Below are 53,270 nucleotides of genomic sequence, written 5' to 3' on the forward strand. Positions count from 1 at the left end.
AGTCGAGGTAAACGATCAAGGTCATGTACTCAATAGTCAGTGATATAATCACGCTGTCATACATAGCATGGGTCATACCACTACATGGTTAAGTTCAGTTTGACCTTGTGAGACATTGAAGGCAATTATCAATGAGCTGCCCACTGTCTCAAATCAAATGTCAAGGTCAATAATCAAGGTCAAGAGTCAAGGCCGAAGGTCAAAGTCAGGTCAAGGACGGTCATAATCATATGTACTACCATAGCTTGGCTCATACCACCCCACAGTTAAGTTTGGTTTGATCTTGCGAGGTCATTGTCATTGTCTTATCCACACCGAAGTCGGAAGGTGTATTCCCAGGAGTAGAGCTTTCGCTCTAAAAGAGCTGCATGGCACTATGTCGCTACCACAGCATGTTGGCTCTACACTTTGACTGCAGGCAGAGGGTGAATCGCGCGCGAGGACCCTGGACGAGCACATCGACTCGGAGGGCTTCGCCGACTTCGCGGGCACCCTGCTTGCGTACGAGGCGTACCAGAGCCTTCCGGACCGCCGACGTGCGAGAACTGTGCCATACGTCCAGCTCAACGAATATCAGCTTTTCTTTGCGTTCCACGGCCTCAAATGGTGCTCGACGATCAGCGGACGGCTTCGAGACCTGAAGTCGCTATAGTGGCACAGCCGCTCACGTTGCATTGTGCCCTTGCAAAACATGCCGGAACTTGCGGATGCGTTTTCCTGCGCGCCGGGGGACCTCATGAACCCTTCGGAGAGATGCGCCTTCTGGTAGTGCAGCGGAGCTGGAAAAAAACGCAGGCTGTCGTTGCATAACTAGTCATAGGCATGGACCTTCCATTGCACATTTACAAATAATGCTACTCAAACTCTATGCACTTCCCGATTTCATTAGGACTGAATTCTCATGATGATTGTAATCCATGCCTTGGTTTCGTTGTGTCATCCTGCAATATAAACTTTTACTTCGAAATTCCGCAGTCTGTCTACCTTTAGACTCGGAGTGAAGCCTCACAGAAGCACCAGTGACCAGTCACCTCCCAACCGAACCTCCCAAACTAGTTCCGGCGCCTGCAACTCACAAGCTGACACCCTCGATCCACGGCCTCATCCCACTCCTGCCAACCTTGCGAGGATTACGCATGAATCGCCCGTCCTGCAGCAGAGAGTTATAACATATCGTTACCGTGTTTACGTAACCGTTTACCGTGTTACCGGACGCCGGACTTTCGGGTTACCGCTGCGCACGCCAGAAGACGTTTTAGCGTACCGTAGCCCGTAACAAGTTTCCGCAAGGTTAAAACGAGTGATGATGATGGCAGGTGCCCCAGAGTTTATTGAAAACAAAATAGGGATGCATTGCAAGCATTTCATTGAAGTGCGATGCTACGAGCACTTTAATAATTTTTTCCTCTGCATATAAAGACGTACCCACTACACTTCAGCTAACAGCGGACTCAGCGGCTTTTCAAGTGCGCGCGTGAAGCTATAGGCACCTTTACCTACCCTGGCCAGTAGACAATTTCACTCCGTAGAACTCAGTAAGTTCGCGCACGCAGCGCACGTTGCGTTGCGAACGCTGTAAAAGAAGCGCAGCTGCGACACCTGCCGCATCGTCGCTTCTTTAGATGTTTGCATGTAAACACAGTGAAGCCATCTAGTGACAGCAAGTCAAAGGGCGTGTGACACAGCTTTTCGGAAACTTTGCCTTCTCCGTCATAAATTGAAGCATGTCCCCGCCGAAACTAAACTTTTAGCTTATACATCATTAATAAGACCAAAACTTGAATATGCATGCGTAGTGTGGGACCCTTATACCAAAACTAACATTGACGCTCTCGAAAGAATACAGCGTAAGGCAGTCAGGTTTATTTTTTCGAAGTACCGTACAACTGATTCCCCGACAGCACTAATGAAACAACATGGAATACCGACACTGGAACTGAGAAGAAAAATTCAGCGCTTAAAATTTATGTTCCTTCTTAAAATAACTTTCTTGCTCTGACTCCTGATCCGTACATAACACTACTTACGGCACGCCGAACACGACATCGACACGATGACTCTCTAACGCCATACAGCACCAGAACTAATGTTTTTAAATATTCTTTTTTTCCTCGCACGATAACAGATTGGAACAACTTACCTCTGCCTCTTCTAACCAGCGTTGATTCAATTGAAACCTTGAATTGCTCTTGAATATTTTTCTTGTCTGCTTTTTGGTTGCCCAAACTGATCGTGTTTTTGCCTTGCTGCAAGTTTGACATTTCATTTTTGCATATTTCATTCATTGGCTTACTTCTGTTTGTTTCTGTTTGACTTTCCCAAATGAAGAGCTCGGTTTGCATTTCGTTTAGTCCTTGTTTTGCTCATGTTCTATTGCCCATAGAACAAGTGTTTTGAAATTTTTATTTGCTATCTTCGTTCTATACGCTGATGCCAAGTGTATGCCCCTCCTGCTTGGGCCGTAAAGGCCAGCAGTATTGAATAAATAAATAAATAATAAATAAATAAACTCTGGGCTGGAGATAATAATAATAATTGGTTTTTTGGGCAAAGGAAATGGCGCAGTATCTGTCTCATATATCGTTGGACACCTGAACCGCGCCGTAAGGGAAGGGATAAGGGAGGGAGTGAAAGAAGAAAGGAAGAAGAGGTGCCGTAGTGGAGGGCTCCGGTGTAATTTCGACCACCTGGGGATCTTTAACGTGCACTGACATCGCACAGCACACGGGCGCCTGAGCGTTTTGCCTCCATAAAAACGCAGCCGCCGCGGTCGGGTTCGAACCCGGGAACTCCGGATCAGTAGTCGAGCGCCCTAACCACTGAGCCACCGCGGCGGGTCTGGGCTGGAGAAACTTCTGATTTTCTGCAGTTACTAATGGATATAGTAAGGGAATTACCAGTCTTTTTTTTTCAAGGGAAAAACTATGAAAATATAGGAAAATGTTAAATCTAGCACAAAACTGAAGAGCTGCAGTGTAGTCGTTTTGCTATTTGGCTATGTGCACGACATATAGTTAGGCTTAGCTGCTCAAAATCCGGCAAAGTATCTCAAAACCATGGCCTAGTTGTTACTCAAACCTCGACGTATAAGTGAGAGTACGCAAATTAAAAGCGAATGCCTTCATTTATAGCGAGAAATGGCGCCGAAGAACGCGGCGCGCTGCTGCATTTGGTCCAAAGCGGCCGTGCAGTGCGCCGCCATGTTTGTTTACGAGCGAACGCTAAAGGACCGCCAGCGTGTTCGGCGGCTTCCGGCGCGGTCTGACGGCGCCCGGCGCGAAATGCAGCCGGATGCGTTTCGCGCGGGCCGCGCCGAAGTAGTCCGCACTGCGCGCCCTCTCTCGTCGTTGCTGCTCCGTACTAGCACAAGATGGCCGCCTCCAACGAGAGCACGGCGGACCTCACGGATTCCGTCGTAGACAGATTTTTAGACGCCGTGCGGCAGCATCCTTGTGTCTACGACACGAAACGCCTGGACTACCGCGACGTGGAGAGAAAAAACAACGCCTGGGAGCAAATCCGCCTGCATGCAGGCCTCCCGACAGGTGCGTCAATGCTGCATGCTCGTGTGCACATATCTCCGGATCCGGTAGGCATGGCAATGTGTGTGGTTTTTGTCTTGATTTTCTTGTTTCAGTTGACGATTGCCTTAAACTGTGGAAGCGCTTAAGGGACCGGTACACGCGCGAGCTGAAAGCGATAGAAGGTAGTAAACGGAGCGGCAGCGGCTATGTCTCCCGGCGAACATGGGAATTCGCCGAGTCCATGGCCTTCTACAAGGATTGCGGCCGCCCGAGGAAGTGAGTTTTTATGCATTGTCAGAGTTCTGCGGCACCGTTTATTGCTGTTTAGTATGGTAGTCACATTAAATGCTCAGCTCTTTAATCGCGTGTTTGCTGTTTTTCTCGAAACAGCAGTATTTTATTCGCTGCTTTGGATCCGGTGTACTGCTTCCTCACACGACGCTGCTGTCATGCGGTGCAGGGAACCTAGCTTGCGAGTCTTTTTTTTTTAGCGGCCGGAATCCGGATGGCATTTTGCATTTTTCAAGTGTGCGTCAATAATACTTTTTTTTGTGTGTTCATAAAAATGCTGTGTTTACTATAATTGGAAACAAGCAGTGTTTTTTCTTGCACAATGTTTGAGGGATTAAAGCTAGTCAGGTACTTTTATGCACATTTTGTCCCATTGGTTAAGTGTCCTGTGCAGAGAACTGTATATAAAGAAAAAAATTCAGTGAATATTAATCAGTGATAAAAATGCAAAAAAGGCCTGTCCATGTGCTCTACAATATTAATTATCCTTGGCACTTTCCAGCATGCACAGTAAGTGCCACTAACGTGGCCAAGTGATGTGGGTGCACAAACGAAATTCTTCAGCCTTGCCAGTGCGGGCCTGGTATTTCTCAATCCATGTAAACTTTTACTGTGCAGAACGACATGCAGCCTGAGTGCCGCTTCCTGTTCTTCTGGTGATGGCGATACTGTGGAGGACATATTGATGACCACACAGAGCAGTAGGCCATCGTCACCTATGGCAGACAGTTTCTTGGACGCCGCATTGCGTGCAGGTGCATCGACACCATTACTACCATCACCTCTGACACCACCAGTTCCCACCACAGCAGCACCAAAACATCTGAAAACAAAGCAAAAAAAACTGATGCATTTGAGGAAGAGCTGTTGGGACAGCTGCAAAAAAAAATGAGCGAAGATGAGGCATTTGGCCTGCCTGTCGGCCTCAGCTTAGACAGGATGTCAAGAAAAATGGCATCCAAGTGCAAGGCAAAGATCATGCAGGTCATTTCTGAATGTGAGGAAGAGCTGGATTGACCTGCATGATCAGGGAGGAATGGAGCAGCAGGAAAAGACATGGACTAAAGAAAGAAAACACGCACACAAGCGCCGACCAGAGGCAAAATCTTGGGAGCACAAGCAAAAATCCAAGGGCACATGCTTGACATTCGGCATTGGGAGCCACGAAAACGAGCACAGACGGATCTAAACAATAAAGAGAAAAAGAGCCCGAAGTACTAGTAATGTGGTTGAGCAGTACATCGGGCTCTTTTTCTCTTCAATGTTTAGATCCGTGTGTCCTCATTTCCTTTGCTGCCAATGACGAAAGTCAAGCACGTGCCCTTGGATTTCGCTTATGCTCTATGATTTTACGTCCGGTTGGCACTTGTGTGTTTTATTTCTTTAGTCCATGTCTTTCCTTGCCATGCTATTCCTCCCAGAGCATGTCGCACAAACTTGCTGTAACCTTTATGCTATTCAATAATTGCATGAGTGTGCATATTTACATTTTATTATCCTTATCCATTCAGAAATTTCATTGAATACCTTGAGTTAGTTATGCTTTAATGATGTTTTTCTTCATAACTGCCTCTGGCTTTTTATTATTTTTTCAGTGATGAGAGACAGGGTCCTTGAAGTTCATAAATTATTTTTGTAATGCCTGGGCATTACACGGTTAAAATTTTTCATATTTGTTCCCTTTGTCATGCTCATGCTTACTTGTTATTAAAAGATGGTTTGGTTTATGGGGTTTAATGTCCCAAAGGGGTCCAGGTTAAAAGAGTACAATTATATACGGATGCTGCAATACTAGATGCCAAAAATGACTTGGCTATAGCTCACTTCCATTGTGCAACTAGTGCAATTTTTTTTAAAGCATAGAACTAGACACGTTCCTATTTAGAATAGCAAGAAATGGTTGCGAGCATGACAGTGCATGAACTAGAAAAGGAAAAAAGGTTTGTCCTGTTATTTTTCTTTTAAATCCATCCTATATCATGCTAGTAGTTATATCATCATGGTGTGATCATTATGCGCAACTATATTTGCTTTACAAGTGCCAAAGTCTGAGTACTGCCACACGCAAACTTGATAGAAATGCTTAAGAGCGTGGCTTGAACTCACATCAGACTCTGAAAGTGTTGGCCGCTTGGTTATGTGACCTGTGACCATGCCATGGTGGCTTCAGAGCACCCTCCATCATCACCCGCTGCAGACACCCACACAGTATTTTATTATTTATTTACAGTATACTACAGACCCTAAATGGGTCCTGGCAGGAGGGGCAAAAAAGCATAAAAAAGAAATACAGCGAATAACATCGCAGAAAAAAATATATATAATGGCATTGAACAACAAACAAGCACTCAGCAACTCTCAACAAGTAATTGTGTCAAAGGCATTGATGTTGTTTAGTAGATCAGGCGGGAGTTCATTCCATTGTGTTATTGTGCGCGGAAAGAATGAGTATTTAAAAACATCGACCCTAGCGTTGTACGGTGTTAGTGAGTCCAGGTGATGATTTCTCGTTAGTCGCGTTGTGCTGGGTTTAATAAATGGATCAGGGCTGATGGAAAGCTTATTTTTGAGTAAGAAAAGTAGCTTCAACCTTTGAATTTTTCTACTTGTTTGCAGTGTCTGTACATTGTGTTGCGCCAACAGAGCGGTTGGTGAGTCAGTGGAACGGTATTTGTTAAAAATGAATGCAACAGATTTTTGCTGGATCATTTCCAACATGTCGATGTTACGTTTTGTGTAAGGGTCCCAGACGGTGCATGCGTAGTCTAGTTTAGGTCTGATGATGAACGTGTAGGCTAGGAGTTTTGCACTAGCAGGGGCAGATTTTAATTTATGCCTGAGGATGCTAAGTTTCTTGAAAGATGATGTACATTTGTTAGATACGTTTTTATTCCAGCTGAGATTGCTGGTTAGAGTAACACCTAGGTATTTGTATTCGTAAACTTCCTCAAGCTGGTGAGGTGGAAGGTTATACGCAAATTATTGGTTATTCCTTTTATTGGTTACTTTCGTGGATACTGTTTTCTCATTGTTAAGCTTCATGTCCTATCGACTGCACCAGGAATCAGTGTTCTGAAGGTTAGAATTAAGAATGACCTAATCTTTGCACGACGTGATTTCATTAAACAAAACACTATCATAGGCAAAGAGCCTAATTTGTATTGGTTCACTAATTAAGTCAGCAATGTCATTTATATATATCGACAAGAGCAATGGACCCAGCACACTTCCCTGTGGTATGCCAGAGGTGACTGGGAGGTAGCTGGAACAATGATTATCAGTGCTGACAAACTGTATGCGGTTAGAAAGGTAAGCAGACACCCAGTTAATTACGAAGGAAGGAAGCCCAGTAAACGCAAGCTTACATATTAGTTTTTCATGTGGAACAGGGTCAAACGCTTTCTTAAAATCCAGGAAAATAATGTCAATTTGCCGTGACCTGTTCAAAGTATCAGCAAAACTGAATTACAGATGTTAGTTGAATGACGGTTGAAAGTCCTTTTCTAAATTCGTGTTGAAGGGGAGAGAGAATATCTGTGTCATTTAGAAAGGTATTTATTTAAATGGCTACAATATGCTCAATAAGTGTACAAGAACAAGATGTCAATAATATGGGATGAAAATTTGTAACAGTTATTGCGGTGCCTTTTTTAATCATTGGCAGAATCCACCCAACTCTCCAATCTGAAGGAACACTGCTAGTTGATAGGCTTCCACGAAAAATTATAGCCAGGAATTTAGATACCATTTCACTACCATTTCACTATAATGGTGCAAGAACATATTTGGAATCCCGTCAGGACCAGGAGACACTTTTGTTTTCAGATTTAACAACATTAAAAACACTGCAGCAGAGGATACAATGCTTATTTCTGGAGAACATGATACAGCAGGGTGACGTAGTTGGGAGTTTGATTTCGAAAATACACTGTAGAAATATGTATTAAAATGTTCGGCAATGGTTGCTTTATCAGTGACAAGAATGCCATTGTGCAGAACTTGGTCGACAGGTTTGTTTTTCTTGGACAAATGTTTCCAAAACTGCGGAGCATTTCGAATAAAGCTCTGCAGCGTGTGCTCAGGCCCAGCGACCAGTGCTCCCTGGTGCAAATGTCAGTCCAAGCGACACTGTGAAGGATTCATGTTAAGTTTGTGGCCGTTGGTACCTAACAATGCTCTTTTAGCAGTTTTAATGTACGCATTTTATAAATATCCTGTGATATCATGATCATCAGCCTGACTACGCTCACTGCAGGGCAAAGGCTTCTCCCCATGTCCATCCAGCATGGAAATTTTATTTCACCTTATTTTTGAGTCACCTGCAGGAACACGATATTGAGCAAATGATTGTTCGTAACCTATTGTTCTTCTCTTTGGATGTGATATGTATTGCTGTGTTTGATGTCATTTTATAAGTGATTTTTTCTTTCCATGTGATATGTATCGCTATTTGTGATCTCATTTTATAAGTGATTTTTTCTTTCCATGTGATATGTATTGCTATTTGTGATCTCATTTTATAAGTGATTTTTTGTTTCCATGTGATATGTATTGCTATTTTTGCTATCGTTTTTATACTAAGTTATGAGCTCAATTTGTAATCCTGTACACAGAATTTTGAGAATCAGTACATAAAATGAAATTTAATTTTGTGTTATTTTTTTCAGAGCATCACTGTGATGAAAAGCAGGGCATGGTTCAGTGCAATGCTATCATTTTACTTATTTGCACACTGTTATACAGCACAATGTTGCTAAGTTTCATTGTGATTGAGTGGCTTATTCTCTTTTTTTTTCACGCGTACTAGAGTTGTGAACAGTTTTTACCAACATTACAAAAGAGTTCTCCATTGAAAAAAAGGTTTTGTTATCTCAGAGAAAGCTACAGCTTTACTAATGGGTGACTGACTGCAGGTACTGTTCTCAACTCTTGTATTATAAATGTATGTAGAGATGCCAAAGCATGTAAACCGACCTCCATTGAGACTGGAATAATTTTAATCAAAGGAAGACAGTTTATATCACCTGTATCAACAGGAATAAGACGATACAGCATATGATACGCAACTTGCAATTAGAGTGTTAAGCAGCCGTGTTGCTGAACCACCTGTACTGTGCAGTTTATATGAAAAGTATGGTGAAATTTTAAAGACTAATTGTATTGATTTCTCCTCATTGAAACTTGCACTACAGCATACTTTTGGCTCACATGTCTGAGAAAGGTCGCAGTTGGTTCCTTGTGTAAAAGGAGTTTCATATAAGGTACCAGTTTCTTGTAGAGGAATGCATGTGGCGTGGTGAAAAAAAGTGTCTTAGTGAAGGATTAAGAGATCAAAATGGATGCAAAGTCATGAAAGAACCTAAAGCTTGGCAAAAAAATGAAAGAAGGCAAATGCATGGTTGAATTTTTTTAATGCAGTCAGTTTGGCATCCTGACCAAACAAAACATTGAGAGAAGCTCAGGCTTACTACAAAGAGTATACAGCCTAATGAGGTCACGAAGAAAAGTTTGGCTCATTTATTTATTCATTCATTCAAACAACTAACCGACTATGCATGGGAGTATTGTGTAAACAGAACGTGCATGAAATTATCGAACATATGAGAAAAAGAAAGTTTTGCAATGGAAAATGTTATACAGTGGATAGCAAGAATTAATAGCAAGATATGCTTGAATTCAAGGAAACTTTAAAATGTTGAAAATGTGGCTACATTTTAATGGTTGACAAACCTGCATGTTATTGAATGAAAACACAATTCCATACATTTCAAGTACTACTGGGTGCAAAAGTTTCCGGGACGCAAATTCTAGGAAAAAGGTCATCTGATATTGTATGAAGGCATTAAAGGCGTAAATGCTCCTTGGTTTCTCCGCAATAGGCGACTGGGTAGTGAGGTGGAGCTGCAATAAATGTTTTTCCTAGAACTCTCATCCCAGAAACTTCTGTCCCCAGTAATACATCTAAGATAACAATGGAGACCTAGAAAGGATGAAAAAGAAATTTAATGATACACAAAGAAGAAACCGTGGGTGTTTGCCCTTAATTTTGTTTCAAATTTTCCTGCATTGCAGTTCAGTGCATTGTTATTTTGTTTTTGACATGTGGTATTTACAGCACTGAACATCGCCTTAAACCTTATGCCTCATGGCTCTCTACTCAAAACATTGATTATTCAATGGACGGAGGTTCCTTACAGTCAGACAAAAAAAAAAGACTATGAAAAGACAGCAGGATCAAGACAGAAAAGCAATTTCATGTCTGCATTAAAGCGGTACTAGCTCCGCCTGACAACACTCAACTGCCATGGCAATGAGCCTTCAGCAGACATGAAGTAGTCTGCAATTTCATCCCTCATTGCCATAGCAGCTGAGCTAGGTCGGTGGCTTGATGGTGGTGCAGTGGCATCAATTTGGGCAACCGTGCACCTCCATTCTCCGTCCTGCACAGTTTCCTCACTTGGCCTGTCCCCGTAATTGTCAGGGCAGTATGCATTGTCAGCCATGAGGAAATTATGAAGGACCACCGCTGCTTCTATCATAGAGGTGAGGAGCTCTGGCTTGCCCTCCACGGTACCCAAAAACACTCGCCATCTAGAAACTAAAATGCCAAAAGCATTTTCAACACACCTGCGGGCTCTTGAGAGGCGATAGATAAATACTTTTTTTCTTTCTTCTAACTTCCTGCCAGGATAGGGGCGCATCATATAAGTTTGCAGAGGGAATGCTGCATCCCCAACCAAACAAACTGGCCAGCTAGAAACTCCTGAAGGGAGTCCCAGGGTTCCATCTTCGATGGCTTTCTTGAGATCGCTCTCTTTGAAAAACGCGCCATCTGAAAGCCGGCCTTGAGCTCCAATGTCAACCGCAATAAAGCGATAATTGGCATCTGCAACAGCGAGCATTAGCAATGAGTAGTACCCCTTGTAATTGAAAAAGTCTGACCCACTGTTGTCTGGGCATTTGATAGCAAAGTGTTTGCCGCCGATACTTCCTATCGCATTTGGGAAATTCCATCTATTTTCATATTGCTCTCTTATTCTTTCCCACTCTCTCTCACTTGGACAGCTAAGTACGACAGGCTTCAGGCAATCATAGATTGCTGGAAGTGTCTCCTTTATGATATTTGCCACTGTGGATGCATGAATCCTGTAGCTCATTGCAATGTCTTGTATTGATCCTCCAGTGGCCAGGAATCTAGAAAAGTATGTTGACAGAACAAGCACTTCATATTAGTGTTCAAATACTTATCGCAATGAACTTTATTGCTGCAAACATCAGTTACAGGGTGAAAAATACATGCGTCGTGTTTCACAATCAGGACTAAAAACAACAGTTACAATGCCATAGGGAGTAGCAAGGAACAACAGTACTGATGGAGAACAACATATTCATCTCTTTAGGCGGCAAAAATTTTTTGTGAAAATAAGCCAACTGTCTAGACCGTACACATCAATGTAAAAGTTTAATTTACTCTGATATAAAGAGAGGGGGAGTTTGAGGCTCAAGAAAACGAAAGGAATAGTGCGATCGTGACGTGGCCACATATTGTTCAGATCACCTATAGCTAAGAGCCAAGAAACTAGGAGTCTGCATTAGGGAATGTGGAAAGCACGTTGGCTGAAGCGCGGCACTTCGCGCGCAAGACAATGCAGTGTGGCATAACCACTTTTCCTCGCAGTGGCGGCCTCCCACACCGTTGCGGCTTCGTGTATCATCCGTCCCCGCGCCAATCCACAATTTCCTCCGCTTCTTATCACCTGCAGTTTTCGCAACCTTTCCTTTTATGGCCTGCGCGCTTTCCTGCGATTGCCCATGACTGGCGAAAGACCGGCTTCTCCTTACAGCTCATGAGCATTGCGGTTGATGTGGACACATTTAAGTCCAGAAGAAAATGTATTAACGCCTATATATGCAGACTTGACCATTCTCTACATACATAGATCGCTGGGTGTACTCGCACTCCTGGCGCAGTGGTACAGCGGTTAAGAAATTCGCCACTGCCAAGCCATTGCAGGTGCTAGCTTGAGAGACCTAGGTTGCTCCTCCCGAACAACCTCAACGTCACGGAGAGAGGGTTTGGACAAACAAACACTGCAAAATCCGAGATTGAGGGTTGAAAACAGGCGCGAGCCAGATACATTGTTCCTTGTACCTGCCGAGCATTTAGACTTCGCTGTAAGCGGCACTGAAGCGACGTATAAGCCATGATTTAAGCGGCCAATACAAATCTGAGGATAACCTTCATGTTTTCCGCTGTAGTCTCGTACTAAGGCTATGAAACTTTTGAAAACGTTTGTTGTTAACGTGGCGTAATATCAGCTCGAACACTCGCATGTCTACGACGAGCGCGAGAAATGATGCATGACGGTAAGGGGAGCAGGATGGTGCGGTATTTTTCATAGAAAGTGCTAGATCCAGCTCTTCATTAGAGTAGACAAGTTTCGCAGCATGAATAAAACGCACACGGATGACAAGGAACAAACAAGACAGGACTGTGCTGCCTTGTTTGTTCCTTGTCTTCTGTGTGCGTTTTATTCATGTTGCGAAACTTGTCTGCATTATGAATAGCAACCAACTAGCCCAAACCACCGTGTTTCGTCCTTAGAAACTTCAGGAACCGCTTTAGTGCCCTCCACACTCCTAAATAACGCACTTCTTGACTCACTTTGGTGTTGCCATTGGCGGGTACCTACGTGGTCCCTTTGCCGTTGGCGAAATACTTGCACCTCGTGCTTTAAACTTATTGTGGAGCAGTGGAAAGAAGCGCGGTCAAGGTGGGAGCCCGATGATCAGCTTTCACTCGTCGAAAGGGCCCAAGCTGCCACAGCCACCGCAGGAGTCCTGGACTAGGGACTCCACCCATGAAGACACCCAAGGCGCTATGAGCTATGTATGAACGTTTTCTCCCTAACTACTGCTTGGTTGTAGGACCTTAGGCACAGTGAAAACAGAAAAAAGTATGCACCCAAAATAAAAATTCCAGGGCCGAAAGGGTTAAATAACGGGCCTAATTCAAAAATTTTCCATCACCCTGCAATGCAACATTGCGACAGATATTAAAGGCTTTTTTGCATGAATTTACCTTTCTGGACGCCTCCGGCATCTGTTGCGACTGACGCTTACCTTCCTTGGAACATGATGAATTTTTTTTCAAATGTTCATGGAGTGCTTTGAGCTGAAATGAAATTCACGCTGTACAGCGAAAGCTGTTTCATGAAGCCCTTCCCATTTAGTTCCACGCGAAGCCCGTGACCAACCGGAGCACAGCTGCTATGACGCAAGCGCCGTGGAGCAGCGTGTGGTGGCGCCAGCGTCGGCCGCAGCGGCAACATGGGCATGTGGTGGCGGCAGCCATGCTGCAGCGGCAACATGAGGAGAAGCAACATTTATTGTCAGTGCCAGTACGGTACTCCAAGATAAAATATTTTCCCCACACTCCATCAGGGCCTTTTGGAAGTTCAATAACCTAATGCGTAGCAATGAAAATGCCATTGTGATTTCATTCCTACGCGCATCATTGTTCAGTAATGCATTTCTTATCCGAAATGACCTATACATATTAGATTCGCATTTCAATAAATTGATAAACTCGCCGCTCTGCACAAAATATAAATTTCAGCTAGACGCGACGGCAGTTTAGGCGACTTTCCGGCTTCAAAATGCTTTCCTTCAGAAGAATGCCCCAAATGTCTCAGGAGCTGCTTCTGCGTCAATGAGCAGTCGAGATCTGGCTCAGTGCGCAGCGTCTACGACGAATTCTAGTTCGTAAGAGTTCAATTTTGGTCCCTTTCCGATGCGACTCGTGGTTCTTGTACGAAACCTACGCAGCCGTTGGCAGCGCCGGCATCCCCGCCGTCGTGTCGGCTTCGGATGACGATGTCGATCCGTGTGCTTGGCCTTCAGCTCGTTCTGAAGTGGCGCGGCTCGGACCAGCTGCTCGGTGTGCAAAAGGGCAGTCAGAATGACAACTATCGTTATCATCATTATTTATCAATACTTAAATCCCCTAGATGGGGTACTACCCAACGCGGGAGCGTATAAATATAAAAGCAACCACATGCTACTCAAATATGTCATACAATAACGCCCAAACTTAAGCCTTTCTCCGATATTTAGACACATCAGGACAGCTCGTATTCTATTATTTCTTTTAATGGTCTTAATGACTTGAAAATTTCATTTGTCGCAAAAGGCAGCAACAAATCCGGAGTTCACTTCCACTGACATTTTCAATACGCATGCAGCAATAAACACTAAGGTGGTTGTAATCGTTTGGGCCATATTTTAAATACGAAGGTTTGCAACATAGCAAGACATGTTAAAGTAAAAATTAAAAGATTACTGAAAGCTAAGATGCATGTTTCGATCATTAGCAAGCTAGCAGTGCTCAACTTAATTGCTCTCAGATATATCAAGTGATCATGGTGTACGACTAGGATACGGAAAGCATGACATTGCGACACAGTACCTACAACGAGAACGAAATGCATTCTGACCAGCAGATGTTAACACGTGCAGGGACTGACGGCCCTTTAGAGGAATTATACCGGAAGCGCACGTTCTCATACCTAAAGAGATATAGGCAACGCGCAAAGAAATGTGGATAAATTGTGGCTAGCAAATAGTGTATAAGATAAAAATGGTGATAGTGGTCAATGCTCATAATCTCGCAACTCTAAATGTGCGTGGCATCCAGGCAGAGAAAGGACCAGCTTAATGGTTGCATAAAGAGGGATTTATCTAAACATATGTTGCGGGGGACACACTGCTATTCACGTAACCTGTAAATAACTTTCAAATAAGGTGTGTCTCGTAATTTATGACATCTTCGTGCGAGTAGGACTTGAAGGCTTAGACAGCCACAACTTTACATCTCACAGCATTAGTAACTATTATTCCAGGTTACTTATCAGTTAACAATAATATGTGGAGACCTTCAGTGTCATATTCAGTAGACATCACTGGCAATTGTATACATGCATTAATTAAATCATTAAGAAGTTTCTAGCTAAAAAGACTCACAACCAAACAGAACCTCGTTCATATGTGCCATGGGCGCATGCCATGATATCAACGCATGTCGTACCTCAGATGCACTTCGATCAGTACAACAAGAGATTTAGCGAACAGCCTTCGTCGCCCTATTTTGAATGTCTTTTTTTTTAGCTCCGTCGCCAGAGCAGCTTCGTTTCGTAGTATGAGTATATCCTGTTGTCAGTGAGCGGAATCTTGGGAACGAAAGCATCGCCCATGAAGCCTAACGTTATTTACCAACTACAGCACTTCCAACTCACGTGACCGGAACTGCGAACTGAATGGTTCGTACACCAAGATTTGGTACCAGTCAACGTGCGGTGACTCCGCGAAATGAGAATTATGAAGCAGTGTTGGCACTGGTGCATTTTATTAGCTATGTCGGTTGCTTAGAAAATATGTCATGTTAATTCTGGTCTCTTCTCGACGGCAATTTTCAACCAGAACGCTTTCGAGGTGTTCTTACGAAGCTCAGTAGGGTGCCAACTCGCCCCATATCCTACACTAATTAAACAATGGGCGCACGTACAAGCATGTTGACGACATGTACGGTGGCTGGTTGCCGCTGCAAAGTTTCATTCCAACAGCGCAACATATAGAAAATATGGAGATAAAGTCACATTGAAATAAAAAGAAAAAAAAACAGCGGCCAAACAGAATTCATTCGGTAAGCCAGCAGTGATACTATTTCCACACTTGCTAAGACATCCCTGCCTTCAAGATACAGCAGTTTCTGCTCAGTGCAAATGGAGGCTTCCTGGTGCCAGATGGAAGTACCTTCTCATTATCGGACGTTACTCTCCGCTTCTACGCGTACTGACCAATTGTCAACAACACTGTTAGTCGTGAACGCCAGTGTCAAATGTTCCGCCTTTGTGATCCGTGGTGGTCGCATTATTTTATCACTAGCGAAATATCTTCCTTCTGTCCTTCATCCGTTATTTGCGCTTCGGCCAGCTAACTTTTCAAGACGTATGATAGCTTAAAAGGACGTCTTGCGGGGCAAGTTGGTAACTGTACATCTTTTTGGTTACAGGCCCGTGATGCCCTCAAATAATTCAGTTGTGAGTGGCGCTCCGTCCCGTCTTTCTACGTTGTGTTGTGTCTGTTTTCGCGCCTGTAACCAAAAAGACGTATGATAGTAACCCGTGTTAAGAGCACTTTTTTTTTTTTACAAAGGGCATCTGTTTTACCGTGATATTGAAATTTGGGCTGAAAAAAAAATGAAAATTGGTTTTTGGGAAAAGGAAATGGCGCAGTATCTGTCTCACATATCGGCGGACACAAAGCTAAAATTGTGTACTGTAACGAGATACATAATCTGAGGGAGATACAGCATAGCCCTCGCACTAACCCTTCCCTACAGAAGAACTAGCAGGAAAAAATTGGATATCTATTAAGATTAGATGTCAGATGACCCTTTTTGCAACTACTCCTACAATGGAACGCTCACCAACAGGGAGTGGCTCCATGCGTGACGTGTCAGCCGCAAGCAATGCTAGCGCCGCTGTGTGGAAGGCGTCGTTCCGAGTGACTCCTTTGCGCCGCTCTGCCATGTAGCGCTTGCAGAGAAATACCACAGCGGCGATGTCGCCCCAGATCAGCTTGAACATGCGCAAGATCACGAGCACTGCCAAGCTCAGAGCGAAGACCCATACGCAGGCCCCGAGAGTGTTGTCACGCACGAAGTTCCGCATGTGCGGTCCGTACTTCTCGTGGTGCATCTGCAGAATAACAGATGGCGCACAAGCCGCGGAAAATTGTCCAACCTTGGCACGATGGCTATAAAACGGGATATTTTAGAAGCGTGCACCTTTCTTCTTTCCATTGGTTATTGGAGCGTGATTGTGTGAAAGTGACTAGCTATGTGGGTGTTATGCCTGCCTGGACAAGCAGCTTGCCTCCAGATTAGGGTCGTTAAAGGTATAAAAACTACCATTGTTAGGCTTAGCACAATCATCCAAGCCTTTAAAGGATGGTGTGTGTGTGTCAAGTATCGTAAAAGAGCAACCATTAACCCTCAGCTTGTAAGCAAATATGTGCACAGTGCGTGCAGTGTGTGAAGCTCAGTATGTCAGCATCCGCATCCCCCGATGCCCCTTGAGTTAAAAGCAATTGTGCCCTGCCACCTCGGTTTTACTCAAGCGCAAGAACTACCGTGATATTTTTTATTTGTTAGCACTGAAAGTGAAGGTTTGGTCGTCGGTAGGCGCGTCAAAGAATTCAATCCTCTCTTAAACTCCGTTAGTTTCACTTTGTGCTTAAGGGGAGATTGGCGTAAGGCCGAATTTTTACTGTCTGCAGCTTAAGCTGTTAGCGCAGAGATTCGCTAACCTGGTAACCCAGCATGCATTGCGCAAGAAAACATTCTCCGACCACAGTGGTCCATATATATAATATACCTGGATAACCTCGGCGTGCTCTGACATGGCCAACATCTCATACAGACATGCGCACGCCTCGAAGATGTCTTCCTTCGACCGACCCGACGGCTTCCGGCACCACGTAGGAAGTGTACAGGTCTCCGAGCCGTACAGGTACGACAGCGTGCGGGGCAGGCACATGAGGTACTTGCTGTAGCCGTCGTACGCGTACAAGAACACCGCCATAGCAAAACGGTCTCGCATCATCTGAAGAAACAACCAGTGCAGCATTCTCCATTAGATGACGTCAAAAGAGCCCCCACTTATTCAGAAGGCGACAAAGGTTACATCTTTCAGTAAAACATAGTAGTGCGGTTTTTCCGTACACGGCCGACATGGATAAACAATGCAGATAAACCGCAAGTTGAAGGCATAAAAGAGAACAGCTGCGTGTTCCAAACAGACTGACACATTTTTTCCAACCCTTCTGTAATGAATTCAGATATTTCTGAAGCCGGACACAACAAATGCACTATCGCAACAGTCCATGTACAAATAATCTCATCCGGACCGCTTCAAGACAAGAGGACAGGGAGATTGAAGGACACATAACAAACAAGTTGGGATAGTTAGCTTTTAATTATCCTTTAAGTTCGAGGCTAGATTGTTCCATGGAGACACAAATAATCAAAATGCGACTGTAGAAGCGCCAAAATTATTCCGCTTTTGAAGGAACGACGTGGCCGTACATAGAAAATTAACGTATTTTCTTAATCGACACAGGGTGCACTGGATAGACTATAGGGGCTTTTCGTCCGCTTCCTTTCCATTATATCTTCGTATACGATCATCGTTCACACTCCCCCTTGTTCTATAACTCTGCACTTCTTTCTTAGAAGACCTATTCAACCCAGTTGGTAGACGGATTCTCTCAAAGAACGTGGCGGTGGTTTCAGAATCGAGCCCAGGAGGCTGGATTCCATTCCGTCAACGTCGCGTCGCCGAAAGATAACTTCCTAGGGTGTCTCGATGCACGCCTGCCCCGCTCCGTCGTTCAGGGTGGAGACAACCGCGACATTTGCACTATAGCGTAAGCCCTTGCCGCGGCCGCCATGTTGGTGCGCAACGCGGAGGCAGCACATGGGCATCGCGCAGCTGCATGTCGACCATGAGGCGAAGAAAGGCGCGCCGCGTTGAGAAGATGATGGGAACGTTTATTGCGAACGGTTGGCACATTTGTATAAATTGAACAAAACGTAAAAATAAGCGTCGGCAAAGTAAAATGCCATCACACTAAAATCTTATAATTCTTATCTTCAGTGCTGAATCGACCACAGCATTTTTCGAGGACCTTTAACATTGACAAAGAGCCGTAAGAACGATACGGTAACTTATTGCTGTTGCCGCCATTGCCTTAATTTCCATAGTTAGTGCATTTAACTTACAATGATGCTAAAGCTCTTAACAGCAGACAACTACTGTTCTTAGATGCTGCATCAAAGCTATTTGGTAGCTGGCTGTACGATTAACATGATTACAAAAGCGCACTCAGACACAGCCAGACACAAGCATAGGCGACAAAACAGATGCTGTTTCTGAATAATGTCCTCCAGTCACCAACTAGCTTAATCACATGCTGTATAATGCTGCGCCCAGTACAAAACAACCCTGGCGATATTCGCTGTGCTGATGGCACAATAACACTCTTAAGTGATCACTGCCTAGCAATTTGAAATAGGTATTTTAACTCACTTCATAACTGAAACGACCGCGACTCTTTTTTTTTATCTTATAATACGCTACCGTCACTGCGTAATGCTAACAGCGTTTCAAGCGGCAAAATGGTGGCTTTCAGGTGAATTTCAGCTAGATCATGCACTACACCTGACAACTCTTCTTTCTTTTCCTTCAGCTTGCTGCTAGTGCAAGGCACCAACTTTTTCTGTTGTACATAGCTCCTTGTACGTAGCAGTGTATTGTGGACGTGTACTTTTCAGCGCAACCAAAAAAACACGCAACAACGTGGTGACAAGACACAGCAGCGTTTATCCGTACGCCTACGCTAGCAAATATACACACGCGCTTAAGAGCAGAGCATTGCTTATCCAGAAGTTAAACCAATTGCACACGCACACATATACGCGGAAGATACAGAACAAATAAACGATAAATTCAGTGACTATGTACGCGCCAATCAACCGTGAACGTCGAAGATGTGGTATTACTCGCACAAAACACACGACCTGATCGTAGGCTGCCAGTAGCCGTTTGGCTTATCTCGGAAGAAGAAACATTCCCCAGCCATGTAGCGAGTGTTTCGTGAACAGGGCCACACATTCCTGAGCACTTTGCCAAAAACGCCGCGCACAGGTCTCTCCCAACCCCCTGCGATGAAGCGTGGGGAGCGCAATGGCCATCGCCGCTTGGGAGGCAGCGTTTACCACTTCACAGAATGACTGACAAGGCGCTCCAAGGAGGCGTGCGCATCAAGGCACCCTACAACTTTCATTTAAGCAGCCTTGCCAAAAGGAGGAAGGGATCGAGGAACTTCGTAAAAACCGATAACAACACATTGCACGGCTCTGCGTGCTCTGGCGTAACGAATATGTTCCGTTTTGCTGGACGTCGAACGGACTTCAAGACTGCTTTTTCAAGCTCAATTTGTCATTTGCTGTTTTATGCTCACAGTAAATTACAAGCAAATTATTTACGGTCGCTCGTGGATTTATGTTGTCTTCTAGGTAGGACTTTTGGAAGTGTGAGCTAACGCTACCGTTTCGAGATATGTAAGACGAGCTGTTAGCCCTAATCGGAAGCTGTCGTTTATGAGTTGGCAGTTCGGAATCACTCGACACAGTGCGAGTTCACAACTTGCAAAAAGTTCCAAGATGCTGCAAAAAGAGATCCAATTGTAGCCGTGCAGGTATGCTACGGTGCATGCTTGAATGTAATCATTTCAAAGTGCTAGAGACAAGGCTCACATTCCGTGTCCTTGGTGCCAGGGTAAACCTACAATAGACATGAACCTGCCCTAAGGCAGACTTAGAGCCTAGAATAGACCACCTGAGTGTGACGCAATGGGAGCACTTGCTGGCCAGCCATGGCGAGGAAGCGCAACGCTTTCTCTTACGTCGAGCCACGATGAAAGCTGTCAAGTGCGGCATCCTGGACCAAGGATCGATCACGGCGCCAGTGACCCATAAGGGTCAAGAGCACTTTAAATCTGTCGCTAATAAAGTTTTTTCTATCCATCCATCGCCGTGTCAGGTGGCAGTTACATTGGCTGATCGTGAGAGATGGCTGTGTTTGAAACAGCTACCAGGCCATGTCAGTTGCGCGTAACTTAACTCCTGAAACTATGTGCCACGAGTGTGGTGTGATGACTTCCCGCTTTCTGTAAATCTAAACTATAAAATGACCATGTCTGCGAAGCGATACGCAAAAAAGACTCCAAGCCGCTGAAGGGGCTCAATAACGCTATCGCGCCATATCCTCAAAGCGGTGTTTCCTCAATTTTTTACATGAAATTATGTCTCGAAGTTTATTAGGAGCCAGTCTTGTCACCCTCACCGCTAATCCCGAGGCCAGCAGGGGACCATTCACCCTGAACGAGACGACCAGCCACACCGTATAGATCAGCCTGGTCAGGACCAAGACGGCGAAGGATGCGCTGTGCCTCCCCTTGTGTAGCGCCTCGAGACACAGGTGAAGCACAACCTCGGGGCCGGCGAAGATTAAAGACTCGACCACAATCAGCGCTGGCACCTTCAGGTCGGTGAGCAGCGGCAAGGTGGACTGCCGGTGGCGCATCATCACGCCCAGGAACACCAGAAGAGGCAGGCCCTGTAGAAGTCCCAATAGGCGTGGCAGATGTGAAGCGCTGTTCCAGGGAACTGAAGTTCCCAATGAGGATACATGCATGGCGTCAAACGAAACCAATGTCCTGAGTGGAAATCCTAACAACAGAAAGTGACGGACTGCGTTGAGTTCAATAAGAACAACGGCAAGGGAGAAACTAACTATACCTAAGTGTCATCTCCACAACATATTTAGCTTGCATGGTAGCACTACAACTCGTCGTCGTACGTGGCTCTTATTCTGTGAAACACAGGCGTCTTTTAAGACGTGAATGAGTAAAAATGGACCACAGCAAACCGAAGATTGGACCAGATTATCTTTTCTGACAAGATGTGCAAGGGAAAAATTCTTTGTCGCTAGGCCGCGTGCCCTCCCAGCACCATCAGCGTGTTGACTAAAGCAAACAATTCGATATCTTTAGACAAGGCTTCTTTGTTTTTTTTCTCTTTTCGAGTTTTTTTTCTCCGGTGGTGACAATAATATAGATTAGAGATGGCAGATCTGTTTCATTATTGGAAACGTAGTTTTATGACTTTATATCACCAAATTTGGCCACCGTATTGGTGACGCAGTTGAGCGGGAAGCCTAAGGTTGGGAACAACATGACACACACAAGGGGTCGTGGTTTACGTGTAGACTGCAGGTTGGATTGATAGGCCAGAAACTAAAGGCGAAATTTTCAATAGAAGCAAAAAATCAGAGTGCCAACACTGTACTAAAAAACAGTGAGTACTCCTATCAAGATACCTATCCCTGGCGGTGAAGCACTTAACTCCCACTTTGTCATAAACTAGTTCAGCGTCCACGTGTGCTAATCCGAGTTGTTAATAGTGGTGCGCTTTCCATGCGTCCCTTTGCGGCCACAAAGAACTCACCACGAAGGAGATGGCGGATGCCAGGACTGTTGGCGTGACGGCCCCGTCGAATCTCAAGGACATATTTCCGCCCAGGCGCACGATGTTACCGCAGCGTTCCTCAGTGCGATTACTCCGTTCATCCCGCACCATACAGCAGCGCTTCTGCAAAGCCCACAACGCAACCTCCTTCTTGCTGTCAACTCCAGACAACCCCTCCTGACGAGTCTGCGGGCAGATGATGACTGCTTTCGGGACAAGACCACGCCCTTCACCGCAGTCCTCGTAATTTCCGCCGAAGCCAGTCTGTAGCGCATCCAGGCTTTCAGTGACACCCAGTTCCATACAAGGCGTGGAAGCATGTGACGACCCTCCCTGACACACGTCGGTCATGACTGGCACGTCCATGCTTGTGTTCCTTGAGTCCAGATAGTACGGCTATATACGGCAGCGAATTTTGAGCAGATGAGGGCAGGGAGGGGGGCACTAGAGGCTTAGGCGCTTTCTCTGGCACTCGTCGCTTAGCGCCACTCGCACACCCAGTCAGGCTCTTTCCTCTTCTTCATTGTTGTTGTTGGCCTCTGTTGGAATGGTACATACCGACGGTGGAAAATTTGCCAGGGTAAATGAACTATGGAAAGAAATATGTTGGTGTGACGATAAGAGACCAGAGTGGGCGGAGTGGGCGAGGGAACAAACGCGGGTTAATGACATCCTAGTCGAAATTAATAGGAAGAAATGGGCTTGGGCAAGGCATGCGATGCGAAGGCAAGATAACCGCTGGTCCTTAAGAGCAACGGAGTGGATTCCAAGAGAAGGCAATTGTAGCAGTGGGCGGCAGAAAGTTTGTTGGGCGAATATTAAAAAATTTGCGGGAATACGGTGGGCAAAGCAGGCAAATGACAGGGTTAATAGGAGAGACATGGGAGAGGCATTTGCCCTGCAGTGGGCGTAGTCAGGCTGTTGATGATGATAAACCCAAACAGGAGGTATATGTTTACCAACTTCTGTTGGGTAGGCATTGGTTAACTTTTTGGATACAAAAATAATGGAATCTAGAAATACATAACGGACAAATGAACCTACATTACGCAATGATTTAATAATGTACAGGTACGCACACTGGTTTCAGAACGTGACTCCTGCAGGGCGTTTCCACCAAAGGAGAGGAGAACATGAATACAAGGATGAAGCCCTGATCGAGCGATGGGATCGCCAAATAAGTTCTTCTCTGAGAAGAAAACCTGCGGAAGCAAAGGAGGAAGTGTTCAAGTGATTCAGCTTTTGGACTTCGTTCACAAAAGTTCGACGACTGTCATAAAGAGACAGACCCGAAAAGATCGTGAAGCAACCTTGCTCTTTCTCTTATGTTTCACGGCAATGCCTATGCTTGAAACCATTCATGGATATTTCTGAGCTAATGGTACACCACTTTCTTTTCCTTTTTTTTTAAATTGCGAATCCAGACTGCCATGTTCGCTTGCTGGAAAACGACACTTCTATCTAGGAGGGTTTTAATGTGGGCGCCGCACATCGATGTGTCATTCTTCGAGCCCCTAACCAGAGCACTGCTGACCCTGCAGCAGTGGCGTAAATCGGGGGGGGGGGGGAGGCAGGGGTTCCTGACCCTCCCCTCTTTCCTTCGCTCAGGACGGGGGGGGGGGGACGCAGCATCCGAGTGCCACCAGGGTAAGAAATGCAGGTTCCGAGACACACCATGGGATCAGCTTGTTGCTGTATCATGTAATGTAACATGTAACAAGATTGGTGTAATGCTTACTGCGTGCATGGTTGCTAAACAGCATTGCACGCACTGGGATAGTAGACACCTCCATAGCAGCAGGAACCTCCGTAACGTGTTTGCCATTAGATTGCGTATCTGGAAATTCCTGTGATCACATTGACTTCACCTGTTGGCACACAGGGATGTGTGGGTCCTAACTTCACTTGCATTGATCCGAAATTTCACTTCTGACGTAAATTGTGTCTGCTGTACAAATAACTGAGCATTGCATAACTTATAAATTCGCATGCACAGTTGCAAATGCGTGGCCGGGTAGGACTACTGCGCGTGTGCAACAGGCATACAGCCTTCGTCAAAAATGTACATCCCAAGAAGTTTGCTTCTAAGCTGCTTAACGCGGCTCCTTAGCACATCTATCAGTCCAATGCTTGGGAGGATTGAGAGCATGAAGCCATTCCTCTTTCGAAAGGTTACGGTCGCTGAAGATGTATAACTAGGCAGGCTGCAGGCCTCGCAAGCAAACGCTTTGGGCTGTATACTTTTGACGGGGGCTGTACGTTATACTGGTATACTTCTACGCTGGTATGTCTCCTGGGTGCTACATCGCTCTGTTGATGAACTGAACATAACCACCAGAATGCAGCAGCAAGAGCTTCACATACGCGGTTGCCAGCGAGAAGGCCTAGAAAACAGGCCGCATTACGAGAGATTCGGGGTCGGGTTCAGAGGGAAGCTCTTGTCAAATTTCTGCCGCGGTGAGCGCCACCGCTAGTCTTCCCTAGCGGCCGTCAGCTCCGCCTGGTGCTGTAGTGAAAGCACGCTTAGAATGGCTTGGGATACGAATGCCACTCCTATGAACTATTTACATACTTATAGAAAGTTTCATTCGGAATTCTAACTACCTGCTAAAGCTAACAGCTCAAATTATTCTCTCATTGTTTATGTGCTATAAGGAAAATATTGCTGCCCAAATCACTCCGCTTATTATCCCTGAAATGCTTCGACATTTATGAGCTCGTTGCAGGGCTGACCGCGGTGCAACCAATGCGGAAGCACTAAGTGCGCTACATCGCTAAGAAAGCCGCGTTTTGGCGGAATTTCTCGGCCAGCACTGCTCTTGAGGCGTTGCGAGGGTGTGTGGTAGGAATGGTGTCGCTCGCATTGTAGCGCAAGCTGCCACTTCTCGTTTCTTGCCACTTTGTTTCGATACGATCTCTAAGTTGCTCCGTCGATGGCATTGACAAAGCCAGAATCACTCAAAAAAGACAATAATTTGTACATGGAGGCCTTGTTTTCATGAATGTCATATTGGCATTGTCTAATTGTTTTGTTTGCTCATTATAGTCTTTTTAACAAGGAGGGTTCTGAAGATGGAATTTGTGTTTCCGGCTTTGAATTTTGTAGCGTGAGCTACACTGGCCGAAGTTGAGCAGTTTCGCGTGGTTCCTGGTGAGCCGTGCTGCGCATGCGCGAGGAGCAGTGACGTCACACGGCGCACAGCTGGCGCGCCGGAGCCGGCGCCGCACGTGCCTCGCCGGTCATAGCCGCGGCAGACGCACTGGCGCCGGCGCGAGCCCAGCTGTGCGCCTCCGTAGCACAGTAGCCGCCTGACGCTGCGCAGGAGCCGCTTGATAGCGCCTCTCATTTTGTGCGCATGCGCAGTGGTGTCAGTGGGAGTGTACATATAGCGGGGCGTTTGCCAGTGTGGTATAGCCATGAAGAAGGAGAGCGAAATTGCTGCTCAGCGGCAATTTCCATTACTCCCTGGCTCAGGTGTCCGGCGAGAAGTGAGACAGATACTGCGCCATTTCCTTTGACCCCCCCCCAAAAAAAAAAATAAAAAACAGTTTTTATACCAATCGCTGCTTCCTCAATCGCTGTCATTCAGGCTCTTGAAGGAGGCTGGCTTCAGCACTGCAGTAAATTAAAACGATGAAGCAATGATCTTAAGGACGTTTTCCATGCCTCACGAGACACAAATACACACTCTGACGTCACAGCCATCATTCAGCTGTTGAAACCAAAACAGCACGGCAGAAAAAATTCGACAATAAATTTTTTAGCGGCCGTAATCGAATATCACATGGTGATTCATGAGTAGTCGTGTCTTCCGCATCAATATAGAGAAGAAAACATGACACCAAAATTAGGTGCCGATACTCCTTTAATGTTGCGTTTATCTGCCATATTATGCAAGTACAGATTAATGAGTGCTGCCGGCCAGGAGGCTATGATGGCTGCACGCATCTCGTGTAGCGTCTTCGCCAAAAGTAAGCGAGCAGCCGCGGCGGGAGTGGGCTCGCAGCCGAGTGGCGACGCTGCGGTCTCCGGCGCCGGCCGCTGCTCCCGTGTAGTTGCAAGCAGAGAGATCCTTAGTGCAGCCTTGAGTGTAATCTGGCGGCTTTTCACTTCATCCACCATGGACGCCCGACGCATGCTGGGAAGACAGAAGCCGGATTGACATATAGTGCCCAGTTGACTGTGTCTACTGGTCCAAAGCAGGTGGTGAATTTCCTCCTCTCCAGCCGGTGTTGATTAATTCGGGCAGGTAGTGGGACCTGCATCTTCTTCAGAGGCCCATCGGCACGTGACTGACGGGGTAAGGGCCGCCCCAGCCCTGATCCTTCTTTAAGGAATACCTAATAATAATAATTGGTTTTTGGGGAAAGGAAATGGCACAGTATCTGTCTCATATATCGTTGGACACCTGAACCGCGCCGTAAGGGAAGGGGGAATGGAGGGAGTGAAAGAGGAAAGGAAGAGGTGTCGTAGTGGAGGGCTCCGGAATAATTTCGACCACCTGGGGATCTTTAACGTGCACTGACATCGCACAGCACACGGGCGCCTTTGCGTTTTGCCTCCATAAAAGCGCAGCCGCCGCGGTCGGGTTCGAGCCCGGGAACTCCGGATCAGTAGTCGAGCGCCCTAACCACTGAGCCACCGCGGCGGCCCTTCTCCAGCCTCTATAAGTTATGACGGAAGGGGTAACTAAGCGGGGGAATGAGGCCGCGTGTAATTTCCCTTAAAGGGGATGCTAAGATGGGGTGAGCGGAGCGAGCGTCAGAAGGGAGCCTGGTGGGGGGTTTCTGGCCGAGGTGGCTGAGAGAGGGTAGAGTCCGTGTGCCCTGCTCGACAGGCATATTCTCGAGCTAGGGCGTCGGTGCGTAGTTATGTACCTGGATCTCCTGTACCTGTATCTCAGCAGAGAGGGCACGAACAGGTGGGGCACAGCCTTAGCAACGAGTGGAAAAACAAGCAACGAATTAGGCTTTTAAAACTCATTGGGGCCGTTTGAGCGGTTACATTTGGCTTTTGTTCGTGATGAGAAAAACCGATTAAATTGCCATCTTGTCCATTGTCAGAAAAAAACAAAAAATAACGCCACCATTGTATTGTCGTCAGCAGCTATACAGTATACTCTCAATACTACCGCATACTGCCTTCGTTTTCTGTTATGATCAAAGCTGTTTGCATTATCCGAATAGTCCTACACTTCAGCGTGGAATGTATAGAGTAAGCCGCAACACATAATACACTTAACGAAATTTAATCTACATTACGCTGATATATTTAAATAAAACGAATAGACAAAATGTCGCACAAAATATCCTTGAAGGCGACCATGAGGTGTGCTAAAGTAAATTGTTTCGAGAGAATGGGGAACATCAGTGTGGTACCAAAATGTTAATAAGCAGTGCTTTTGCTTAATCGAAGAAACCAGTAAGGGCCGAAGGCGATTACGCAAGGCTTAGACGAAGTTTTCACTTTCCATTTTCATTGTCTAAAGCTTTGGTGACATGCAATTCAAGGTCGGATGAGTTCACCGTACAAGTGTGCCTGTGTGCAGCCTAACTAAATGCATGCGTTTCGAACTACAATTGAAACTGTTCACCGAGTCGATAAGGACCAGTAATTGTTTTTCCCGCGCTTTGAAGACCGGTCGCTGTATTTTTAAATCTGTTAAGGGAAGGCTTATTCTAGTGCACACAACCACGCATGCGTTGGCATAACCCTATTCGAGGCCTTCATTTCATGCATAACCCTCAGTGTTAAGTGGGGTGCACAAGTAAGCGAGACAAATGTTCACTAATTAAAATAGACTTCATTCGCTTCATAAAAACGAGGTTAAGAACAACGTTGCAAGCTTATCTCCAAACTATGTCCGATCACAGCTTCACAAGCAGTCAGCTCCCACAACGTCGGCCACAGTCAGGAATTTGCGGATGTGAATCCAGCAGTCGTAGCTGAGTTCGTCGAGTTGCACTGAGCGACCGCGTCCGCCGATGCACTGCACCCGTCGCTTGACAACGCCAGTCAGAATCATGTACTCTTCGAGACCCGTCAAACATCGAAGCCCCAAGGCGCGCCTCACCATCGTCGCCGCTTCCCTGGCATCAACGCCAGCATTTTCTTGAACGATGCTGAGGACCCTTTCATGTCCCGACACCAGCTCGACCGCGCGTGCGTTGTAAGGATCGTGGTCACCCATCACGAACCGGGCTGCTCTGGTGACGAGGCTGGCGTTGCGCCTCGTGATGTTGCGAATGGCAAAGAGCTCTGTGTTACGGCCTTTGCAACTTGGCAGATCAGCGCGGAGCAGGCGGTAATTGCTTTCGATGCCCGACACCAGCGTCTGCAAGAAGGCATTGTTGGCCTTGCAGCTGAACGCCTCGAACGAGAGCTCGGAGAGATTTTGGCTGTTGACAAAGGCGTTCGCGAGGAACTCGCAGTTGTCTTCGCTCAGAGGCAGCTCATAGAGTGCGATTCTGGTGAGGCTGAGGTTGGATGCCAGCGCGTTCACCAGTAACTTTTCGGCGTCAGGGTCATGCTGCTGGTCTTCGAGCTCGTATTCAAGATTGACTTGCACTTCTAAGTCCTTCAGTGTGAGTGCTTCCATTATATAGGCCGCCATGGCAGCTTGGATCTTACCAAGGAAGCAGTCTTGCACGCACACGCGGAGTGAAGTGACGTGATTGCAGGAGGCGAGGATTTCGAAGGTTCTGCGCAAGATCTCCGAATTTTTGAGGTGCAAAGAGCTGACCGTGAGGGACGTCACCTCGGGGCATTCGGGAAGCATGGGAAGGCTACCGATGCTCAGTGGGTGATCTTGAATGTGAATGGCCTTCGCCAAGCGGGAATCACGAATGATTTGGCATATCTCCTTGAGGTCAGCGCATGCTGGAAGATAGCCTATGTTGACGCATTGAAGGGCTTTGTTGAGCACGAGGGCGTGAAAGAACATGCCGCACTCCTCTTTTGAGAAACGCCAGAGGTCTACGGTAAGCGCCAAGAGTGTATCGTTTTCTGGCAGCGCTAACAGCCACGGCTCGATCCTTGTTGCTGTGTCTCCGCCGAGAAGTTCGAAGCCGTCGAGGATGCTGGACATGAAGTAGTTTGCCGGCCACGTGACGCAGTTTGTCGGCCACGTAACTCTTAGCGTACGCAGATTGCGGTTCCGGGCCATTATTTCGGCAAAGACGGTTTTCACTTCGCCATCGTAGATATCTATTTCGATGACCAACTCTTCTAGCGTCGTCCTTGGTGCAATGGCCTTGACCAGAGACTCCAGTGCACGCTTGCTGGCCTCGGGTGTTCGCACTGTCAGCTTCTTGAGCGGCGAGCGGTGTTTCTGTAGGTAGAGGACGAAGCCATGAAGGAGGTCGACGACGCAGCCATAAGTGAACACGCAGGAGCCAACGGTTAAGTCACTTATGGTCTTATTCTGCAAAAGTGTGTCTATCAACTGTCCTGCGCAGCCGGTGCTTAATTCCAGATCGGCGACATCCAGCGCAGTAAGGCTGATGCTGCCCTGCTCCTTGGGGATTACAAACAGTGGCAGTCTGACAGAGAAGCAGAAGTATTTTTCCCCTGCGTCTGAATAATTTTGGTCCGAGGGGTTGGCAAGCTTCTCCAGGGTTTCAAAGGCTTTCGTTTCCCAGCACGGTACATCTGAGATGGTCAGCTTCCTGACGCTGTACTTGTCTTGAAGAATGCTGAGGAGGACAGGGCTCCTCGCTACAAAGAAAGTTATCTCTACAGCCACAATGCAGCGATGATGGGCGAGGACGTTGCGCAGCAGAATATTGGCGAGGGTTTCAATTCGTGGGTCTTCCCAAGGGTCCACCACGGCCTTCGGGGCAAGAGCGATGCCCAATTCACCCAGGCCATTTTCCTCTCTTATCTCAAGGCCCATGTTCCAGAGAACCTTGTTATATTCGGCGACACGTCGAACCAGCTGACACACTGGTGCCGCTTCACTTCTGGTGCAGGGCAGGGTTAGTGGCGTGCGTTTGTCTGACACTGATGGCTTTGCAGTCGTCATGGCACGTTTAGCGGAGCGCTCTTCTGCTTCGATTCAATGTGGGGATTTCAGCGCAGGACAGGTTACCACTTCAAGACTGGAAAAGAAAGAATAAATAAATATATAATATATATATATATATATATAAGCGTTATAACTAAACTGTAGTGAAGGGTCAAAGATGTTATATCAACTTTACAAAGATAAGAGCAAGAACAGCAGACGCAGCTCGCAGCGGCGTAGGTTCAGATAGAGAGGCGAAATAAGCGTTTGCTGAGCAAGTGACTGCGGCTCTCGCAAACATGGCTAATTAGATGTCAGTGAGACAGACTTCTGTCCTTCAGTGGAATTACACTGGCGTTGTGACGGCCTTGTCGAACACTGTGTTGTGCATTACGGTGAAAGTATGCTGCCTGATTTTAAACTGAGTACAAACTTGGACCTTACTGACGCGATCTGAACGTCAATGAATGAAATACCATACTCCACCTCGATACTTCTTGCAGCGAACTGTAAGCTACGAACGCGAAGTGACAGCATCTAGTAGGACAAGGTAGAGGTTTGGGTGCTACGGTTAGATGAACGCTGATCTTTACTTTCTTCAGCTCACAACTCCAGCCTTTTCTTTATTGCTTACTCTTTCTCTCTTATTTCGCTCCCTTCGTAATACGTTCCTTTAGGGCGTGGTTGAGGTGTCCTTGGAAAGCGATGCCTTTCTTTTTCTGAAAACTAGGTTTAAGAAACTGGTTAGCGCGTTCGGCTACTGAGCCGGAGTTCCCGGGTTCGAACCCGGTGGCGGCGGCAACGTTTCGATGCAGGAAAAACGAGGCCCGAATGTCCACAGAGATGTGAGACAATTACTGTGCATTTACTTTCCTCAAAAACCAATTTTGAAACTAGTTTTTTTCATGGGTATGAATATTTGAAGGGTTCCTCCAAGAACCGCATCATTGCCACATCACACCAGTTACGCTCCGAATAAGTTGTGCAGTATAAAAATTTGTTGTGAGAAAAGATAAAGGGCAGTAACTTTCTCACTCTTGCTTGTTGCTGGACACCTCAACGGCGGGGAGAGTGAACAGATGAAGGGGAATAGATGAAACTAAAAACCGTTTTTGTGGAAAGGAAATGGCGCAGTAACTGTCCCGAACTGCGCCATGAGGGGTTGTATTAAATGGGAAAACATTTATTGTTAGCACTAAACTTCAGTGGGCCTGGCTCTTGGCCGCCTTGTGAGCCCACTCAGTGGCCAGGATTGCGTGAACGGATCTGAGCTGGCCATTACATCCTCCCACCGCTCTAGAGAAGGGACTCGTGCTAAGTATGTAGGTGGCGGCGCCTTTTTGCAGCTCCATAGAATGTCATCGTATCCGGCTATATTAAATAGAGGGGATCATAAGGCCGGCAGGTAAAACAGCCATGGGACCGCCCCAATGCACCCCGGCGTAAAGACTTCTTAAACTGGGGGTCTACAACACCATCATGGAACTATGCGAGGTACATAGATTTGCACAAATAAGGAGTCTCGCAACCGCACCCGTGGGGTGGAAGATCCTGAGCAACGTAGGACTACATGACAGAATCCCGGATAGAAAAGCGCGGGCAATGTTACTAACCGAAGTGAGAAAACTGCTGACTTTTAAACCTATTCCAAAAAAAACATGCACCCTGCTTATCACGAAGGCAAGAGGAGAGCAAAACCAAAGGCCCTTGAAGCCAAGCTAGAAGGCTCGGAATACACAACCTATGCAGATGCGGCGGAATACGAAAGGAGGCGACTCCTTTGTGGCCGTGGGCGTCAACGACTCTGGTAAAACATTAACTGCCGGTTCGGTCAAAACGAGAAACTCAGGGACTGCGGAGGAGGCAGCTAAAGTCATGGCAATGGTCGCCATCAAAGCAGTTACCATAATTATGGACTTCAAGGTCGCTGCAAACAATTTCGCGCGGGGTAGGATTTCCAAGGAGACAAAACGAATCCTAAGACATCGAGATAGAACCAAACTGAGGTGGAACTATTATGGTTGCCGGTACACTAAGGGCACAGGGGAAACGAGTTGGCTCACAGTATAGCTTCGAACCCGACCGCGGCGGCTGCGTTTTTATGGAGGAAAAACGCTAAGGCGCCCGTGTGCTGTGCGATGTCAGTGCACGTTAAAGATCCCCAGGTGGTCGAAATTATGCCGGAGCCCTCCACTACGGCACCTATTCTTCCTTTCGTCTTTCACTCCCTCCTTTATCCCTTCCCTTACGGCGCGGTTCAGGTGTCCAACGATATATGAGACAGATACTGCACCATTTCCTTTCCCCAGAAACCAATTATATATTATCACAGTATAGCTCGTGTTTATGTCAGCCGAACAGTGAGCCGGATTGAGTCCCGAAATTTCACGATATATGGATTTATATCCTTTCACGACCACGATATACGGATTTATATCCTTTCACGACTACACCAATTAGTTTGAACTGGAAAGGAGAATCTATCCGCCACCAGACACAAAGCTCGACAAAATCGAGGAGGTAAAGTGGCGTCTGCTACAGACGCCATGAAGGAAGGAAGTGAAAGAAGAAAGAAAGAGGTCAATAGTGGAGGGCTCCAGAATAATTTCGAACACCTGGGGATCTTTAACGTGCACTGACATCGCACCGCACAAGGGCGCCTTTAGCGTTTCTCCTCCATCGATGCAGCGCAGCCAGGGAGTGAAAGAAGAAAGAGAGAAAGAGGTCCGTTGTGGTGGGCTCTGGAATGATTTGGACCAGCTGGGGATATTTAACGTGCACTGACATCTAACAGCACAGGGGCGCCTATAGCGTTTCTCCTCCATCGAAGCACAACCAGGGAGTGAAAGAAGAAAGAGAGAAAGAGGTCCGTTGTGGAGGGCTCCGGAACAATTTCGAACACCTGGGGATCTTTAACGTGCACTGACAGTGCACTGACATCGAACCGCACAAGGGCGCCTTTAGCGTTTCTCCTCCAGTTTCTCCTCCATCGATGCGCAGCCAGGGAGTGAAATAATAATTGGTTTTTTGGGGAAAGGAAATGGCGCAGTATCTGTCTCATATATCGTTGGACACCTGAACCGCGCCGTAAGGGAAGGGATAAAGGAGGGAGTGAAAGAAGAAAGGAAGAATAGGTGCCGTAGTGGTGGGCTCCGGCACGTATAATAATGCCTAACGCATCATCACAAACAAGAAAACCCAACACCAAAAGTTAGGCGTCTATGCTCCTTTAAGAACGCTAGCTCTTAATTCTGGCACTCGAACGTTTCTCGTCCATCGGAGATATCAAGATGGCGGCCAGTCATGTGATCAGATTTCTGCAGCACCGTCCAAATCTGACCCCCCCCCCCTCCTCACATGACCGCAGGCGCACAGTCGTCGGGCCTGCACAACCGCCGATTTACCGCCTTTGCTGGCGTTCCGATAGATATGTGTGCCGAGACTGTTGCCAAATGTGTGCAGTTTAAAACAATGTCTGCACAAAAGTTTTGTTCTTTAATCAGCGGCACTGTACGACTGTAGTTGCCTTGACTAGGTGCCTCGCGGTACGTGCTCAGTTTCGTTAGGGAGCACAAACTGCAGCCAGCCAGCGATCAGAGGACTGCTTTATTTTAGCCTGGACGAGGACCTGCTCTTGTTGTTTCTTTTGTCGATGCGATTCCCATTTTTGGCCTTTTTCCTCTTGAGATAACTGCGCCCTCTTTGCTTCTCTGTGTTCCCGTGTTGCCAACCGTCGTTGTTCGATGGCCTCCCTAATTTCCTTATTCCACCAACTTCGTGGCTTCCTGTTTCCTTAACAGAGTATACTAAGGGGCCAGTTGGTCAGACATATTATAAACAAAAACGTAGCATAAGGACGGGACGAAGAAGGGCGAAGACAGGACGGTTGCTACACTTACAACTGAAATGAATGAAATGCGACAGTAAACCACACCCTATCGCAGAGCAACAACACGCATGCGCATAACATAAAACAAGGTAAAAACAAACTGATAATCTTAAAACGTGTGGAAAAAGAAAAAAAAAAGGAGAAAAGAGAAAGAGCGATAGATAATAAAAGGTGCTAAGAAAACTGAAGTGCGTTTTAAAAACTTCAATTCCTTCTCCATCAGATACACAGATGGGGTACTAATGCACGTACCTTCACCACATTTCGAAATTTCCTGGGCTTCCAAGATTTCCCTAGCCAATTGGGTTTTACCACGCCCTGCAATCTTAGTACTATTAAGCACGAGAAAACAACCATTGCACTTCTTGCAATGCACTGGTACGTGTTCTCCAGTTTGTTGGCGAAGTGAAGAGGCATGTTCACCCAGCCTCACGTTTAGACACCTGCCCGTCTGCCCAACGTACACAGACCCACATCGGAGAGGGAACTGATAAACAATATCTGTTCCGCATGAGACGTACGGTTTTCTATGTTTTGTGCCACAACCTGGTTCTCTTCCCCTCTCTCGATCTGCTAAAGCACATAGCATTGCCAGCTTGAGGGGCGTATAAAACACGACGTCAACCCCAAATTTTGCTGCCACTCTGTTCAAGTTGTGGGAGAGCCTGTGCACATATGACATAACTTCAAACTTCCTATTTTTTTGGTCACCTGGTGTGATACGACGTAACAGAAGCTCTTGTTTTTCTTTTAGCAGTTTCTTTCTGAGAGCATCTGCAACTGCCACAAGAACATCGGCAGGGAAGCCTGCTTCCTTAAGTCTCTCGACCTGAATGTCAAAACTTCTTCCCACTCTATGAGGGCATGACTTTATAAGTGCTGACTTAAAACATGTAGCTGCTATGCCTCGCTTTATGAGCTTCGAATGGGAAGAGTCGTAAGGCAGAAGCGCTTGTTTGGATCGAGGTTCGTAAGCCCAGCAAATTTGCCCACCAGTATTAAAATATAGGTGAATATCTAAAAACTGAATAGAATCATGAGCCGGTAGTTCAGTGCAGAAGTTCAATGAATTCATGATTCCTTTGAAACGAGTTAGGATCGAGTCTGCTACTAAAACCAAGTCATCTCTAGGAGAAAGTTTGAGGACAACAAGAAAATCATCACCATATCTAAAAATACGCACAATGTGCTCGTCACTCAACTGAGACTGAAGCAATCGTCCAAACTTAGCCAGAAAAATTTCGCAAAGCACAGGGGCGACACTTGACCCAATACAAATGCCACGTTTTTGAATGTAGAAATGCTGTCTATGGTTAACAATCGTGGAATTTAGGTACATAGACAGGAGTTCCAAAAAAGAATCAATGCTGACACCGCAAGAATTCTGAAAGGACACCGGTCCCGCCTCTTCAATGCAGTCCCTTACCGCAATAAACAGTTCGTCGTGCGGCACCGAGTAAAAAAGTTCCTCAATGTCCACAGATAATGCCGAATTAGCACCGCACAAATCACCCCGCAGGATGTCAACTAGCACAGCCGAGCTGGCGACTTTGAAAGGGTCCACAGTAACAAGCCTGGTCAAGTGACCCTGGAGGAACTTGGCTGGTCCAGCTTGCCAGCTGTGTCTCTCTGTGATGATGGCTCTGAAGGGACAATCCGGCTTGTGCGTTTTTGCGTTGAAAAAAACTTTCAAAGCATTGCCCTTGCAGTTTCTCACTTCCCTCTCCAGCTTGTCCAGCTTACACTCTTCCAGCAACTTCAGCGCTCTGGTCCTAGCCTAAGCCGGCTTAAGAAGCGAGCGCCTGAAGTTCTTCTCAATAGCGTTGGCCGCCTTTGCTTCATACATCTCACGAGGAAGAACGACAAAGCCTTCATCCTTATCTGCGAGCATCAAAGCCAACTTTGAATCACGAAAGTGCCCAACACTCTTCACCTTTGTGAGGCTCTAGGGAAGTCTGGGGAAATCTTGAAAGCCCAGGAAATTTCGAAATGTAGTGAAGGTAAGTGCATTAGTACCCCATCTGTGTATCTGATGGAGAAGGAATTGAAGTTTTTAAAACGCACTTGAGTTTTCTTAGCACCTTTTATTATCTATTGCTTTTTCTCTTTTCTCCTTTTTAATCTTTTTCCACACGTTAAAATTATCAGTTTGTTTTTACCTTGTTTTATGTTATGCGCATGCGTGTTGTTGCTCTGCGATGTGGTGTGGTTTACTGTCGCATTTCATTCATTTCAGTTGTAAGTGTACCAATCGTCCTGTCTTCGCCCTTCTACGTCCCGTCCATATGCTACGTTTTCGTTTATAATACGTCTGACCAACTGGCCCCTCAGTATACTCTGTTAAGTTTCATTTCTTCTACATTGGGCTCTGTTTATTGTTCTCGTCCAATCAATGAGCAATGTGCGCTATGTGCAACCCTTACTGCAACCACGACATGCCGAGCTCGACTCTTCAATTACTGCCTACGGAAACAGTGGTGTCCTCCTGTTGTCGCCGGCATGTTCGGTGTGGTTGGTCCTTCCACAGGCCACTGGAAGCGGATAGCAAAAATCATAAAAGCAGAGTGTTGGAAACAAGTTGGTCTTCTTCAGGATTGGCTCCGGTTGCTGTGCCTGAACTCGCGAGGAGGTGGTTCGGCAGGCTTCAAGATTCTCCGAGACTTTCAAGGCAATGCAACCATATTGACGGAGTGGTTGTGGCAGAAGCAACTTCAATACTTCCGAAGAAGTCCAAGAAGCAGGTAGGCAAGGTTCCAGTTACGTTCTTGGGGGATAGTTCTGTACCAAGCGAAGTTCAGCGGGTTCTAGAAAAAGGCCCGAAGTTTTGCCTTGAGGTAACTGTTCCCAAGCATGAAATCCTTGCTTCAGTTCACAGAATTGCCGACAAGGCGAGCCGTGATGAGAGAGCACATTGCATTTCGGAGGCTGTTGACACAGTTGACAAGACGTACAAGCTGGGGAAAAAGAGCCTCACAAAGGTGAAGAGTGTTGTTGGGCACTTTCGTGATTCAAAGTTGGCTTTGATGCTCGCAGATAAGGATGGAGGCTTTGTCATTCTTCCTCGTGAGATGTATGAAGCGAAGGCGGCCAACGCTATTGAGAAGAACTTCAGGCGCTCGCTTCTTAAGCCGGCTAAGGCTAGGACCAGAGCGTTGAAGTTGCTGCAAGAGTGTAAGCTGGACAAGCTGGAGAGGGAAGTGAGAAACTGCAAGGGCAGTGCTTTGAAAGTTTCTTTCAACGCAAAAACGCACAAGCCGGACTGTCCTTCAGAGCCATCATCACAGAGAGACACAGCTGGCAAGCTCGACTAGCCAAGTTCCTCCAGGGTCACTTGAGCAGGCTTGTTACTGTGGACCCTTTCAAAGTCGCCAGCTCGGCTGTGCTAGTTGACATCCTGCGGGGTGATTTGTGCGGTGCTAATTCGGCCTTATCTGTGGACATTGAGGAACTTTTTTACTCGGTGCCGCACGACAAACTGTTTATTGCGGTAAGGGAGTGCATTGAAGAGGCGGGACCGGTGTCCTTTCAGAATTCTGGCGGTGTCAGCATTGATTCTTTTTTGGAACTCCTGTATATGTACCTAAATTTCACGATTGTTAACCATAGACAGCATTTCTACATTCAGAAACGTGGCATTTGTATTGGGTCAAGTGTCGCCCCTGTGCTTTGCGAAATTTTTCTCGATAAGTTTGGACGATTGCTTCAGTCTCAGTTGAGTGACGAGCACATTGTGCGTATTTTTAGATATGTCGATGATTTTCTTGTTGTCCTCAAACTTTCTCCTAGAGATGACTTGGTTTTAGTAGCAGACTCGTTCCTAACACGTTTCAAAGGAATCATGAATTCATTGAACTTCTCCATTGAACTACCGGCTCATGATTCCATTCAGTTTTTAGATATTCACCTGTATTTTAATACTGGTGGGCAAATTTGCTGGGCTTACGAACCTCGATCCAAAAAAAGCGCTTCTGCCTTGCGACTCTTGCCATCCGAAGCTCATAAAGCGAGGCATAGCAGCTACATGTTTTAGGCCAGCACTTGTAAAGTCATGCCCTCATAGAGTGGGAAGAAGTTTTGACATTCAGGTCGAGAGACTTAAGGAAGCAGGCTTCCCTGCCGATGTTCTTGTGGCAGTTGCAGATGCTCTCAGAAAGAAACTGCTAAAAGAAAAACAAGAGCTTCTGTTACGTCGTATCACACCAGGTGACCAAAAGAATAGGAAGTTTGAAGTTATGCCATATGTACACAGGCTCTCCCACAACTTGAAGAGAGTGGCAGCGAAATTTGTGGGTGACGTCGTGTTTTCTACGCCACTCAAGCTGGCAATGCTATGTGCTTTAGCAGATCCGAGAGAGGGAAAGAGAACCAGGTTGTGGCACAAAATATAGAAAACCGTACGTCGCATGCGCAACAGATATTGTTTATCAGTTCCCTCTCCGATGTGGGTCTGTGTACGTTGGGCAGACCGGCAGGTGTCTAAACGTGAGGCTGGGTGAACATGCCTCTTCACTTCGCCAACAAACTGGAGAACATGTACCAGTGCATTGCAAGAAGTGCAATGGTTGTTTTTCCCTGCTTAATAGTACTAAGATTGTAGGGCGTGGTAAAACCCAATTGGCTAGGAAAACCTTGGAAGCCCAGGAAATTTCGAAATGTAGTGAAGGTACGTGCATTAGTACCCCATCTGTGTATCTGATGGAGAAGGAATTGTAGTTTTTAAAACGCACTTGAGTTTTCTTAGCACCTTTTATTATCTATCGCTCTTTCTCTTTTCTCCTTTTTTATCTTTTTCCACACGTTTTAAGATTATCAGTTTGTTTTTACCTTGTTTTATGTTATGCGCATGCGTGTTGTTGCTCTGCGATGGGGTGTGGTTTACTGTCGCATTTCATTCATTTCAGTTGTAAGTGTAGCAACCATCCTGTCTTCGCCCTTCTACGTCCCGTCCATATGCTACGTTTTTGTTTATAATATTCCTGTTTCCTTTCCAGCGTTTACTCTATTTACTTGTTTTATTTTTGTACTAATGAGTAGTTCTAATTGATTATAATCCCACTTTTCCATGGGATGTTTCTCTGTTGCTTACTCTATGCAGGCCGCTCTTTGGGCTATTTGTTCGTCATTTAATTTTGCCTACTCTCTTAACTTCCCTGCATTTCTCTTTTGAGCAGGACTCCCAACTCTAGACTGAAACGCTTATGATCACTTCCGAGTCTGTACTTCCCCTCTTCGTCTATTTCCATTATTTAGAGCTCGCTGTGCATCCCCTGCGACATTACGCAGGTGTCAATGGTCGTTTCCTTAGGGAACGATAGCTTAGGGAACAATAAGGCGAAGCCTAGGAACCGGGTGGTACTGCCCTGTCACAAGAGCATTCCAGCCAGCACTATGGACCATTCGCGGAAATCTGAGTCAGCATTTTCACAAGGCCTGGTTTCTAAAAAAAAAAAAGTATGGTATCTTTGACGACCCTCTCCCGTTTTTTTTTCTGAAACGAAATGAGTCAAGCTCCCCTTCAGAGTAAACTAAGGTGTGCCGCGGCAGATGGCCTCAAGATTGTTCCGAGAAAGCTGGCGAAAGAGTACAATGGTACAACAAAGTGTAGAGGGGTCGCGGCGGTGTGCCAGTAGGGGCTAGGCAGGAAATGGGCCTTTGTTCTCGTGCTTGCAGGAGTGGCTTTGCTCGCACTAAACTTTCTTAACTTGCAAATTTCACGGAAGATTTCTTCCAGGATAATCTTTTCCAACCGAAAACCCTTGTTACAAGACCACAATCTCGCATCCTGTTTGGAAAAGGAGAGGGGGAGATGTGCCTTTCCCTGTGGGACATTCCATGGGAAACGTCCCAGGCCGCAAAAGCAACTATCACCGATTTTGTTGAAAAAAAAGGTCAGGTAATTTTCGAGTATGTGAATACCGTTTTTCCGAAGTATTTTCACTGAAAAATGTTTTTTCTTTCTTTAAAGAGTGCTTTTAAGAAAATCAGTCCCGAAGTTGCCAAAAAGTGATGCTTTTTGTTAGATTGAGACCTTAATTAAGCATAAAGGTCCTTGAGATTAACATAGTTGAGATAACTCAGCAAGCACATACACTTATTAGGTTACAATACACAATGTTTTGTTCGAGTAAATTTTGTTTGACACGAAAAAAAATTTTTTTAATTTCACAACCAGTGTTACTGGGTGGCACTGCCCAACTGTGCTTTCACTGAGTAAGAGCTACGCACTGCAGCTCAATTTGGGTGCGCCTGTAAACTATGGATCCAGTATATGTGGGTCAATGCTATTTTTTCAGCGTAAACGGTAGTAAAATAACGGTTGGTGCTATTGCCGTGTTTTGGTTTTACTGTAAAAGTACATTTGTGTAAAAAAAAATTGCAATTTTTCTGATGGCGTGGCATCACAGTATAAGAATAAAATGTACTTTCTCCATCTCTGCTACCAGGGAAAAGATCAGTCTTTTGGCAGAATGGAATTTCTTCACTACAATCACTCGGAAAAAGTGCATGGGATGGTGTCGGTGGTATACTGAAACGTCTCGACGCGAGAGCAAGCTTGCAGATGCCATATCAGGATAAAATTACATCAACAGAGGACCTTTTTACCTGGACAAAAAAATAATGTCAAAATAGTTAGAGTAATCTGGGTACCCAACACAGAAATACAAGAAAAAAGAATAGAACTGGCTTCCCGATTCGCCATGACAATCACGTTGAAAGGAACGGGAGAGTTCCACTACTTCAGGCCAGCGACGTCTTCAAAACTTCGTGTTGGCATCACATGAATATTAAACGTCCAAGAAATTCAAGTCAAGAAGGAGACGAGAACACACGGGTCACCTCATATTGAAACGAAAGATTCAAATGTTTATGAAATGAGTGGATTAGAAAACAAAAGGAGAGAGCAAGTATGCAGACAAATTTTTTATTTGCAGCTTATAGCCTCCTGCTATAAGTGTCCAGGGGCCCGTTTAAGCCATATTTTCGTTCTGATGTAAGAAAAGAGGGAAGAAATGATCATGTCGTTCTTATGCCTCTGAAAAGGTTACGATTAACTGCCACACAATGGGCGTCACATCGATGTTTTATTTGTTTACCTGGCCACGCTGTGGCCAAAATTCAGTGTTAAACTGAGAGTAGTACCTCGTTCAAGAAGAATTTGAACTGGCATCAACTGACTGAGAATGTGCTCGCTTGGCAAAGGCCTAAAGTATACATGCATGCCAAAAAAAGGGTCGGTGCAGCGCACGTGTGATGCAGTGAAAGCGCATTTTTGTAGTGCCGACCCCATGACACTGGTAGTGAAATTTCAATTTTTTTTTTTCTCGCGTCAGACAAAATTTACTCTAACAAAACATTTTGGATTGCAATCTGATAAGTGAATGTGTTTACTGAGTAATACCCAGTATTTTTGTCTCGAGGACCTTTATGTTTAATTTAGTTCTCAATCTAAGAAAAGCATCGCTTTTTGCCAACTTTGGGACTGATTTTCTAAAAAATACTCTTTAAAGAAAGTTCAAAATATTTTTGGCAGACCTCTACCACCAAGTGAACAGTAAAAAATTTTATTGCGACTGAAACATGAACGAAGTTTATAATAAAAAATTCTGAAAACGCACCATTTTTGCTTCTTTACTGTAGCGAGAAAAAGCAGCAATGTCGTACAACGGGGCACTAGTGATGTTGCGTCGAAGAACGATGCATATGCGATAATATAAAATAGAATTTGTTAATTAGTCTGCTTTCACACCTGATTTAAAAATAATTACCTGCGAGCAACTTTCGCGTGTTCGCAAAACTTCGGAAGGCGCTTACGCGAGAAATTTTTTTTCCGCGAAAATACTTCAGAAAATCCGTATTCATATAATCAACAATTTCCTGAGTGTTTTTTTCAACACAATCAGTGACGGTCATTTCCCATGGAATGACCCAAAGGGAAAGGGGCATCTACTCCTTTCCTTTTCGAACAAGGATGCGAGATTGCCATCTTTGGACTAGGGTTTTCGGTTGGAAAAGATTATCCTGGCAGACATCTTCCCAGAAATTTTTAATGCTAAGGAAGATCAGTGCCAAGAACGACACTCCTGCCAGCATGAGAATAAAGGCCCATTTCCTGCCCAGCCCCTACTGTTGTGCTGAGGCGAACGCTTATATTTTTTTCTACCCTTGTACTATTACTATTTGGAAAGCTTTCCCCAACCATATTGAAGTCAAATGCCGCGGCACTCCTTAGTTTACTCTGAAGTGGAGCTTGACTTTTTTGGTTTCAACAAAAAATGTTTGAGGGTCGTCTGAGAAACCACATCTTTTTTTTGGGGGGGAAGCAAATCTCTAAAATGCTGACTCATTTCCGCTAATAGTCTCTATACTGCTCGCTGGAATGCTTTTGTCGCAGGGCTGTACCAACCGGTTCCTAGGAGTCGCCTTGTTGGTCCCTAAGTTCCCGCCAACCCCCTCTCCTCCCCCTTCTCACTCCCTCCAGGCTTAGTGAACTGGTATCGCCTGGTATAAAAGACAGTCTGGAACTGCCTCAGCACACTGTGTCTCTTCATCGACGTTCCAGGTACATCCTCTACGGTAGTTTTGAGTACTGCCAGCGAAGGTGTGCACTCAGTAACAGCAATTCTCCACAAGACCTGGACTCCACGAGTGCGCCGAACCTTCAACGTCAGCAGCCAGCTGTGCGGTTATTTCCGATTTTTTAGCGTAGTGCTGCTGCGATTGCAACCGTGGACTCAGTGGCGTCATTCAAGAGACATTGTTCCTCGAGCTCGTTCTTTCTCCCAAGCGCCCTGCGGCGGAACAGACCACAAAGTGCCATCCTCAGGTGAGACTTCTTTCTAATCCGTCAGTTGTTAAGGCCTGGTGTCCGTTTCTTACGAGGGCAACGAATAATGGCAACATAAATATCGAAGCGACCGCTCAAGCGCTGGAGTAAAAGGGCGAATAGACATAAGCAAACATGGCACCTTGCCAGCATCGTTCCTTCGTATTAAGTTTCTAGCCATCCTGAATGTTCGTGCTCATACGAGCGGCGAGATGTCTGGGCCTTTCTGCTTTGGCTTCCTTTCAGTGCGAAACCTTACGTTTCTCACTGATAGTCAGCTCTCACGAAAGACAGACCGCAGCGACGTGTTTGTTTGGGCACCTATTTATTGCTTTCCGTTTTGAGTTTTCCAAACTTATATTACTTACCAATGTAAACTACCCCTGACACTGTGTAGCAGCACACCTTAAGCACATCTAAATCCACCAGTGAGCTAAATATATTTACCGAATTCATTGGCACAGATAGCTTCGCACCGTGCGCACCTAAATCACTCTGGGGGGAGCGTCTATAATGATCCGGATGGTGACGGCAACTCGGAGCGCGCAGCACTTAGTTGAGCGGCATTTTCAGGTTCGCCGTTTATTTCGCGCGCCTATACACCCTTAAAAAATTAATGCTACATGCTGTGTGGTTTAGTGCCACCGCACTGATCGGAATTTTGCGCGGACAAACTTGTACCGTTTTTCGACGACGTGTAATTGGAAGCAAGAGCGGAGGAAACGTAGGATTTAAATCGTTCGTAGTCAGAAAGACGCTCTTCTTATATGAGCCCTCCCCCCTGTTTTGCGGAGTTATTTTCTTCACTCATGCGTTTTTTGTTGTCTTAAAAAAGCTGTAATAGGCTGCCTGCCTCTTGCACGTACTTTTTGTAGCGATACAATGTAATAAGAATAATGCGGTGAATACGTCCCCCGTTGTTTCCTTTCCGGCGCTTCGTTTTTCATCGGCATGTGGAAGACAGCGTCACTACTTTCCTTCCATTTTGTCAATGGTTCCCTCAATTCAAAGACGTGGCCGGATTGAGAAAGCTTAAAGGAGTACGGACACCTAACTTTTCGGTGCGCGTTTTCTTGTTGGTAATGACACGTAAGGCATTATGATACGTGAATTACCCCCTGGTATTCTCGTACGACCGCTAAATAATTTATAATTGAATTTTTGTCTCGTGCTGCTTGGCTTTCGGTTTCTACAGTCGAATGAGGACTGTGACGTCAACATGTGCGTACAGGTAACGTAAGAAATAAAAAACGGCAATATAATCGCTACTTCAACATTCACTATTATTCCGGTTCTTGAAGAAGGCTAGCTTCAACCCTGCAGTAAATTAAAACGATGAAGCAGCGATTTCAAGGACGTTTTTCCAACGCCTCACGTGACAAAAAAGCGCACTTTGAGGACACAGCCATCGTTCTGCTGTCGAAACCGAAACAGCACGACAGAAAATATTCGATTATAAATTATTTAGCGGTCGTAGGCGAATATCACGTGGTGGTTCATGCGTAGTAGTGTCTTCCGCATCATTGTGGAGAAAAGAACATGCTACTAAATTAAGGTGTCTATATTCCTTTAATGCCTTTAGTGAAGTTTGCACCTTGGAATAACTCGTCAGGGTGTTAACAGGCCGAAACCTCGGTGCGTCAACAAACACAGGAGGCTCTCCTCTGCACCGTCGTCTGCGATGATGCGTGATGTGCTTTCGTTCGCTTATCATGCCGTTTGGGGAACAGCTTTTCGTGTAGAGCTTCCTAGGCTGTGCGGTTTTTGAATGGTATACAGGAGGTCGCTGCATGTCTGACTCAGCGAGACTATTGTGTGATTCGGAGGAAGACCAGCTGTTAGGGGTATGTCCGGGTTCACGAGGCATATTTATCGTGAAGTTGTAAACAGATAGCTTCGAAATGACACGTTGCATACTTTGTCACAGTCTTCTTCAAAGCAGTGACCGACTGGTAACGAATGGCTGCTCCCAGGGGTACTGTGCGAGACGAGCAGAATGTTTCCGAAATTTGTGTTTACGTGTGTTTCTAAATGTCGCGCTCCACTACGGTATAAAGCAGTCTAAAGTCGGGGGGGGGGGGGGGGGGGGGGGGGGGGGGGGGGGGGGGGGTGCGACTACTTCGTGTATGTTTTGCGTGTTTCAAAAATTGAGCGCCTTTAAAATGACGTTTCAGACTTTCACAGCCTGTTCTAGGAAGTACGCTGTCCCAAATTTTTAACAGTAACACAGGTTGCTTCTTTAAATCCAACGTGGTAAATGCTTCTCTCGGCTAGGCGGGTTGTTCCTTCACCGCATGACGTGGCAGTGCGCGCGCCAGAAAGGTGGCTGGCGGCCACACGGTGCCTGGACCAAAACTTTCCTTTGGCATGTGCCTGAACCTATCCATTTTTAATTCGAAAGCATTAACTCTGTTTTAACGGATGTGGTTAGCGAGAAAAAAAATAATAAATGTACGCCCTCAGGCAGCTGAGCACGTACCGCGACACACCTAGCCATGGAAAGGATCTGCACGCTGGAAAACGTTTGAGGTCACTGTGGTAAAATGCATTGGAGGAATGCGGAAGCATTGACGCCTCCTCGTTTCTATTTGCCTCTCTCGGCCTCTGTTTGCTTCACTTGTCCCTTCTCGTCACATTTACTCGATTAAGCACTGATGTAAATTCACCCAGTGTCCATATCGCCACAATTAATTGTCTTAGTTATTCAAGTTCCATGAATTGCCCATTTTGAGATTTCCAATTTGCCGCCCCACGTTGCCCTGGCTCCGCTCAATTTTTGGACATTTTTGGCTCAATTTAATTGACTAATATACTTTTGGACACAATTCTTTTTTCGACATCAGCCTCACATCATCTTCTTTCGATTACAACCATTCGTTTGGCGCTTATTCTTCTAATTATAAGTTCCTCACAACTGCTGCGGACACGACCATGTCCACATGGCCTAGTAATGCTTTCGCATTAATATTATTTTTGCACAATGTCGCTGATTAAAGAACAAAACGTTTGTGCAGACATTTGTTTTAAATTGCTGTCATTTGGCACCAGTCTCAGCACCCACTCAGACGGTATATATTCATATATCGGAACGCCAGCATAGGCGGCAAATCGGCGGCTGTGGCGGCCCGACGATTGCGCGCGTGCGGTCACATGATGGGGGGTCACATTTTACACGGTGCTGCAGCAATTTGATCGCATGACCGTCTGCCATCTTGAAATCTTGAACGGACAAGAAACGCTTGAATGCGAGTAATAAGAGCTAACGCTCTCAAAAAGCTGGTTCGACAGTTTCCCGTCGGTCCGTTGCGCCACAGAAGTATCTGGGGTTTGCTACTACAGCGCTGCCGCAAGGCAACGAGACTCCTTTAGACGGTAACGACCAAAGCGAGATACCTTGCATCCGCAAATAAACGCGTGAAATTTTAAAACAAACCCGATTTATATAGGCTGACCCCGAAAGTAGCACTCAGTGACGCAGACATATTTAAACGATTCAGGCTAGTCCGCTCCCCTCTAGCTTGGCCTCCAAACCTTGCAGGTACAACATGAACAACAAAGGGGACAGAGGACATCCTTGTCTAAGCCCCCGCTTGATCTCTACAGGCCCTGATACATTTTTTTCCCATTTTATGAGCACTCTGTTACCTCTATATATATCTTTTAAAAGATTAATTACTCCATTTTCCACATCCAATGTGCCCAATATGTCCCACAAATGCTCCTGAGTAATGTTGTCATAGGCTCCCCTAATATCCAGAAATGCTAGCAATAAGGGCCTATGTTCCTTTTCCGCAATTTCTATACACTGTGTCAATGAAAATAGATTGTCCTCCAACCTCCTTTGTTTCCGGAACCCATTCTGTAGTTCCCCTAACACCCCCTCGTTCTCCACCCAAGCCTGCAGTCTATCCTTTATAATTTGCATCACCACCCTGTAAACCACAGATGTCACTGTTATGGGGCGATAGTTACTTACGTCTGCTTTGTCCCCCTTTCCCTTATATATCATGTTCATTCTACTTAATCGCCATTCATCGGGAACTTTCTCATCCACTATCATTTTGTTCACTACCTGTATTAATGTTTGCTTGGATTTTGGTCCTAACTTCTTTATCAACATAATCGGGATACCATCTGGTCCTGTTGATGTGCCACTAGGAACCTTCTTCTCTGCCCTTTCCCACTCTCCTTGCTCAAGTGAAGCTATTGCTGTAACCGGTCTATCCTCCTTCGATAAATTATGTACCACGTGCTTTGCTGAAAATTTTTCCGTCATCCTTGTTCCTATGCGTTTTATTGCTTCATCCCCTTCTAGTCGAATACCCTCATCTGTAACAATAAACCTTTGTTCTAGCCTAGTTTTATTACTCATTGCATTTAGATGTTTCCAGAATTTTTGGGCTGCTTTTCTATCCTTTTTATTTACTTTTGACATCCATTGGGCACCCTTTCTTCTAATTTTCTCATTAATCAAATAGGATGCGTCCCTTCTACACTTTATGAAGGTATCCCATTTTCTGTCTACTTCGGGTTTTGGTTCCCCCCTCTTCTTGGAATATCTGTGTTCCCTGGATGCTTCCTTGCGCTTTTCTATTGCCCTCTTGACCTCCTCATCCCACCAACTCTTGGGTTTGCATCTTTTCCCTTTTAGCTTTACTCGCACCTTAGCTAGCTCTAGCTCCAGTAATCGAGTTAATTTGGTATAAGTCCATTCTGTTTCACTATCCTCAAAAATTACTTTCTCGATTTGTTTGGCTGCTACTTCCAATTGCTTTTCTGAGTAAAAATTTCCCCCTGATTGTTTATCTTGATTCAGTCCTACATTGCTTTTTCTTCTGAAGCTCAACTTGATACGCTTGTGGTCACTACCTAGACTTCTGGAACCATCTTCATCTATGCTCATTACCCCTAATCTGTTATACATCCTCTGTGACATTAGTGCATAATCTATCGTCGAGTGCAAACTCCCCGCCTCCCATGTTATGAGCCCTTCACACTTCTCGGTGCTGTTGCATACAACTAAATCATGCCTGTCACACATGTCCTGCAGCATGCTTCCTGTCGAATCCGTGTACCCATCCAGGTCTTCTATGTGTGCATTCATGTCGCCTAATATAATTATCTCGCCCTGTCCTCCTAGCTCATCAATGTCGCTTGCAATACATTCTAACATTTTCCTGTTTTCCTCTTTGGCATTAACCCCTGTCCACAGGTATACAAAGCCAAGGAGTGTTTGCTTGCCTGCCACTGTTCCTTTTAGCCATAAATGTTCCCTGCATCCCAGTCTAACCCTTTGAAAATTCATACTTTTATGAATGAATGCCCCAATTCCACCTCCCTTTCTGCTGCCCTCTGTTCTATTGCAATATTCCCATGCGTAGTCTGGGTTACAGGGTGGTTGCTCCATGTCTCTAAGATGTGTTTCAGCTAAACCATATACCATTAATTCCTCCTGTCTTAACTGTTCTTCTATTTCCTCCCATTTCAGTCTATTCCTGCCACCTTGCATGTTAATGAAACCTATATCTGAATTAACTTGGCCCTGGCGCTTGCGTCTCTTTCTTCCCCTATGGTTCCATTGTCCGTTTGATCTTAATTCTTCCTTCTCTACACTGGTTCCTTCAGAGCTCTGGGTCCCCCCAAAAAAGCTGTTGCCTGGCGACTTATCCTACTACCCACCTTCTTGCCAGTGGCACCACCGTAGTGGATGCCATCCTGTGCAAAAGGGTGGGGCCTAACCTCGTACACTTCCCTGTTGACCTCCATCACCTCGTATCTTAGTCGTCGACTCAATAGCCTAATTACCCGATTAGTCTCCACGACCCTCCTTTCCGTTTCGCGAGCCTGCCTCTGGACCACTGGGATTGTGCATATGGTTACATGCACACTCTCAGAGGCCTCTCTAAGCCTACGCATCCCCACCTCCAACTGCGTCTCAAGATTCTGGCTCCTCCCCTGCAGTACATCATTGAGACCAGCATGGATGACCACAAGGTGTTCGCCATCCATGCTGCCCACCACCACCTCCCGGGCTCTGGCCATTGCATCCACCATGCACTTTCCCGACTGAGCCTCCACCTGCACCCGCCTGTCTGCCTTCACTGCCATCAGAACACCTCCCTCAACCCTCGCTACATTCGAGTCCCCGACCACCAGAACTCTCCTGCGCCCCAAACGTTCGCTTCCTAATTCCATCTGTTGGCCTCCGGATCGCTCTAGCTGACTCTCCTGCCGCTGTATGCTATTGTCGCGAGTTTCCATGCCCGCTTTAACCTTTTTCATTTCGTTCTCATTTTTCTCACTCAATGCTCGCTGCACTACAGCACTGTACGATCGACGAGCCTCGTCCCCCACCTGACCCTTCTCCGAACTGGGGTGCCCAGCCGGCCGCGACCTGAGCGCTTCAACCTGTTTTTCTAGCTGGGTCCGCTTTTCCCGCTCTTCTTTAATCTCGCCCACCATTCGCTTCAACAGGGCGGCATTATTCTCCTCCTTTTTAATCAAATCGGCGACCTGAGCTTCCAGCTTAATCCGTGCCTCTCGTTCGACCTGCCGGTCCGCATTAAGTGCATTAAACCCGGCTTCCCATTCCCCTTTTAAAGCATGAACGGCGTCCCCAAACCGCTTGCACATCTTACACACGAAGCTAGCCTCATCCGCCTCGGCTAAGCTCCCGAACCCTGTCTCATCTAAGTAACACCAACGGTCGCACTCCTGGCACTGTACTAACTCCCCGTCCTTGTCCTCCTTAACTTTCCTAGCTTGCCGACCCATCGTCCGGCCGACTTGTGAAAGCCCGCCAAAATTCCTATGCGTAAAAACCCGCCAAGAATATTACACAAAACTTCGGCACTACGCAACGTAAAAGCCCGCCAAAATTCGTAGAGAAGAAACCTTCGGCACTAGTCAACGTTAGCGCCCGCTAAAACTCCTGCACAAAAACCTTCGGCACTGCGCAACGTAAAAGCCCGCCAAAATTACTACACAAAAAACCTTCGGCACTACACAACGTAAAAGCCCACCAAAATTCCTACACAAAAACCTTCGGCACTACGCAACGTAAACGCCCGCCAAAAATCCTACACCAAAAACTTTCAGCAATACGCAAGGTAAAAGCCTTCCAAAATTTCTACGCAAAAACCTTCGGTACACACACTTCCGCTAGCCTTTCTACCCTTAACTCGGTTTAAAACTACTGCCCGAAAGCATGTACAAGCGGGCAGCCGCAGAGCCGCCTGGTTGCGAAGGGATGGACGAGAGGCTGCAGACATACAAAGAGATCATAGAGCACTATAGACTTGGTAGACGGTCCCTGCCACTACCGGACCGAGCGCTAACAAACAGGGAGGCAGTCGCATGGCGGCGCCTGCAAGCTGGGAACTTCCCGAACCCCGTCTGGCTCTACCACACGCAAGTGGAGGAAAGAGCCGACGATAAATGCGCGACATGTGGAGAGAGGGGTACTTTAGACCACATAATCTGGCAATGCCCTGGTTCCCCGGGCGCCAAGGAGAACATAAGAAGTAGAGAAGCCTGGGAACTGATGCTGCGAAGCGAGTCCCTCGCCCACCAGCAAATAAAGTTCTTACTCACTCACTCTGCAAGCCATCCTCCTCTGACGCCGCTGCCGAGGGCCCTTTCGCGCACTGACTCTTGGGAAATAGGCCCTCCACAGTTACCAGACTGACAACCAGCTTGGATAGCGGTGGTTTTTAGTGAACGTCCGTGCTTCTATGTAGCGCAGCGCCTGTCTTGCAGCTTTGGCGGAATGCGTACCGAGGTTGTGTGAAGGCTCCGCGTCTCAACACTTCTGTTGATTACGCACCTTAGTTTTTGGGTGCAGTGTAGAAAACTGCAGGTAAACTTTTCATCAAAAGGTTCGTCGGGGGCACTGCGCATTTGAACTAACGTCGCTGTACGCTATACGTGTACGGTACTCCACTACCGACGTGAAGAGGCGTTTTCATGGTCTTGCTAGAAATACAAATTGCACATTCCCGCTTTGAATGTCGCTAGAATTCAGAATTTTTCCCAGCGGCGTGCGGCCGCTACCTCGTCACTGTTAAACTGTGGTTCGTAAAGAGAACGGAAAGCAATTCCATTCATCGTTATACACACACACGGAGCGCTTATTTCAGCGCATGCTATAAGCGGAGAATAGGCTAAGAAAAAAACTAAAAAAAGGAGGCAGTGGCTTCCAGAGCGCTCCGGCGCGCTGCGCAAGATTCTATTTCTCGGGCAGGCGGACTTCGGCCCGCCGTTCTCCGCTACCCTCGGGGCACAAGTCGCGCTGAATACGCTCGCGCACATACGCGGTTCCGACGTGAAATGCAGTAGTAAAGTAGTTCTCTCTCTCGCTGTCGAGAGAGAGCGCCGACGGCTTTACGTCTGCCTGTCTGCCCCTGCGCGGGGTGCCCTCGGCGTTAGCTTGTTCGTCGGTTTCGGAGCCGATGCTCGGAGTTGACGCGGTGCTGTGGGCCCACGCAGTTGCTCGAGAACTGTATGCCCTTGTCGGAAGACGACGGCAGATACCGTCCGATAGAATAATGCAGCTTTCGTTACTGCGACCTGACAGGCGCTGTCATTAGTCACAGTATAGCAAGCTTTCTGTTTGTGATTGTGGTGAGGCAGTTTCTGTTTGGAAAATGCATTTATCCAAGCAAGCAGGTCATCATACATGAGCCACTCGTAGTAGCATAACTGCACAACGGCACAAACAGATCATATGGTACAAAATATTCACAAAGTAAAGTGGACACATATGGGACCAATCGAGATATGTATGAAAATATTTATACCAGGTCAACATATATGAGTCATACCTCGTAACATAACTGCAAAAGGGCAAGACATGATTTATCGAAGCCAACACGTGAATGTTTATCCAAACAGCCAGGTTAGCATCAGCAGGACTCGTCTACACAGCTGCCAACAATATTAGTAATCTGCCAACACAATCAAAGCATTCACAAGGTACGATGGGACAAAAGCTTGCCAAGGTAACATATGAGTATGTTTATCCAAACAGTGGAACCATCATAAATCCCAAAGTGAGCTTGGTCCACGCAGCTATTTTCAAATCTTTGAAGATACGACATTCACAGCAAGGTTCAATGCACTTTAAGAAAGAAACACGTGACAATATTTCGCTGTTCCTCAAAAAAGTTTTTCTGTGCAGGCTATTGATCCGTTTGTATTGAATCATCCTTATCTTTGTGTATCAAAAGTTTCCTCATTCATAGTATATAACTGAAGAACCCACTCATCAAATAATAGAGGGGGTCACATTTTTGCACCATTTTTTCACCTGCATTATTGTCTTTTATTTTGTTTCAACTAATAAGCTAAACAGACATAAATTGGTTAGAACACTGTTTAATTGGAACTTTCAGAGCCTGGGTTCTTCAACAAAGATTCCGTCTCCAATGCTTAATTACAGTCTTGAAAGCTCTATGTGCACTGGTATGTATGTCTTGACCATCTTCCATTAACGGAGATTAAGGTTCTTGGACAACGGCCACAGCAGTTGTTGGCCTTGATGGCCTACCAAACACTGTTGTGCTTCTTGATAGTGTTTTTTTTTTTTGGCTCTGGGCTATGGCTTTGCTGTATGCAAAGTTATTTCTGTTCCGTGCTTAAATTTAGCTCAGCTCTGTTTCCTCCTTCCTTTTTATATACCACCACCTCCTTCCCCCAGTGTAGTGCGGCAGCAAGTCAGTATCTTCTCTCCCCTCTCTTGGGAGCTTCACCTAACTCTGCATGACCTGAGGCATATTGCTCGCTGGCATACTAAATTTGATATATATTTTATTTTGCTTTTGCCGCTCACATGGCCCTCACAAGTATGCTCAGTGCCCTTACTTCTCCCTTTTTTCGCTGTTAGTTTTCGTTTTCCTTGTATATTTACGACAGTGGTCTTCTGCGAAGATTTTTTTTTTTTCCTGCAAGATGGAATTGCAACTCTAGCAGCGAACATGTGCACACAAAGACTGCTGTCCAAACAGTAAAATCATCGTTAGATCACAATCACAAAAGAAGCCCCGTATGTACAATTGGTAACAGGCTGCTCTAGGCCCCAGAATGAGCCCAATCAGTTAAAGCATGCCGGACGGAATTTATTTACCCGGATGTGACTTTGGTGGCTGTGTCATCCGAGGTTTTGCAAATTTAATTATTTTCAGAGGTGCAACCTATCACTCTAGTTTCCTCTTGGAAGCTGAGAACTGCTTTTGTGTAGCCTGTGATCAGGAGCATAGCGGTTCGCATATCTGCCTCGCCTTTTACAAAATTGCACATACCCATAGGGAGGACTAGCCGTGCAAGGAAGTGCCTCGATTTTGGCTCTGCCCATATACTTCTCTCGTGGCGTTTGCAATTTTTTGTTGTTCTCTCGTGCTCCTTTTCTTCCGTTCATCATTCTTGTCATTTTTTTTATGATTTGCGCGTGTTTATTATTAAACAAGACATTCTCAATATATTTATTGCCTGGGAGCCCCTATGAATTTCTGGAAGTCCTCACGTCTTGGCTTGCATCCTATTCTGCCTGGCATTAATGCAGAAATGAGCACAGTCACATAACCCCTCT

At 46.0% G+C, this 53,270-nt stretch overlaps 3 protein-coding genes across 6 annotated transcripts; 1 reads left to right on the plus strand and 2 right to left on the minus strand.

Moving 5' to 3' along the window:
- The first annotated feature begins 3,309 nt into the window (after positions 1-3,309).
- Positions 3,310-5,758, plus strand: LOC144135251 (uncharacterized). Its single transcript, XM_077667983.1, has 3 exons — positions 3,310-3,545; positions 3,638-3,800; positions 4,434-5,758. Exons 1-3 carry the CDS (start codon positions 3,371-3,373, stop codon positions 4,705-4,707), a joined length of 612 nt encoding a protein of 203 aa, XP_077524109.1. The 5' UTR covers positions 3,310-3,370; the 3' UTR covers positions 4,708-5,758.
- A 7,653-nt stretch (positions 5,759-13,411) lies between these two features.
- Positions 13,412-50,340, minus strand: LOC144133010 (uncharacterized). Of its 3 annotated transcripts, XM_077665797.1 has the most exons (7): positions 50,279-50,295; positions 23,046-23,168; positions 21,946-22,503; positions 20,783-21,055; positions 17,252-17,479; positions 16,303-16,573; positions 13,412-13,748 (listed from the first exon to the last, which is right to left on the minus strand). In XM_077665797.1, exons 3-7 carry the CDS (start codon positions 22,330-22,332, stop codon positions 13,636-13,638), a joined length of 1,272 nt encoding a protein of 423 aa, XP_077521923.1. In that variant the 5' UTR covers positions 22,333-22,503; positions 23,046-23,168; positions 50,279-50,295; the 3' UTR covers positions 13,412-13,635. The 3 variants fall into 3 exon arrangements, with proteins under 3 accessions (XP_077521923.1, XP_077521921.1, XP_077521924.1); XM_077665795.1 differs by lacking the exon at positions 23,046-23,168 and having other exon boundaries at positions 21,946-22,505; positions 50,279-50,340; XM_077665798.1 differs by lacking the exons at positions 17,252-17,479; positions 23,046-23,168 and having other exon boundaries at positions 21,946-22,505; positions 50,279-50,340.
- On the minus strand, positions 27,751-50,346 carry LOC144133009 (uncharacterized). 2 transcript variants are annotated; one of them, XM_077665793.1, is made up of 2 exons: positions 50,283-50,346; positions 27,751-30,066 (listed from the first exon to the last, which is right to left on the minus strand). In XM_077665793.1, exon 2 carries the CDS (start codon positions 29,988-29,990, stop codon positions 27,843-27,845), a length of 2,148 nt encoding a protein of 715 aa, XP_077521919.1. In that variant the 5' UTR covers positions 29,991-30,066; positions 50,283-50,346; the 3' UTR covers positions 27,751-27,842. The 2 variants fall into 2 exon arrangements, with proteins under 2 accessions (XP_077521919.1, XP_077521920.1); XM_077665794.1 differs by having other exon boundaries at positions 50,275-50,318.
- Between the last annotated feature and the right edge of the window lie 2,924 nt (positions 50,347-53,270).

This window comes from Amblyomma americanum, chromosome 5 (assembly GCF_052857255.1).
Source record: "Amblyomma americanum isolate KBUSLIRL-KWMA chromosome 5, ASM5285725v1, whole genome shotgun sequence".
NCBI lineage: Eukaryota > Metazoa > Arthropoda > Arachnida > Ixodida > Ixodidae > Amblyomma > Amblyomma americanum.

Bases quoted from the DNA above. Each gene is read 5' to 3' on its own strand.
- LOC144135251 (XM_077667983.1), top strand. From the start codon at position 3,371: ATGGCCGCCTCCAACGAGAGCACGGCGGACCTCACGGATTCCGTCGTA. The intron at 3,546-3,637 runs GTGCGTCAATGC...TTCTTGTTTCAG, and splicing joins GCATGCAGGCCTCCCGACAG to TTGACGATTGCCTTAAACTG. The intron at 3,801-4,433 runs GTGAGTTTTTAT...TTTACTGTGCAG, and splicing joins GATTGCGGCCGCCCGAGGAA to AACGACATGCAGCCTGAGTG.
- LOC144133010 (XM_077665795.1), bottom strand. From the start codon at position 22,332: ATGGACGTGCCAGTCATGACCGACGTGTGTCAGGGAGGGTCGTCACAT. The intron at 17,480-20,782 runs GTGAGGGTGACA...TTGTTTCTTCAG, and splicing joins TGCTGGCCTCGGGATTAGCG to ATGATGCGAGACCGTTTTGC. The intron at 16,574-17,251 runs GTATATTATATA...GTTATTCTGCAG, and splicing joins AGCACGCCGAGGTTATCCAG to ATGCACCACGAGAAGTACGG.
- LOC144133009 (XM_077665793.1), bottom strand. From the start codon at position 29,990: ATGACGACTGCAAAGCCATCAGTGTCAGACAAACGCACGCCACTAACC.